Genomic DNA, 72089 nt, shown 5'->3' with positions numbered 1-72089 from the left:
ATAGTATAGTATAGTATAGTATAGTATAGTATAGTATAGTATAGTATAGTATAGTATAGTATAGTATAGTATAGTATAGTATAGTATAGTATAGTATAGTATAGTATAGTATAGTATAGTATAGTGTAGTGTAGTATAGTATAGTGTAGTATAGTATAGTATAGTATAGTATAGTATAGTATAGTATAGTATACGGTTTTTTCATCATATACCCCTGACAAATTTTTTTTTGCACCGTATACCCTTTCAACTTTCCAAATTCATCATATACCCCTCACTTTTCGAAAAATACATCAGCTTACCCTTAATGACTAACGGCGTTAACGTCCGTTAGTGATTAACCCCTAATCTCCTCCTAACCTAAGTTAACTAACCTAAACCCTAACCCCCTCTAGCCTAATTAACCCTAAACCCTACCCTAATATCCCTCTAACCCTAAACCTACCCTAAACACCCACCCAGCACCCCTCACCCACCCCACCCCTTCCCCTACCCCAGCCGCAACCCCTTCCCTTTCCCCGGCAACCCCACCCCTCCCTTTTCCCGGCAACCCCGCCCCCTCTTCGCTCCCGCGCAGCCACCACACCTTGATCCCAACACCACCTCACCAACGAGAACTCCGGTCACAAGAAGTCACCACAACCCTGTACCCAAATCGCGAGCGAAACAAATACCGCGAGCGAAACAGAGGAGAAGTGGGGGTAGGGAAGCGAAAATCTGGTGGGGGTGGGGGTCAGGTGTGAACATTTGTGGGGTGGGGTCCGGCGAAACAGAGGAGAGGTGGGGTGGGGGTGTGAAAATCCGGTGCGGGTGGGGTCAAGTGCGAATATTAGTGGGGTGGGGTCCGGCGAAACAGAGAAGAGGTGGGGGTGCGAAAATCCGGTGGGGGTGGGGGTCAAGTGCGAATATTAGTGGGGTGGAGTCCGGCGAAACAGAGAAGAGGTGGGGGTGGGGGTGCGAAAATTTGGTAGGGGTGGGGTCCGGCGAAAGAGAGGAGAGGTGGAGGTGGGGGTCCGAAAAATTCGGTGGGGGTGGGGGTCAGGTGTGAAAATCCGGTGGGGGTTGGGGTCTGGTGCAAAAATCCGGTCAGTCCGGTCAGGAGTGGGGGTGGGGGTCAGGTGGTGGTGGTCAGGTGCTGGTTAGGGTTAGGGGGGTGGTAGGCAGTGGGCTGGGGATGGGGTTGTGGGCTCTGTGGATGGGGGTGGGTAGGGGTTAGTGGGCTTTTAGGGTTAGGTTGTTTGGTTAATTAGGTTTAGGATTTAGGTAGTTAATTAGGATTAGGAGATGATTATGGTCTAATGACTAACGGAAGTCTAACACCGTTAGTCAAAAGGGTAAGTTGATGTATTTTTCGAAAAGTGAGGGGTATATGATGAATTTGGAAAGTTGAAAGGGTATATGGTGCAAAAAAAAATTGTCAGGGGTACATGGTGAAAAAACCGTATAGTATAGTATAGTATAGTATAGTGTAGTGTAGTATAATATAGTGTAGTGTAGTATTGTATAGTACAAATAAACCCACTTTTTTTAGCCCATAAACCAATCAAATCGCGTCAACACGGTTTATGATGTAATTTTCGCGGTCCAACCCAATCATTATTTTTATTACTAAATATTTTAATATTATTAAATCTAATTATTAAAATAGCAATATTAATGTACTTCTTAGATATTATTGTTATTATATATCATCATCAAGTATTAATCTATTAATACAAATAATATAAAATAATTATTATTAATTATCATTATTATCATTAATTATTATTATTAATATTATTTATTTATAACTATCATTTAAAAATATCCAAAATACTATTATTATTATTGTTATTATTATTCATTATTATTACTTATCATTATAATTATTATTTAATATTCATATTATTTGTTGAAAATATTTATATATTTAGTACATTCAATTTAATTCAATTTAATTTAATTCAATTCAGTTCAGTTCAGTTCAGCTCCAATAAGTTTAGTTCAGCTGTTTTTTGCCGAAGAGAACAGACCCTTAGTGAAGTACGTTGGTCGATGCATGTATACAAATATAATAAAAGGCGTGCAGGAATTGAGTGTTTTTCTCATCTTTTCTAGTAAGGTCTAGGATAGTAGGATTCAATTCTTACCCCAAGCATTTGCTTGGAATTTAAGGGGGGTTGGGGGTGTTTGGCTTGTAACGGGCCTCTAGATGGGGGCTTTGTGCGAGGACAGCCCAGATGAATTCTTCTTACCAATTTTTTAAAAAAGAAATATTAAAAGGCGTGCGTAACAATGTATACACGCCACATGATACCTATGTTACTCCATTAGAATTGTCCAATGTGTACATAAGTCATGTCAACTAACAAAAGTAAAATTAACTTGCAACAAGATTTGAACCTGTGACCTGTTGTTATTGTATATGACACAATTACGATCTCAACCAACTTTTAATCATACTTTAAGTATCCACATTATTATATTTGTACCTTTTAAATGTTGAGTTTTTCTTAATATATTTTAGTAGGGATGGAAAAAAATATCAAGTTCGAAACCACAATATCAATTCGAAACAACGCCGAGACCCAAATACTAGCTAATACTTATATTGTGCACTACAAAACTTGAGATAGCTTGAATAAAGTCGATCAATCACCCAACACAATGAACACGTCATGTTTTTAAGTGCACTCCAAAGGATCTTACTCGTGAAACCAGATCACTCTTTTTTATTTTAAGATAGATGTAGACTAGTTCAAAAGATTTCTGGCCTTGCCCAAGCCCTAAAGTAAAACTAGGTGAAACAGACCCATGAATACATTCAGTTGAGAAATCTGATATTAAGCCACATACTATTGAACTGGATTAACTTTGGGCCCAATAACTACTCTTCTTATATTTTAATTCATGAAAATACAAAAACCCTTCTCCACGGCAAAACCCATTGTATGGGGGCTGACTAAGTTCCATACCGGTTCAATGGATACCGGTCTAACAGCTTTTGGGCTTACGAGCCTGGGCTAAGGTCCAGTTTATGTTTCCAGTGCCTACGGGCCTAAAAGATATACTTTCAGTAAAAGATAAGAATATATCCTAAGGGAATATTCTTGGGATCTTCCCGTAATACCGGGCCCAAAAGAGATGGGCTTAATCAAGTCCCTATAAATACTCCGTTGATCTGAGTCATAAGGTACGTACACGAATCCCAATACATATACTTGAGAGCTACCGGCTTTAACCTAATACTGACTTAGGCATCGGAGGGGCGTTCCTCGGATCAACCCCCGAGGCTAGTTACTTATTCTCTTTTGCAGGAATCCAAACCGGCTTAATACAAGGACTTAACGGTTCAGACCCTGTGATTTGTCCCATACCGGAACAATTGGCGCTAAGGAGGGGCGAACAATACCTTGTAGTCTAAGCCATCCCTTGCATCCAAACAACCCTTATGGATCCTAAGCAGCCATTAGGGATGCCGGAAACCGATGAGAACAATGTCCCCATTGACCAAGCCCCCCCGGGGTACTCAACTCCGCTGCCGGCCGCTAGGCACACTCGACCACCTGTGAACACTAGGAAAACCCCTGAAACTCCCCAGGAAGACATCTTCCACACCCTGCAGAATATGTTCACCCCAGAGCAACTCAGAAGTGCAGCAGAGGTTTTCAGGCAATGGCAAGCGGAACCCACCGACCGGTCCCCGGCCAAAGCACCCTTGAGCAGAGCCCACAGCCGGTGAGAAAACTTCGTACACCTGGACGGGCCGCCAAGGTGAGCGAGACCGGCATGACCAGGATCAGGTGGCAATTCGAAGACCCCCACAGAGCAGGTGGGAATGAGGAGGAAGAAGAGGAGGAGGCGCAGGATACTGAGGTTCAGCAGCATTCCTCCCAGCCGAGAAGCCGAAGTGAATACCGGCGTAGAGCGCAGGTGTCGCTACGAAATTCCCCCTTTTCGACTGCCTTTCTACAGGAGCCCATGGAAAAACTGAAAATGCCGACATGCAAGTATGACGGTAAGACTGACCCAGAGGATCACCTATCGGCTTATGAGGGCCATATGATGTTGTACACCGATACTGACTCAGTATGGTGTAAGGTGTTCCCATCCACCTTAACCGGACTAGGGCAGACCTGGTTTAAAAGCATTCCGCCGGCAACTGTGTTTGACTTCCGACAACGCACATCCATGTTCGTGACACACTTTGTCAGCAATAAGCGTCGTGGAACGAACAACCGGCGAGTTAATGTCTATTAAACAAGGGGAGACTGAAAGCTTGAGGGATTATGTCGGGCGTTTCAATGCCGAAGCCGTCACCATCCCGACACTGAGCAGGAAGTAGCAGTACTGGCCCTAATGACGGGGTTGAAAGAAGGTACCCCATTTCGCAGTTATCTCGGCAGAAAAAAGATGACATGCCTAACAGAAGTCCTGGGAAAGGCTAATGACTTCATCAGGGGGGAAGAGTTTGACAAGGCAGCTAACGCAAAAGGCCAGTGGCTATAGAAAAAGATAAAAGAAAGACAAAGAAAGGATCGCCGGGATGACAAATACCGGAAGGAAAAAATCGAGTCAACGGCAGAAAGAGGAAAGCAACTCTGTGAAAAAGGGGTTCGAAGGGAGGCCAGACAAATACAACAATTATACTCCGCTAACAATATCCCGGGCCCGGATCTTTGAACTGCATAGTAAGGACGATAAGTGGCAAAGGCCGCGAAAAATGTACTACAAGGGTAGGGATAAGTCCAAGTGGTGCGAATTTCATGATGATTACGGCCACAAAACAGATGATTGCAAGGACCTTAAGGACGGGATCGAAGACCTCGTTAGGCGAGGTTACTTTACCCAGTACCTATCAAGGAACGATCGCAAAACTCCTCCAAGGGAGGACGACAATGGCAATAGAAGGCCGGTAAAAGACAGGATCACCGAAATCCACATCATCAGCGGAGGACCAACGAGAGGCGGTAGTATTCACGGGGCGAAAGCTAGCCTCAAAGAGGTCCGTCACCAGGTGAACTATAACAACGCCAGAAAATGGCCGGCACCCCCATCTATGCCGTCTGTAGCTTTTACTCAGAGGACGCTAAGGGAATCGTTTATCCTCATGACGACCCTTTGGTAGTATCTCTGCAAATATCCAATGCGATGGCCACGCTTCTAGTCGACGGAGGAAGCTCGCCAATATCCTCTACAAAGAGACGTTTGAAAAAATGGGATTTGACGAAACATGTTGAAACCAGTCTCTTACCCGGTTATCGGCTTCAAGGAGCATCTGTTGTCCCAGAAGGGACGGTAAAGTTGGCGGTCAAAATAGGAGAGGGTCCCGGTCAAAAGATCTCATGGTGGATTTCTGGTTGTAGACGTCCGGCGGCTATAACGCCATCATTGGGAGGCCGCTAATTCATGACGCCCAGCTTTGTCTCAACATATCACCTTACCATGATCTACACCTCTAATGACGGTAATCCCGAGAAAATCAGAGGCAATCAAGAGTCGGCAAGGGCATGCTACCTTACCGCGCTAAAACACTCTGATCATAAAAGGCCGGCCGACACACCACCGTCGGAAAGAAAACGGAGAAGGCTGGAAAATAAGGTCAGGAAGGACCTGTCCATGGAGAATTTCGAGGAAGGCCGGCAGATCAGCCGAGACCTAGCCCTGCGGGGGAAACGGAAGAAATCAGTTTGGAAGAGGACAGACCCGACAGAACAGTAAAAATCGGATCCGATTTGGGTGAAGAAGTGAAGGTCAACCTAATTTCCTTGTTAAGAGGACATGCCGACATTTTCGCCTTCTCGGCAGACGAAATGCCGGGCATTGACCCGGATTTCATGGTACATCGCCTGAATGTGAACGAGGATGTAAGGCCGGTAAAGCAAAAGAAGCGGAACTTCTCAGCAGAAAAGAACGCAGCTATTAAGGTGGAAGTAGACAAGCTGCTGGCGGCAGACTTTATTGAACCCTGCGACTACCCGGAATGGTTGGCGAATGTATGATGGTGAAAAAATCCAATGGGACATGGCGTACGTGTGTAGACTTTACCGACCTCAACAAAGCCTGTCCAAAGGACTGCTACCCATTGCCAAGGATTGACCAGCTGGTAGACTCAACTAGCGGCCATGCACTGCTAAGCTTCATGGATGCTTTCTCAGGATACCACCAGATAAGTTTGCTGGAATCCTACAGGAATAAAGTGGCCTTCATCACGAACGCAGGAGTTTATGCATATAAGGCAATGCCGTTTGGGCTCAAAAATGCCGGTGCTACCTATCAAAAGCTGGTAGACAAGATATTCGAACACAAAAAAGGCAGAAACGTCGAAGTGTATGTGGACGACAATATAGTCAAGAGCTTAATTAAAGAGGACCACATAGTTGACCTAGAGGAAACATCTGAAACACTCCGGCAACACCAAATGAAGTTAAATCCGAAGAAATGCGTGTTTGGAGTACGATCCGGCAAGTTTCTAAGCTTCATGGTGAGCGAAAGGGGGATAGATGCCAACCCCGACAAAATCAAAGCCATCAGTGACCTCCCGGAGCCAAAGAGCATCCGAGATATCCAAAAGCTGACTGGGCGGATGGCGGCCCTAACAAGATTCGTTTCCGAATCAGCAGAAAAGGTCTTGCCATTCTTTAAAATACTAGAGGAAACAAGAAGTTTGAATGGGGAGAACAGCAGAAGCAAGCCTTCGAGAAGGTAAAAGAGCACTTCCTGCGACTGCCCACCATAACCCGGCCAGAGTTGGGGGAAAAACTGCAGTTATACGTGTCGGTAACCGAGAAGACGGTCGCGGCGGTACTGCTGGTAAACCGGCAGGAGCAGCAAAGCCCCATATACTTTGTCAGTCACGTTCTTGCCGGTGCGGAGCAAGGTATGAATTCTGGAAAAAATGTCCTATGCCGTCTTGATTGCAGCAAGAAAGCTGAGACCATACTTTGACTCCCACACTGTCCAAGTCCTCACAAACCAGCCTTTGGAAAAAGCCCTCCACAAACTAGACACTACAGGCAGACTATTGAAGTGGGCAATTGAGCTATCGGAGTTCGACATAGAATACCGGCCGCTACCGCGATCAAAGCCCAAGCTTTAGCAGACTTCATAGTGGAGACAACTTACTCTGCACCGGCAGAATCCACCGGCAGGTGGAAAATCGAGGTAGATGGATCAGCAGCCCAAAATGGAGCCGGAGTGGTCATGACGTCCCTAGAAGGGGAAATCTTTGAACATGCCATCTGCTTTGGGTTTAAGGCCTCCAACAATGAAGCTGAATACGAAGCAGCCCTGGCCGGACTAAGTCTGAGCATTGCGGCTGGAGCAAAAAACGTCATATGATAACGGACTCACAATTAATCTCAAGCCAAATAGAGGGACGTATGAGGCCCAAGAACCGTAATGAGAAATACCTACATCTGGTAAAGAACATGGAAAGGGCTGCAAAGCTTCGAAGTGCAATTGGTCCCGAGAGCGAAAACATGGCGGAGATGCCCTATCAAAACTGGCGAGTTCCAGTCTAAGTGACAAGAAAAGGAACGTCAGGGTGGAGACATTGGTAGAAAGAAGTATAGAAGTTGTCCCAGCGTCCGTTAATACAATCACTACCGAACCAGAATGGTATGAGGGTATACTGGCATATAAGCTCAAAGGTGAGCTCCCGGAAGATAAGATGACGGCGCAAAAATTGAAAAGGGATTCTGTCTGAACTGCATCTTTCAAGGACAGTTGTACAAGAAAGGGTTCTCACTACCTTTACTAAGGTGCGTCACGGCTAACGAAGCGACAAAAATAATTGAGGAAATTCATGAAGGTATATGCGGGAACCATATCGGTGGTAAAGCGTTAGCACTGAAAGCGCTACGAGCAGGGTTTTACTGGCCTACAATGCTGACGGATGCCCAAACCTACGTGAAAAAGTGCGATAAGTGTCAGAGGTTCGCATTAGTGATCAACCAGCCGGCCAATGATCTCCAGCCGATTTTAAATCCAATCCCTTTCGCGCAGTGGGGGATGGACATTATAGGGCCCTTTACGCCGGCATCCGGGGGAAGAAAGTTCTTAATAGTGGGTATTGACTACTTCACGAAATGGATAGAGGCAGAGCCAACGGCAAAAATAACGGCTAATCAGGTAAAGAAGTTTATCTGGCAGAACATATCACTAGGTTCGGCATCCCGATGGGAATAGTGATGGATCATGGCGTCCAGTTCGATTGCGGTCCGATAAGCGACTTTTTGTGCCCTTACAGCATCAAGTTCGCCTACTCTTAAGTCTGCCATCCGCAAAGCAACGGTCAAGCTGAAGCCGCTAACAAACAGATCCTCAATGCCCTGAAGAAAAGGTTGGATGAGCTAAAAGGAGCATGGGCCGACATGGTACCAGCAGTGCTATGGTCCAACAGGACCACCGAAAAAGAAGCCACCGGAGAAACACCGTTCAGGCTAGCTTTCGGGGCAGAGGCGGTGCTCCCGGTAGAAGTGGGATTACCCAACTGGCGGATCCTGAACTATGAGCCCGTTTTGAACGAGCAAGTACACAAGGAGGACTTAGACCTCTTACAGGAGATCAGATTGGCTGCAGAGCTGAGGTCGGCAGCATACAAAGACCGGATAAGCAAGGCCTACAATAAAAGAGTGCGAAGCCGTCCTATCTCCAAGGGAGACCTCGTCCTATCTTAATAAAATGAGCATCTTCCACACATATCAAGTCTCAATGCTGCACAAACTAAGTTAAGCACTATTGGTTAATCAGTCAATGACCTTAGTGGATCTGCTGAATTAATCAATAGTGTGAAACCGGTCAATGACCTTCGTGGATCTGCCGGTATAAAATAAGTTAAGCACTATTGATTAATCAGTCAATGACCTTAGTGGATCTGCTGAATTAATCAATAGTGTGAAACCGGTCAATGACCTTCGTGGATCTGCCGGTATAAAATAAGTTAAGCACTATGGATTAATCAGTCAATGACCTTAGTGGATCTGCTGAACTAATCAATAGTGTGAAACCGGTCAATGACCTTCGTGGATCTGCCGGCACAAAATGAGTTGAGCACTATGGATTAATCAGTCAATGACCTTAGTGGATCTGCTGAATTAATCAATAGTGTGAAACCGGTCAATGACCTTCGTGGATCAGCCGGTATAAAGTAAGTTAAACATTATTGATTAATCGGTCAATGACCTTAGTGGATCTGCTGAATTAATCAACAGTGTGAAACCGGTCAATGACCCCCGTGGATCTGCCTGATTAACATAAACATTGTTGAATAACCAGCATAAAAAATAATATAATCGATGAAACCGGACAGTGACCACATTGAACATGCCGGAAGAACGTAAAAAATAATAAGAGACGATACGAAAGTTCATCAAAAAACTGTACTTCATTAATCAATGAAAAATTACAATCCTAGAACTAAGCAGTCAACCACATACGGTATGACCGCCAAAATAAAAGCAAAAAGCCGATCACAGGCGAACGGATTTACAGAACGGTAAAGATAGTTTGGCTGCCCAAGAAAAAAGACGGCATGGTTACATAAAGCACACCACCCACAAAGTGACCCAATGCAAGAAGGGCAAGGAGGAAGGCTGAGAGTCTACTTGGTTTGCTCTTCCTCCTCAGAGCCGTCAACCACAACCACTGGCTCTCCCGGAGTAGGACCGACATCAGTGTTGGCAATCTCAGCAGCGTCGTTGACAGCCTCCAGCTCCTCTTCGAATTCAGCTCTGGGGTCAGCATTGGCAATGTCGGCCTCCGTGACGCCGGGATCCAGGACCTCACCCTCAACCGGCAGAAAGTGCGTCTGAAGAGTATGGGCATCCTCGATCTTGGACCAGTCAAAATCGGGGAAGGTATGCCGGACACATCTCATGGCCGCAGACCAGCCGCCATTATACCGGTTAAGCAGGCGGTTCACAAAGTCCACGCTCTTCCGGTATTCATTGATGGCGGCAAGCTCCGGTTCTTTAGCCTCGTGGATCTGCTCCCGCAGAAGCCGGATCTCTTCATCCTTGTTGAAAAGGACCAAAGAATGATCCTCCACCGCCTTAGTGAGGGTGACATCAGCCTTGCTCTCCGCGGCCAAAGCGTCGTTCTTCTCGGTAATGGCCTGGAGCAGCTCCTGTTCTTTAACGGCCATTCTGCCCTCCAGCTCCTCATTCTCCTTCACTTCATTGAAGTAAGAAGTCTGGAAGTACCGGTAAAAGTCACATAGCTCTTTACCGAACTGGGCGGACTACAAAAAGCAGGAAAGAAGAAAAGCGTGAAAACAAGGAAAACACCGATAGCACACTTGTGAGAAAAGGGGTAAAAGTAAATATCTTACCAGGGCCAGATTGTGCGCATGCGTTGCAGCCATCGTGTGCACTTCGTCCACCGGGATGTCGTACTTGAGCTGCGTAGCTTTCAAGATACGATACCCCAGATTTCCGCCTTCAAGGGGGCGATCCAGAAGCAGTGACTCGTCGTCCAAAATGCTCAATTTGGGATCAAACTTCTCCCCGTTCTTCACTGGAGAGCGAATCCAGCGCTTCTTTAAAATGTCCGGCATTTCCATCCGGGTTCGCTCCAGGAAGCCCACTTTTCTAGGCTTGGCAAATGACTCTAGGCCGGGAACCATCTCCAGCAGAGTCATTTGTTTGTAGATTTTGGGCCGCAGAGATGCACTGCCCACCTCGGCCATGCGACCGGTAAGAAGGGGGATGGATGAGGCGGCAAGAGTTCCCTTCTCCTTGTTCGCCTTGGAAGCGGCCTTTTTTGCCGGTGGCTCCTCTCTAGGTTGCTCGGAAGACTTCCTCTTCTGAGCAGCGACCTCGGCCTGACGGCGCAACAGGGGCATGGAATCCCTGGAATCCTCGTCAAGGCCGGTTCGACCTCCTCGACCTCCACGACCACCTCGCCCGCCGCCAGCCGGCAACTAAATGGGAACAAAACGGCGTGCAGGCTTTGGAGGCATGTTGCTAAGTGGCCGGTATTTTTTGTCTACGTGGAGGGCTTCACGAATTAGAAAATCCCGACCTGAAAAGAGCAGGAATCACAGTTAATACAATCCGGAAACAAAAATATAAAGGTGAAGTCAGAATATCAAAAGAAGATTCATAGACACACCATACGGGTCAGAACGGCAAAACCCAAGAGCCGACAAGGCAGGGTTGCTAAATATATACGAGGCATGAGGCAGCCAATACTTAGGCACGGCTATTTGTTTTTTGCCCCTTAAAGCCGGGATCGAGGTGGAGGTAAAAAAGTCATAAGCCTCCTTTTCCCGGCGAGTAAGACCCCGATCACGAATATGCTCCATCCGCGACCGAGGCTTGGTCCAGTGCCGGCGGAGTGGGTAACTCTCGGGCACCCGAACCCAGACGAACCGGTCCCTCCAATTCTTGAGAGAGATGAGTTTGGGGTAGACTGTCAGCTTGCCGGCTTTGGTGTACAAAGACATCCATCCACCGCGGCCTTCATCCACCCCTTCCCTGGATCTTTTCTTTTTACCGGCTCCCTTTCCCTTTGCGGATCCATCCTCCTTGATCCAGTGCAATTTTCTAAACAAGTTCAGAGTTTCTGGAAATCCCTTATACCGGACAACCCAGGCGTATCCCATCAGATTCCGCCATCCTAAGGGGGTCAACTGGGCCAGGCAGATGTTCCAAGCCTGGAACACCTTGACAAAGAAAGGATCCAAGGGGAATCTCAGCCCAAAGTCCAGCATGTGAGCATAAATGGCAATATGGCCGGGAGGGCAGTCAGTCACACAACTTCCTTTGGCCGGCAGTACTAGTTTGTATTCGTCCGGGAAGGCAAAATATAAGGGTCCCTTAGTGGGAAATTTATTCCCCTTGCATATACCGGCCCAGCCCCAGTCGACACTCACAGCACGGGCACTGCCGGGTTCGTTGATAGGAAAAAACGGTGCGGCCAAGCCCTCCTCATCCGATTCCTCCGGAATCACTTCTGAGGAATCATCCCGGTCTGAGTCATCCTCAGCCTCTAGAGTGGTAGACTCTTCACTTGACCCCTCTAAGTGCCTCTCTACACTCTCGACGGCATCGGAATGCACAGGGGAGGCCGGTATCTCTTTCGGCCTGGGTCTTGTGGAGGTTTCCCCTATTTCAAACGTAGATTTGGGGGCTGGAGGTGTCGTGGCAGGAAAAAGCTCCGGGGATCTCTCAGCTAAACCCACCATGGTTCCATACTGGCCGTATACATTCACTCCCAAGGATGCGGCCTGGTCCACTACCATTCCTAAGGGAGAGGCTCGTATGGCCGGTTCCTCGTCTTGTCTGCCAGAAGTACTACAATTATCTTGGCTACGGGCCCTAAGTTCCGAAATAGGGTCGATTATGGGAGAATTATTAACTTCTATAGACCTAATTACACCCTACCAAACGAAGCATGAATCCAGTTGATTGTAACCGAATTGAAAATAAGATAGAGAGAACAGGCTAGGAATAATAATCCTATTTATATGATAATATTTAGAACCCTAATAGATCGTACAATAAGCTATTACTAGTCTCATATGCATGTTTATGTTAATGTATAAGTTCTTACTTTTTAATTGTTTGAAATTGCTTTAGTTAGATTAGTTTAATTTTCAATCAAAAATATCTCTTTTTAAGCATATTATTTTGGAAAATATTTTATGTGTATATTGTATCTTATTATAAATTAGACAATCTTAAGTTTCCTTATTATATAAATATATAGATCAAGAAAGAATCAAATATTATAGTTAGGATTTTTTTTAATAACTAAAGGATAGAACAGTAGTTTTACAAAAGGATACCGTCATTCATTATTTCGCTGATATAATAGAGATAAACTTGTCCATTTATGTTACATTTTCGGGTGTTGTGAAAAAAAAATAATCTTGAACTACATGGGGATAACCTATATATCTGCGAGTAACACTCCAAAACGCTCACAGTGACGGTGCCCAACTCATACGCAAATTGAATTCCTTTAGAACCTCTGGAACCTCCCATATGTCATACGCAAAGCTCGAATTGCAGAAGCTCGTTCCAGGTTTTTGTTTTGTTTCTTAGATGAATCTACTTGTTTGTTGCGGATTTTGGTGTGGAATTGCGATTTTAGAGATTTACTTCATGTGATTATTCATGCAATTGGTTTTATGCTGTTTGTTTCATGAATTCAACTTCTTATTTTTTCTTTCTCATATATGTTATCTCATGTTTTTAGTGATAATTTACATGTTATAAACTTATGATTCGAATGAATTTCTAGTATAACTTGTTAATTCATGTTTGTTTGTTTCATGGAAGTAAATGATAAGAAAATTTATGCATGAGATCAATTTTTCAAGTGTTGTGGCTGGAAATTAGTAATGAATAAAAGCATTACGCGTCTCTTGTGCCGTTCTTCTTCCTCTCACTCTCTCTTTAATCTCGCCACCTCAGTCTCTCCTCCACTTCACATACCGGCGAGGCGATATTCGTCTGGTACAGTTTAGTGGACCAAGGGTTTTTTTCCGTTCTTTTTCGCTGCATAACACGAACTCGGAACTCACGAAGCCATTCTTTGGCCTTCTTCGCAGTTTCTGTCTGACTGACTGGATTTGAGGTAACTTTTTCAGTAATGGTTACTTAGAATTTAGATAATTGGATGTGTGAATTTTAATTGTTGGTGAATGAATTAATAGTAAATTGTAGTTTATTGTAATTATGGAAATTGTTAGTGAATGAATCACCACTAAACTAACCATTCTTCAGTCCACGGTGCTTCCTACTGCAATGATTAGTGAAATTGTGGAAATTGTTGGTGAAATTTTAGTTGGTAGAATGTTAATGAATTGTGGAATTGAGTTAATAATGGATTGTTAGTGCTACTGTCATCTTACAACTTACAAAAACAAAACTAGTACAACAGTAGGAAAATGTGGGAATTGTTGGTGAAAGGAAGAATTATTAGTGAATTAATGCTTTATTTTAAATTTGGGAATAATATGTTATTGAGTTTATTAGTGAATTGTTGTTGGTGAATAAGTTTTTAGTGAATTGTTAAGTTTATTATATTTCGGAATCATGAAAAGAAAATAAGAGAGCACTTTTCTTAAGCTTTTTCAAAAGGAACACCTAATAAAATTCAAGTTAAATGATAGTAAATTGGTTAGGTTCCACTGATTGCATATGGTTTTGACTTTTGAGAAAGATTTGTTTTGTAATGTCGAAGTTGATACGATTGTAAATTGGTTCCAAAATTTGAGAACTCGACGTGAAAACAATTGTGATTTTCTTTTATTATTGACTTCAAAATAAATTTGTATTTGGATGTTGTAACATTTTGAATTTAGTAGTTATGATTTTTTTTAACTCGATAGTATTGTGAACATTATGCTACCCCTCATCTCGAATCTTGGATTCCGCCCCTGGCCGCCCCTCCTGCCATGGCTCAGGGACGGGCTTGGAACCGACCTATTTTCTCTCTTATTAGTATGTTCTTTTGTTTTTAAGAATCATATTTTTAGGTTACTTTAATGCTAGAAATCTTATTGTACAAATTGTTATTTGTTATTGTTAGTAGTGATGAAATATATGGAAAGTAAAAGTATGGAAGTATGTACAATAGTAGAAATCCTTGTTTGTCACTTGGGGAGAATTATTGAAACATTAAAAAAATTATAGTACGTAGTTTTCCATTGTTTTAAAATACTCATTTCGTTCTCTTTTGTTTATTTCGTAGAAGCAATTTGAGAAGAAACCTTAGAAAGCGGGTAAGTAATATGACAAGGAAATAGGGTGGTGAATGGAGTTAATGGGGTAATTGAGAGTCGAGAAATGTCAAATCTTGAACTGATATAATTACCTTCGTACTTTTTTTAGTTGTACCATTTGATTTTGTGGCATTATTCATCAATCAATTTTGTTAAGTTATCTCGCATTATTATATATGAAAAACATAGTCAAGTGGGATCTTGTTAGATTCGTATCAATGCGAGGATTCCAAATAACAAATTTTTATAATTTTTACTTACACCCAATAAGAGATACTTCCTCCATTTCGTTTTATTTGCAACGGTTTGACTTTTACACTATTCACCAACTCTACTTAGTTTATGTTTGGTGATTTATTAGTTAAGGAAAAACATATTCATGTGGGATCTTGTTAGATTCGTCTTAATGTATATTTTTCGAATATATACTTTTTATAATTTTTATTTATCAGTAATTAAACTTATTGATGGTTGAAATTATGCATTGGCAAGCGTGGAAGTCAAACTGTTGCAAGTAAAAAGAAACAGAGAAAATATTATCGTTCAAAGAAGTGTCTCGGTAAATGTGAAAAAACAAATGGTGCAACTAAAAAAATACAGAGCTAGTATTAGGAGGAATGATGAAAAGGTAGGTTGAACGGAGGCAATTAGGGTAAGTGGGACTTATTTGGCATTGTGAGGAAAATGAGAAAAATGGAGGTTTAAAATGGAAAATTTTCAAACAAGAACAACACAAACTTCCTCATTTCAAAGGGGAGTCGTGCAGAACTAAATGGACTAAGCACAATTAGAAAATTTCCAAATATTTCTATAGTTATAGCAAAGATTGGTTGAATTGAATTACAAATACATTTTTTCTACACCTTTTCCTCATTTCAGATTTCCGAGCATGCAATTTGTGTGCGTATTTTCTCTTTGACATAAAAATGAATCCTGTGCCGCTCTTGCAAATCCTATCGGACAACAGTGTACAATCTTATGCATGTAGTTTAATTTCTAAGGGACAATCAGACCCCTTTCATGCAAATGCTATTGTTGCCTCATTTAACATAGTGTAATTCAGTAGATGCTTATATGGACATGTGCAAGTATATTTAACTTAGACTTCTAATTCATTGAGGATTTTCTTCTGTGTTTGTGTTATTGTGTGGGTGGGTTGTTTAACATACCGTATCTAAGCTGACATCTACATTCTACAGTGTTGAATGCATTGTTTTAGTAGCTCTTCAATGATAACAGTAATCTGTGATTAGCTAGCATCATAATACGAAATAGGAAGCTTCAATATATTCTAGAATAATGTTCCTCATGTTGTAGTTAAGAATAAGGATGATTATGTGAGAAACTGTAGATTACAGAATAACTTGTTGAAATTTAGACTCCTCTGTATGTGTCCTGCAATTTAAGTGTTATTTCTTATTATATCACAGGTGTTATAGCAAAACCATGCTTTTATGCACCGGTTGCTCTTAATCATCGTTATAGGAAGTCTGTTCATGGCCCTATAGAGGTCCCGACTACATTCTATTTGCCTTTGAGAAAGACGTTTCCAAGCTTGAAGAGTAAGTGTACATAAGCATGCTCTCCAAGAGTATATGTTTCTGTTTCCTTCCGTATATTCAAGTAACAGTTAAAGCATGATATTTCTTTTGAAGTGCTTTGAAGCTGCTTGCATGAAATTGAGATTTGAGTGATCAAAAAAGCAATTACACCACTCATACTTTGTTATAAATTGAAAATCACTATTTGTAATGAAATGGTTTAAAGAAAATTACCACTTGTTAGTAAAATGTCAGATTTCTTTTGTATCTGATTTGCTGATGAGAGAGTGAGAGTACACTCTGCTCAAGGCTTCTTAGAACATAGGATCTCTTTTTCAAAATTATTTTCCATTACCATATTATTGCTTATATCTAATCCTCCAGCTCCCATCTATAATAAAACTCAGAACAATTGACGAGTAATTGTTATTGTTTTTGAAATTCTTGTTTAGTTGGAGGAATATCCTCAGTACCTCTGTGGTCCACCTATGTTACTCAGACTCGAAGTATTTGTGTAATTGTGTTGAATACTGGCACTCGGTATATATGATAATTTTCTATGATTTTTTGAAGTGTCACTTCCCATGTCAAAAATGTCGAGGATCCAACATGGGCATTTGAGGTAAAATGAAGAGTCGGAGTAACATATGATCGACTTTCGAAGAAGGTACTGATTACTGATTGCTTTACTGAATATTTTCAGTTATTTCCTTGCATGTTGCTGCTCTCTCAGCTCTAGTGTTGAACAAGCATTCAAAGGAAGATAACTTCTTACAGAATCTGCAATTCTCACCTTTGAAAAGAGGTTCTTATATCCCGAGGGCATTAAAGGACAAACTCTTCAGTTTCCCACCATACCCTCCAATGACAGAGAAGCCAAAATGGTGGTGGAGGTCTTTAGCATGTCTACCATATCTAATGAATTTCTTAGATCAACTCACTTGGGCCCATGCTCACCCTTTAAATAAACCCCCACTATTTCTCGAGAATTTTAACAATCTAGCATTCCCATTACACAGCCCCCTTCTAACACTCCCCAAGTTTGTCCTCTCTTGTTACCCTATCATGTATTACATCTGTATTGTAAGACGGAAAGAGTGGCCTCATTTCTTCAGGTTTCATGTTATTAACGCGGTGTTGTTAGGAGTTCTGGTGCAGGTGATTGGAGTATCAGGCAATTGGTTCCCCTCGAAGCTCTTCCCTCCACATTTTTGGTCTGCCTCATCACTTTTCTTCTTATTTACGGTGTTAGAGTGTGTGCGGTGTGCTCTTGCTGGTGCATATCCCAGCATCCCTTTCGTGAAAGGTGCTGCTCTCCTACATTCAGACCTGAACATCAGATGATTGCATAAAGTTTGGTTAATATTAATATTAGTATCAAAGTGTATTTTACATTGAAGATACTTGATTTGACTGATATTTTCATGGAATTTACTTTGGATCACAACGGATTTAGTAAACAGTGTTTGCTTGCAATTCTGTTGATTCACAAGGCTTTATGTGGGTTGTATAGGGGTTATCATTCAAATTTATATACTTTGAGATCAAATTCATGTTATTAGACTGTTCTTCAATTTGATATGAGGATCTATTCATATGTAGCAGGAACAAAATAGTTTAGCTTGATTGATTTAGCAATGTAGCTACTATATTTTGCTATATACTGTAATAGGAACAGCAAATTATAGAGGTTTCCAATGGAAATTAATGCTAGGAGCTAGTGTAACTTTATATGGGTTTTGGCATGTGCATAACATAGTAGAATGATGTTGGTAGTGAGTATTTTTTGTTCCATAACATAAGCTAATAATACTAGAGGTTTTGTGGATGAAATCTTGTTTAGTTGGTAAAGGCTTTTCAAGGTTTTGGATCGAATATCATTTATATCATTGCGCTTAGTATACAAGTGGTTTTACAATAGATTTAACATAAAAATAGCAAGAGTTACTCCGGAACTATTCACTAGAAGTTATTCTAGCTATATGAGTTAGAATACTACATTCACTCACTATAGATGAAGAATAAAGTCGGTTATTTTACAGTATCGGCTATGTCTTTAGAGACAATTTTCTTCCCTCTTCAACAATATGCACTTCACAAGGGGTAGTGGTGTCAAAACAGGTTCTCAAACAGGTTCTGGGTATACCCACGGCGAACCATGTCATACCCGGACAAGTCAGGATTCTGATTGTCAGTGTCCCAGGTCATGATTGGTCAGGTTTTGTTCAACTGGGTCGAACACATTTGAATCATTGGATTCCCGGGTGCCGAACAGGTCTGAACGTTCCATTTACGAACCGATCCAATCCCGGATATGATCACCCGTTGATATTTTTTGGCCCGGTTTGTGCATGTCGTATTTAGATTTCATGTACGATTGCCTTAAGTCCATGTACTCGGGTTGAATTAGTAATGACCTTAGTTCGATCATTGTGAACATCGGGTCCATTCGCTATTGAACGTCCATTCAACTTCGGGTAACTCATGATCGGCCATCTTGATTTTGGTTAGTATTTTGTAAACGAAAATATTAATAAAAGTATTAAGATCGACATATATATACATATGTGTGCTTGCGATGAATATATGGATGACAACGAAAAAACAATAAAAACACTATATTGATTATCGTGATGTTTAGTGTATTCTCTTAGTCAACTCTTAGTTTGAATAATCAATTGCGTAAAACTCTAATGAGTAAAGGACTAGAACGACTCTTCATATGTTTTAATATTATATACTATAACCAACGATAATAATAACGAGTAGACGATTAATTTCAAACTTTATATTGATGATTTATTACTATAAGCATTATGATTGATATATAAGTTTATAAATAGCTATGATGGTAATGAGAATAATAATACTAATAAACATAAAGCGACAATGATAATAGATAAAAATACAAATAATAACAGTAATAGTAACAAGGCTAACAATAGCAATAGGAATACAAATAAGAACATAAATACTAACAATAACAATATAAATACTAATATGTTGAATCATTTTAATATAAGATTGATATCAAAATAATTGTAAAACCAATCTAAAACTATTATTGATTTAAATTAGTATAACGACTCTTAATATGTTATAATACTATAACAAATGACAATCATACATTCATGTGTTACAACGACGGTTATGTGAGGCCTAAGTGATTACAACGAGGCGGATTCATAAGTTGCACAACCATATAGTAATTTAACACTTAGTCAGTTACTCGGTTATTCCCTTGTCCATAAGCATTATCATTTCTTAAATCTCATATCATTGACCAAAAAACAATACGAGTATAATGTGATCATAATTGGTGATAATGATGATTAAAGTCGACCAACACAAGCTAATACGAGTATAACGTGAGGAAGCCAATGTAGGGGTAATCACTAGGCTAAACTAAATTAGTATATAGATTAATGTATTGTACTTCGACTATATGTCAATGTATAGATAGTGTATAGATCAATGTATTACATTTCTAGCTAGTATACATTAGTATAAACACAAAGTAATACAAATGGATTAGTGTATAGATTAGTCAATGTAAGGGGTAATCATTATGATAATCGTCCTCGAGTGTAATGCGTTTCATAAACAAAGAAATCTACTTGAATGATTCAAATTACATATTATACTAAACGAATGTGTCAATGTAGTTGATAGGCTAATTAAGATAACAATACAATATTTGAGTTAATCGTCTTTATAAGAAATGCATTTTGAAACAAAAAACATCTACTTGAGCTATATGTCTTAACTTTGTATATATGACTATAAACAAACTATTTTATCAGTAGACTTAAATACTTTAGTACGATATAATAATATTGGAATCATAATAACTAATATGCGATTGATTATTAATGAGTATAGACTCTTAATATATTCTAATAGCATAACTAACGATGATAATAATGAGTATTATATATTAACTACGAATATACGATCAATTAGTGGATATGAGATTACTACTATAAATAATTATATTATTATTATTTGAAAATAGGGTTATAAGGTATGAGATTTGGGATTTAGGAATGTGAACATGGAGATTAGTTGTTTATGAATAATAATTTGGTAGGATTATTTGTTTTCTTAAGGCAAAATCCAAAATCATCTAATGGGCAAAATCTAAACCGTTAGATCATCATAATCAAGGGCACACAAGAAAATAACACAAAGCACACGGATCATGAATATTAACCGTTAGATATATGTCATAAAACAAACTGAACCGTTAGATCCTCTCCTACCCTATCACCTTCTCCCATCTCTCCCAAACCTTAAACCTAAAAAAAATCCTATTTCTCTATGTTCAGCCGCTGCTCCTTCCTTCCTTTGTCTGTCCTTGCCGGAATTCGGCCGCCACTACCGCCCTTCCTCCCTTTTTCGATGCTCTTTCTCTCTCATTTCTCACTCTCGTCTGCTAGCATCACTCATCCTCCACAACCAATGTGTTCGTTGGCCTCTCATCATCCTCGCTGAATCGACGCTCTTCGCTCCTCGTCTTCGCTCCTCGTCGTCGTTTGTTGTCGTCGGTCGTCGATCTTCGCTCGTCAATCGTGTTCGTCGAAGACTTAACCACCTTGTTCGTCTCAACCTAAAGTCACTGTGTTTTCGCACCAACACCCTCTCGTCTTCGCCGTCGTTAAGCTACGATTTTTCGAAGTCGAAGCTCCGGTCAAGTTAGGGTTTTGGATCTCTAATTTCATTTTAATTCTGGAATGATTTTCGATTTTTATTTTTGTAGTTGTTTTTGTTAGATCTGTCAAATGTATAATGCTCTGAATTTTTCCTTTATTTTTGTAATTACTCATTTCAATCATGTTTCTCTTTGATGAGTTAGTTTATATATTCTTAATTTATTTCAATTTATGAACAATTTTTTTTTCCTTTAACTACATTCACTTGATTCAGATTGCTGTAGTTTTATGATGAATTAATTTGGTATAACAGAGACATCAATTTTTTTTTTGTTGTTGTGAGTAATGTAGGCTTACAGTCATGTAGGCTTGCAGATCTTATCAGACCAGGGACGTCATGGAAATCTAATTTTTGTTTGGAATCTGTTTGGGTAGAAGGTAGCTTGGGAAATTCTGGCTATCCATATTCCTGAGGAAGTTGTCAAGGAGCATTGTATCAAGTCTGGCTATGGATTCTTAATGAAGCATGGTGGTGCATATCTTTGATGAAAGTTTACTGGAAATAATTTTTTTGCCAAAGAGCGTTGTTTGGTTGGAAAATTTTGAATAACGCTCGTCCATCTCGTGATGATCTTAAAAAAGGGAGTCATGGTTGATGATACATGCATTAAATAACAAAGAAGCAGAATCACTTGATCACTATTGGGGGATTGCTTTATCTCTGCACACATTTGGAAGGCTAGCCAGCTTCGAATTGAGCTTTCACATGCACTGGGGATCAAGATTGAGGAATTTCATGTACTAAGTCGATGACTTGTAATATGAAAATTGAGGATAGTCTAATTGAACTTACGAGTGCTCTTTGGAGCTTTTGGCTTTATGGAATTTTGCCCAATGAAATTCTCAAAGAATTTTGCAGCTCATTGAGGAAAACAGATTAAGGGGAAAGGATGAACTCCAACAAGGCTGCAGATGGATAGGAATTTTTATTTAATTAATTATTAAATATAAGCAAATTTATAAATTAACATATTTAAATGATTTTGTAGATATAAAAAAATAATTGAATTTTATTAATATCTTGTTGTTTACGGTCGGGTTCGGGTTTGAAAGCAGGTCTGTCTGAACAGGTCAGGATATAATCTTGTCAGGTGCCGGTCAGGTCTGGGTAATTCCAGGTCAGGTTTCGGTCAGGTTTGAGAATTGACCCTCACAGGTCGAACCAGGTTCAAGTCAGGTCAGAATCAGGTTGACCCAGCGGTCAGATCTGTTTCTGACACCACTAACAAGGGGTTACTTTTAATAATTGTCGGAAAATGTCATAATTAAATCTAAGAAATACATTAATCAATTCTTGAAAGATTGATATTTAATTTGTGATTCCTAGTTTGACAATATTTCCATTGATTATATGGATATTCAGTTGTGCCAAATCTTTAGGCTGTGTATTATATAGTTTTTTTTTCTTTATTAGGAAATATAATTGGATCATAAATCAACCCCCGCTAGGCTACTAGCGTGTAGGATACACCAGTTGAGAGGTTAGGTACAAGGCTAAACAACCCAAAAGTAAATGCCCCCAATATATTGTTGGAATGAGGATTTAAACTCTATGCAATGTTCTTGAATTTGGGGTGTTACTCCACTGAAATACTACCTCTCCCTCCTGAGTATTATATAGTTAAAGATGACAAATTAGACTTTACTAGTACCTTATAAAGGATGTTTTTTTTTCACTCCCTATATAAACTAAATCAAGCAAAAGTGTGACCTTATTATAAAAGCATCATATGTAATGTTAGATGCATGGAAAGACTACTGCCTTGGTAAGAATCACATTTTGTTAATTTCATCAACGAAGACGTATGTAATACTTGGTGCATGGAAAGACTACTAAGTATATTGACAATACAATCTTACTTCCAACATCAGCAAGTAGGAAAATGAGAGTACAAACAACCAGTTGGCCTTTCTGATTCATCAGTTTTTGTCTGAATTCCATTGCGTAACGAGCAGACTTATAATGGTTGAGCTGGAAAAATAAATGGTGGTTCTTCTTATTTAGGGGAGGAAGTATTCTCTCATATTTGATAGGGGACAACTTGTCCCATAACATGACATTTTTGTAATTTCACTAGCAACTTGATACAATGTAACAGTTACTCAATATGATTAGATGCAACCAGGATATGATATAATAGCTAACTGATATGATAATATAGTGGTAAGATATGATATACTTCTTCCATTTCACAATAAGTGAAACATAGAGAAAGTGAGGAGTTATCAAGGAATTTAGAGAGAGAAAGTTTGGACCACAATAAAATAGAGTGAATAAGTATTGAAGTTGTGGTCCCTTCTTACTTTTTAGTGGTATATTTGTAATAAAAGTGAACTTTTTTTTACCATTTGGAGTTTGGTTTCACTTATTGTGATTATTCTAAATAAGAAAAGTGTTTCACTTATTGTGAAACGGAGGAAGTACTACTCATCTAATATGTCAACTAGATTTCAACTAACAATCCCCAAATAAAAATATATGATTTTTTTAAAATTTATAATATTTTAATATTAATTTTTGACATAAATTACTGAAATGTCATAATATTGGACCATATCGGATATGGAAATATCATTGTTCTATTTAGGGTGTGGTTTGTTCACTAAGCTTGAAATCCAGTATACATTGAATTATACTTGACTAATCATAATTTCATCTTATATTTACACCTTATAGAACCTGAAACCTTAAAGTTATATTTTTTTCTAAAGTCAAGTGAATACACACTTTATTGTGAAATAGCATGATTGTATTTCTGGCGCTAGTTTTAGTCATTTAGTTTGCAATATGTGATAGTCCAATGTAATATTCTTTTTCCACAGTAAAGTTTTCAGTCGTTATGATCACAGTTAGGTAGTGTTTGGGAACATGTATTTCATTTCAAATTACGGAATTGAAATTAGGAATTCTAAATTATTCATTTCAAATTCAAATTCCTTGTTTGGCAAATACTAAAATTTCCAATTCCGAAATTTCAAATTCTAATAACTGTTTGGAAAACATCGGGAATTACAATTCTAGAATTTCATATTCTAATAACTGTTTGGGAAATACCGGGAATTACAATTCTAGAATTTTTCAAATTCTAATAACTGTTTGGGAAACACCGGGAATTACAATTCTAGAATTTCAAATTCTACTATCTGTTTGGCACGCAAGTGGAATATTCTACTATCTGTTTGGCACGCAAGTGGAATTTGAATTCCAAAAGTTTAAAGTTTCAACTAGTTTAGTACAACTTTTAATTAGACAAAAAAAGAGAAAACCACCTAGCTATTCTAGGCACAATAAAATCCAATCCAACTTCTCATTTTCTGGAAGACGCTTGAGCATGTCAAACTCTTCCACTGTGCCGCCAAGGAACCTCTTCACAGCCCTCAGAATTTGATGTCGAGTAATACCAAGAACATTAGAAACAACGTCATATACCTCAGAAGAAGTGGGTTTTGGTGGATCTTTTGCTTTGAGGTAGTCTTTGAACGATTCGGCAAAGCTACTAACCGCATCCGCCAAACGATCCCTTTTAAGTCTCTTGTTGGAATCTCCTGAAGGTGTCTCGGAAGTGCTACCCCCTTCATTCTCGGCCTCCATGGCTGATGCCGACTCCTCATGTTGCTTCGCGCCATCACCCACCGCTCTATCCACAGCCACTAGAGTGCATATATCATCCCAGTTGTCAATTTGCTTGTTTTGTAAGCAGAGGCACTAGGATTGTCCTGTTTATAAAACAATGAATGAGAGGGATTTCAGAGAAAACATTATCAAATATCTGTTGCTTTAACAACCTTATTGCTTCACAATATACAAATGAAATCAGCTTCATAATACTGATGCAGCACCTAAGAGATCCTTTAATCACCAACAACCACTATGAATCAATCTCCATAATATTTAATCACCAACAACCACTATGAATCTCCATAAATTTTTATCACATCCATAGTTGATAGTACTAGGGGACTCTTATGCAATAAAAATAAGTCGATTATTGTATCAGTTATGTGAACAAACAATATCATTTTCATGTCAAGAAAATGTTTAGAAAGTATGGTAGGAGAATACAAAATTACTCATTCAAGTAGAAAGAAATTGGCTCAGGAACCTAACTTTATTACTCTGTAACGTTTTGTATATTAAAACCCACCAAAATTTACAAACTAATATTCCTACCATAACTATACACATACCACTCAGCATTATGGTATAACAATTTAATCAAGGAAACACTAGTTAAGCCTCTTTTATTCACAGGTTAGTATTCCAGTACTCAAATCATTACTTATTATATGCAGAATTCTGGCAGGGTGCTAATCTCTATGGTTACAACTACTAGGGAGATTTAGTCCCAATAGATTGTCAGAAGTAAGAACAATGAATTCCTATTCTAGTCAAACACATTTTACTGTAAGTTAGCACTTTAACATCTAATAAACCAACAAACCTCAACAGGTCAGAGACAATAACATGCATTTTCTAATGTAAGTTAGCACTTTAACATATTGTAAGGTATGAATTTAGCGATAATTAGTCATACCTTACAATAATCCTGCCATGCCACAAGGTCTTCGACTCGGATCTTAATCATCTTCCTTTCATCATCCCATATGAATTTAGTGTAAGTTCTAATTTCAGTGATTGTCGCATAATGTTTCTTCCAAACTCTAATCCTATTCTTGACATGATCTACCGTAACATGCAATTGCAAATCCAACCTTAGCTTGTCAACCACAGCTTGATACGCTTGTGGCTTAAAATCTCTATCGCCTTTGTTCCCTCCGGTCATTTGTTCAAGCAAAGTTGACGTGAGGATCATATCCATTTGGGGAGTCCAAGTAACATAACTCCTTTTTTTGTGTTGAGATCATGGGCTTTTTGCCTTGTTTATTCATTATGTATGTTGCCTAAAAACCTGAAAAAAGCGAACAATAGAATCACTTGATTAGCTTAAATAACAACTTACATCTTTCTCTAACATCTAACATGAACACACCAGATGAGGTGATTGAGATAGAACAACAAACACACCACCCAGTAGTAAATGCTAACATCAATGCACCCAATGCAACTGTGTTCAAGAACAAGAAAAGTGCGGCAAACGAGAGTGACTCAATATTCCAGGTAGATTCTATAGTTATAATAGTGAAGTAGGAGAGTATTGCAAAAACCGTGAGTTGTGACCAGAATATATACCAGAACAAAGATATGAAGACAACACAAAAACTCAAAAACAAGGAAAAAGCAATCGAATATTTCAGGTAAAATCTTCTGGTGTAAGGAATTATTTTAGCACAACAGACCTACCGAAACTCAGCATATGCGTATGAATATCAAACTGCACATGCACATATCACATCTGACCTCAAATCAGTTGGTTAATCACACCATGATATCACCAGCTATTCTTACTTAGGTTATCACAAAATGACTTACCAATAATTTATCAAATTAAGCAGAATGCATTTTATCAAATTAGTGTGCCAAAAATTTATTAACAAAACATAAATATACCCACTTCAGCACCTCAGTATAGATTAACCAATAACTTAACAATAAGTTTAGTCCTCAGTTACATATACCTATATACATTTTGAAATGGAACAGTCAAGTAGCATGATGTGCCCTTCGCCGCCTTTGGTAATCCGTAAACAATTTTCTAGCAAGATCATCTCGAAATTCATTCCACTCGTGTGAAGACCTAATAGCCATAATATAATCTTCTTGTTGTGCTTCATCAATTCCTTCCGAATTCAATAGATCTTGGTCTACTTCTTGTAATAGACTTTCTTCCTCCAATTTCTCCTCTCTTAAAAAATTATGGAGGATGAAACAAGCATTTATGATTCTAACTTGTGTCTTCTTCCCATAAAAACTAGGATCTCTAATAATACACCAACGCTTTTTCAATAACCCAAATGCTCTTTCAATGGTATTTCGAGCGGAAGAATGTCGCAAGTTAAAAAGTTCCTTATAATTTGTTGGAGTATTACCTCGCCACAAATTCAAATGGTAACGATTACCTTTATAAGGAGCTAAGAAACCTTCGCCATTAGTATATCCCAAATCTACGAGGAAGTATCTATTTCTTGGTACTTTAAGTCCATTAGGCCTTCGAAGAGCATCACGAAGGACTCGAGGATCCGATGCCGATCCCTCCCAACCGGGTAGAACATAAGAAAAAATAAGGTTGATCACAAGTAGCTAAGACATTAGTGCTAATATCTCCCTTTCTATCTCGATAGCGAGGTCGATCCTCAATAGGGACCGTCATTTTAATGTGGGTCCCATCAAGAGCTCCAACAACCCCCTCAAACCACTTCCACTTATCATCCCGTGAACAATTAGTGGTATGACTAACTGGCTTGATATAATATTTACCTATCTTCAGTACAGCTTCGAGTACTACGTGAAACTGACGACTAACCGTTTCTCTAGAGCGAGCAAAAATTGATTGCATAGTTCTATTTTTTAAATCATGTGCAAGAATATGAAGGAACAATGCAACAATTTCTTTTACTGTAACATATCTAGTAGTCTTTAACCCTCCTCTAGACTGCAAAATACTACACAATTGTCAAAACAACGTATGTCAAAACGCAATTGCTCTCGGCATATCCTATATTCCTCAAATCCTCCATCCAAATAGACCTCTTTTGGACGCTTACTTTCGTCCCAAGTTATCTCTCTCACTCTATATTTTTGACCATACCAAGCCCCTACTATACTACCATAATGAAACCTACAACTGTCATGACCAACTCCGTATCCTCATTGTTATCCCTCACACGTTTTCTCGACTCTTGAACATTTGATGAATCAGACATTTTCTAGTTCCACACGGATATTCCAGATTCCTGACAATGTAAAATAAAATCAACTCAATTCCTCTAATAAATCACGAATAAACCACATTATACACACATGTGCTACCAATTCAAACAGGGACATCATCACCTCTTTAATTATATAAGTAACAAATACACAATTGGAAGTTTTTACAGGTTCATGTATGGTTTTATATTAATGTATAATCTGATCACACTATATAGAACCATACATGAACCTTACTTATATAATTAAATATAATCCTAATCCAACTCGACTATGGAATAGTAGCTAAACTAATCTGTATAATTAAATATACTACTATACATGAAGAAAACAACAGCTACTACTATACATGAAGAAGTATTCTCTAACCATATATATGAAATCCTACCCACAAATTATATTTCACAGATGCCTCTCAACCACACCCCACTCAGCTACTACTATTCAAGTTCAGTTTCTTTCATGTCTATTTTTTTATGGTGAAAATGTCAAGAATTAGAAGTATGAAGCAAAATAACATATTAAATAGGTGAAATCTGTTTGAGGGGTATACATCTACCATTCTTTATTAACCATTGCATCTCCCTTTTATAGAAGTTTAATACTAATGACGGCATCTCACGTTTCTTTTATAGAAGTTTAATATTTGGGATGATGACATTGAACAACACAAATTCAGAGATTACAACAACAAATACACCATCAACAACAAATACACAATAAAAATAAGCGTCATTCAGCAAAAATCCAACTAAATTCTTACAATCAACAACAAATTCAGAATCAAATAACAAAAATCCATAGTCGAAAAAGAATGAATCAAAAAATGCGAGTGCGAAAACTACCTTGGAAGCATTCTTAGGAAGATTTTAGCAGATGCGATGGTGAAGAGAGAGAAGAAGGAGGAGAGAGAGTGAAGCGTTCATGGTGGAGATACTAGGGCAGATGCAATGGTGAAGAGAGAGAAGAAGCGTTCTAATTGTTTGAATTGGAAATGTCGTGGGTTGGGGTGGGATTTCTAAATTACAATTATTGGGCTATGTGGTAATTGGCTGGAATTTGGGCCAATTCTAATTTTAATTCCTAGTCTTTGCCAAACAAGTGAATTGGCCCAATTCTGAAATTGTAAATGAAATGAAGGTTCCCAAACATAGCATTAAACTGGTGATCGCCTTGAGGTCTTTCGTCTCCTTTTATGTACTTAGGGATAATTTAATTTCTGTTTTAACTAAGTAGTACTTGCCAGTTGGTACAATTGGTAGTGATCTCTCCTTAGGTCATACGTCTGATCTCTATCAATTGCGAAATTTGGGTAAATTGTAAATGTCTCTGCGACGAACATTGGTGCTCTTCAAATTGATCTTCAAAGAACTATTTAAGAAGAGAGAAAATGGAGAGCCAACTCTACCCCAAAAGTGATGCTCTCTAGAAACTCTCCATTCGCTCTCCGTGTAGAGAACTTGAAAAAATGCTCTATCCCAAGAGTATTGAGAGAGCATGCTCTTAGCACATTAATATGACACATGTCATTGATAATTACGTATTTTCCATTTTTTTTTTTTTGCTTTTTAATTTTTTGGAGAGCTCATTAGAGAGTAATGTCAATGTTAGCAATTTTTGAAGGGATGATTTTGGTAGTATCTTGAGGAGAGAGAAAGTAAAAAATGGATTGAAGAGTAATTTTGGAGAGTAATACCAATGTTGCTCATATTTCTAAAATATACTTCTAATTAGTACCTTTTCAAGTTGAAAGTGTTAAAGAGAATCTAGAATTTTTAGTTGTTTACTATATTTTATTCAATCTAAATAGAAAATTGTTGAATTTTTTTTTTTTAGGGGAAAGCTTAGTAGTGCATTAATTCATGGACAAAACGTCCGAGAGTATATAGGGGTAGATCTCCCCTGGGAAGTGATTCTCCCATACTTGTTCCACACCAAAGGGCACTAACTTAGCAAGGTGGTGGGCAACATAATTTTCACCCCTTTTAACATGAAACCACACTACAGAACTAAAAATGGAACTCAAAAACAAAACATCTTCTAAAATACTATCAAAATCAGACAAGAAAATAGCTGCTTTGGATAGACGAGTAACGAGTACTTGACTGTCCGACTCTAGGACAATGAGTTCATAGCCGTAACGCTTTGCCAACTTAATTGCAAGTAGAAGAGCTTTGCATTCCGCAATTTCAGGGGACCACCAGGCTCGGATTCTTCGGGACGCCGCAAACAAAACTTCACCATGTTCGTTCCTTGCCACTGCTCCCATACCAACCCACCCCTCAACTGCCAGTGATGCGTCCGAGTTGATTTTCACAACACACGAAGGTGGAGGGAACCACCTGTGAACACTAGAAGCGAATCGCGGGACTGAGCTTTTGTACACTTGCTGGGTGTATAAAGTCTGCTCAGCCACCATTCTTTCCAACCGAGCCAAGAGAACCTCATTAGGAGTGGTGTGCCCTTCGAACACTTTGCGGTTCCATTCCGTCCACACTATCCATAGAAAAAGTGCAGCTCTTTGGCGCTTCAAAACCTCCACCCCTCGCCAGCCCAACACCGTATCCCTCCAATCCAACCCCGTATTCTGTATCATAGGGCTAGCACCACTACTAACCTATAAATCTTGAACCCGAGTGCACTGTACAAGCGCGTGAATGCTCGTTTCTTCCACAGTAGCACACCATGGACAAGACTCGTCGTCCGGCATGTGGTGGTACTTGAGCAAGGCCCGTGTGGGTAGAGTATTTGAGCAAAGTCTCCATAGTTAATGTTTGGCCTTCGGGGGAATCTCCATACTCCAAATATCCATCCATACCTCATGTAAATTCTCTAAATTCCCTCCCTTCCCTAACATATACGCTGTTTTTGTGGAATACAACCCATCTTTGGAATACGCCCAAGTAAGAGAATCTTGAGGAGCTCGCACACTTAACGGTATAGCAAGAATGCGGCATTGATCTCTCTCATTAAAATGAAGTGAAATAAGATGATTATTCCATTCCATTCTAGGGAAAACTATCAAATCATTAACTTTACGAATCTCATCAACTGGCGGGCTAGTGATAAATCTTCCCTCCTCCCCCACTACCCATAGGTCGTCCCAAATGTTCACCGATTTTCCATCTCCGATTCTCCACAAAACTCCCTCCTTTACCAATGCCTTCGCACTCCAAATGCTTCGCCAAGAATAACTCCCTGCAAACCCCAGAGAAACCTCAAGAAATGATTTTTTCGGATAATACTTGGCCTTCATTACGTGCCCCATAAAAGAGGTGCCATGCTGAACTAGTCTCCAAGCCTGTCTGCCTAGTAGTACATCATTAAAAACACTCAAATCTTTAAACCCCATCCCCCCGAGAAATTTTGGAGTACACATATCATCCCAATTCTTCCAATGAATTTTTCTAGTGGGTCCAGTTTTTCCCCAAAAGAAATGGGCCATCACCGAACTAATTCTTGCAATTATCGAGCTAGGAATCTTGTATACACCCATCAAATAAGTTGGAATGGCTTGTACAACAGATTTGAGTAGTATTTCTTTCCCTGCTCGTGACAATAGTTTTTCTTTCCATCCCTGCAATTTCTTCCAGATTCGATCCATCAAAGCTTCAAACATAACTTTCTTTGATCTCACCGCAACAATAGGGAGACCCAAATACTTACCATGTCTATCAACTTGTCTCATGTTCAGGAATACCCATCAATTCTTGTTGTTGTTCAGTACTAATCCCACTGCCTCCAACTTTTCGTAATTAATTTTCTGCCCGGATGCTTTTTCATACTGGTTGAGTATATCAACAATTGTCATGCATTCATGTCGGTTAGCCCTCGCAAAGAGAAGACTGTCATCTGCAAAAAGAAGGTGAGATATTTCTGGGCCATTTCGACTCGCCTTAGCTCCATAAATTTTCCTCTCTTGAACCTTTCTCTAAATCATATGAGAGAAAGCATCAGCTACTAAAATGAACAGGTAAGGACGGAGAGAGAGTGTCTAGTTCAGCATTCCATATACGTGGTACTTTTTTTGATGGGTAAGGAGAGAGGGGGTGTAGGTGCCATGTTGAACTAGTCTCCAAGCCAAAATGTTACAATTAATGCTCTTTCATCAATTATTCTCCATTCTCTCTCCTAAAATCATATTTTCTCATACAACATTTATTTAAATAAACAATTTTTTTTTACTATATCTCTTAGATTCTACTTGCATAAATTACCATGAAAAAAGGTAAATAGAAACTATATTTTGGGAGGGAGGGAGTATTGTTTCGATTAGGTTTTCATTCTTTCTCTCTCCTCCTTCCTTTATCACGTTATTTCTTAGTTTTAGTAGTTTAGGTTTAGTTTTCTCTCTTCTTTTTCTCTCTAGTTTGTTTTTTAGTTGCAAACCCTAGTTTTTATTCTTCTTCATTAATTCATGATTACTGTTTATTCTTTTATTGATTTCTTTAATTATGTTTTCCGTGGTAGATGTAATTTTTATTCTTTGTTTCATGATTGAGTAGTCTTATTTTCTGGAGTTTGGGTATCCGTGTTTATATGATATGATTATTGATTGATATTTAATTTATTGATGGTTTGATTAGTTACTTATATCTCTAATTGATTAGTGTTTTAATTGTTAATCTTGTAATCTTAATTATCTGATTAAATATTGCTAATATCGAGTCATAGATCGGAAGATAGTACTCTTTATAGGCTTACCTATAATTAGCAAATCTGATTATGCTGAGCGATCGTACTAGCATTTGTTGATTTGAGAGCGTTAAGACCCGACCGTAGGATTAACCTGTGCTCTAGATATCTGGTTAATTAAACTATTGACGATATTTTAATAGATTATAGTAATATAAACATGGTGAACCATTACCGTAGATCATTTTTAGTTTAATTTTCGTAGTTTGATTGATTTAGAACTTTAATTCAAATATTTGTGATCTTGTTTAGTTTCTCTACACCTTAGAACCTAGATTAAAACGACCATCTCTCTGTGAATTCGATCCTACTTACCCTACTACATTGTTAGAGGTTTTGCAAGAATTATTTTTGTCGGGTGTACGACAGCCTATCAGCAGGCTAGAGAGAATTTGTCTTTGTATAACAGGGTGGATGTGTATGTATCGTTACTATGGAAGCATATGAGGGTGCTCTAAATTCTTTCAGCAAGAAAATCAAGGAGAGTAAAGGACAAGCCACTAATATCCTATTGTGTTTGATAATATCTTTCACTCTAAAATGGGCTTCATTTTGATGTAGATGGCCTTGAATAAAGTTCATTAATGCTCCTGTACCCAACCAATTATCTCTCCACATTTTCGGCGTTACCTCGAGCATATTTTGCAAGGCCTTAGTAAAAAGCACCCCCCCCCCCCCCAATTTCACCCATCTCACCCACACCTGTTCTTCTCATTTTGGAAAAAAGGTCCAATCTTGCATGCTAAGGACAACATTGACAAAGAATTTATTCGTTTTGGAAAATTAGCTCGAAATTCAACAGGTGTGGGTTAAAATGGGGGGGAATTGAGGGGATGATGGTGTTTTAGTTAACACATCTAAGTTAACGCCGAAGATTTGAGGTCATTAGCAACTTAAAAAATCTTTGCAACATTATCAATTGTTGAATATGATATAATGCACTCTTAAATAATCTCTGTATCGACTAATTAGGGCATGTTCTCTTCGGCATAAAACAGCTGAATTGAACTTATTGGAGCTGAACTGAACTGAACTGAACTGAACTGAACTGATTGGAGCTGAACTGAATTGAATTAAATTAAATTGAATTAAATTGAATGTCATAAATATATAAATAATATTTTAAACAATAATAATATGAATATTAAATAATAATTATAATGATAAGTAATAATAATGAAAAATAATAACAATAATAGTATTTTGGATATTTTTAAATGATAGTTATAAATAAATAATATTGATAATCATAAATTAATAATAATAATAATTACTGATACTAATGATAATTGATAATTATTATTTTATATTATTTGTATTAATATATTAATACTTGATGATGATATATAATAACAATAATATCTAAGAAGTAAATTAATATTATTATTTTAATAATTAGATTTAATAATATAATAATATTTAGTAATAAAAATAATGATTGGGTTGGACCGCGAAAATTACATCATAAACCGTCTTGACGCAATTTGATTGGTTTATGGGCTAAAAAAAAGTGGGTTTATTTGTGCTTTGACCTCAACCATGTTCCTCCTAATAATAATAGTAATAATAATGAGTAAAGCTATAATAAACAAAATAATATATAGAAACAACAATAACAACAATAATAATAATACTTAATAGTAATGATATATATTTAAATAATACTCCCTCCGTTTCCTAAAGATCTTCCCTCTTTCCGTTTAAGGGTGTTTCCAAAAGATCTTCCCTCTTTTGTTTTATTCCTTATTTGGCAAAACAAATTTCCCTACTTACCCTCTCATGTCACTATCATATGGACCACCATTACATTATTAATTCAATTTTACTCCCTTTCTCTCTCCTACTTTAACCCCTTTTTATTTGTTTATTTATCTTAACCCCTTTCTCTCTCCTACTTTACTCACACCATGCCCCACACAACTTGATTTTCCTTGTTATCTGTAGGAACAGTAAGTGTGAAGATCTTTAGGAAATGGAGGGAGTAATAATGATGATGATAATAATAATAATAATAATAATAATAATAATAATAATAATAATAATAATAATAATAATAATCATAATAATAATAATAATAATAATAATAATAATAATAATAATAATAAAATAATAATAATAATAATAATAATAATAATAATAATAATAATAATAATAATAATAATAAGAGTAATTAGTAAAATAAATTATACTAACATAATAATAATATTTAACAAAATGGTTATATAAGAATGGAGCTGAACATAACTGAACTGAACTGATTGGAGCTGAATCGAACTGAACTGAACTGATTGAAGCTGAACTGAACTGAACTGAACTGATTTGAACTGAAAATAACCTGGGAGAACAGGCCCTTAGTTAGTTGAGGTTGGTAGTATTAGTTTTCTTTCGATTTCCTTTTTCGAAGTTATAGATTTTCGTACATCAAATAATCTATCTATATTACATAAGCGAAGAGGTGAATTATGGTGTCCCCACTTGAAAAGACTTATATACCCTTAATCTCTCAAATAATAATAAATTAAAAATTTTCTTAATTCTTTCCTCATCTACAAATATCGGTAATAAGGAAAGTTCTACATTACTAAAAAGAAATACATAAAAATGTGTAAAAAGAGAAAACTCACAATTGAAGATAAATTGATGACAAAATTTATTTTTAAACGATTATAAAAACAAAAATTTACATAGATTCTTACTATCTAAATTCTCAATTAATAACAATTTCAAATACTATGCATTAACAAACCATAAAAGAATTAAGGAACTTAATAAATATCATTTTTTTTTACTTTTTGGGACTCACAATCAGTTGAAATAATAAATAATTAAGGAAATAAACATAAAGCATCATATAATATCAATATCTAATTATTTTTATTTAAAACACTATTCACCTAGTATGCCTAAATTAGCCTGTGGAATTAAATTAAACTACTACTCATAAAATTGCCTATAAAATATATGTATTTTTAAATAAATAAAAAAACCTAGATTATTGTTTAAAAGAAGAGTTGTTGAATTATTTACCAAATAAGGTAACATATTGTACCTCGACATAGTCCTTTTTGGAAACAATTACTCTTTTACACTAGAGCAATGCATATAAAAAAAATCATAAAAGCTAATCAATATTCACCATAAACATTACATTCTTAAGTTTATCTTTAACACTTTTTGATGTTACTATTAATATTAATATAGTGTCGCACGCATCGCGTGTATATAGTGCTAGTATTATATAAGACAAGGGGGGAGCAATGGTGGACCCCTTTGAATTTACATATTCACCCCCACCCACCCCCCATAACATAAAAGTTAAAACCATTACATACATAAACTTACCAAAAACAATTCAACCAAATCTCTATTAAACAGCTAAACCCATTCAACTTATATAATTGTCAATCACATAAACTTACCAACAAAAAAGATTCAATCAAATTAAATTTAGATTCAATCGACTAAAAAAATTCGTAAATAAGAACTTACCAAAAATTAATACCACAGACAATAAAAAAAAATATTGCATTCTCATTACAAAGACAACTCATATACAAAATTAATCACAAATACAAACTCCAAAAACAATTCAGTTTTTTCATTACTTGAATATACAATTTTATCACTTATAGTTACTTTAAAAATATTTTTAGATAATATTTATAAGTATTTAAATACTTCTTACTCACCAAATGAAGGTGAACATAAATACGTACTTTCATAATTTTATTTTTCATTTATTTTTATAACGAGTAATAGTTATGCCTAAAATGTCACCGCACGCATAGCGTGCAGAAAAAGCTAGTGTATTTAATATTTAATGGAACTATTACAACATGGTCAGTTTACTGTTTAGACTACAACTCTACAAGATACCAGCTTTGAGCTAGATTATTTACTTTATATATACTTTGTCTGTCTTTCTAGATGCACCATATACTTTTTCACACTTGTTGAGACACTTATTTGAAGGTTAATATCTTTAATTGCGTATGAGTAAAATTTATAACAAAATCCTCGCATTGAGACGAATCTAACGAGGCCGCATTTGACTATGTTTTTTCTTATGATGCAAGATAGCTTAACAAAGTTGGTTGATTAAATAGTGGCAAAAAGCAGGTGCAACTAAAAAACGGAGGAAGTATATACATAATTAGTTAATGGATATTTAATACAGAATTTTTATTTCCGAAAATGTTTTCAACTAGCTCGAACACAGCCTACAGGCAAAACAACTATGTTTCTATGACATACAGCTTTGGCCCAAATAAACTCATCAGAACTAAACTTTGTAGCAAGGTTGTCGACATTGATCATGTTAAATGTACAATAGTTCCTTCTATTAAATGAATCCCAACTTAATTAAGGCTCTTCTTTAACAAATCTTTGCCAATACCAATGTTGTTCCCATACAATATGCATCGAATCTACTGGTATACTTTTAGTTTCTGGCACAAATAAGGCAACAAAGACTGTCATAATGGCAATCCAACCTGCATAGAAGAAGAAGGTACCGTATTTGAAGTGACAAAACATAGATAGAAATGTTTGCGAAAGTACGAAGCTGGAGGCGAAATTCACAGCAATACTTATACTTTGGCCTGTTGGCCTAATCTTCAGTGGGAAGATTTCACTAGGAACAAGGAAACTTAGGGGACCCCAGGACCACCCGAAACCAGCTGCATATATGCACATCAGAACCAACACTAGCGTTGCGTTACCCTTTGATATGCGCTCCGTTTCTGATGCACCTATTGTGGCCGCTAGAACACCTGCCACTGCGATCTTTAGGATGGATTTAAAGTCAGGAATCAGTATCACTCAAGTTTCATATGAAGTTTGTTGCATTACATAAGTTAACCAGGGTAAATAACGTACCTGAAATATAAACATTTGAACCCCGCCTTCTAGGAACAAGAATCTTCGACCAAATCGATCAACCAAAAATGTGGACACAGTAATGGAGCCGAGATTAACCAAACCCAAAATGATAGCAGCAATCAAAGCAGATTCGCTACCAAACCCAACAGACTGGAACAAGACAGGCGCATAGAAAGCAATGACACTGATCCCAGTAATTTGTTGAAAGAAAGGGATAAGAATCGCCAAGACTAAAAGTGGCCTGTAACGCCTCTCAAAAATGCTGACAAAAGGCTCCTCCTTATCTGCTTTAGCCAATTGGGTAGCCTTGATAAGCTCCGCAAGCTCAGTTTTCACATCAGCATTATCTCCTCGTGCCTTCTCCAAGGACTTTCTGGCCTCGTCCATCTTGCCTCGTTCCACCAAACTATGAGGGGTGTCAGGGATGATCAGGACTCCTAATGTCATTATACCTGCTGGGACTACGGCAAGTCCTAAAGACAGCCGCCATCCCCAAGTTAGCTTAGATGTCGCGTAGTTTATGCAGTTGGCTACCACCACTCCAATTCCTATGAAGAACTGAAATCCAGTACTGAATGCCCCTCGCCACTTTGGGGGTGCCACCTCTGATAGGTAAAGTGGTGTTGCCTGATTAGTAAATCCAACACCAAACCCAAGCAAAATGCGGCCAATGATGAGCATAGCAATATTTTGAGCGGCACCATTGACAGTAGCACCAAGAAGGAAGGAACAGCCGCCGAGAAGCATGCTGAACTTGCGCCCAAACTTAGCAGTAATACGGCTGGCAACAAGCGAAGCGAATAATCCAGCAATGTAGAGGGAAGATGTGAAGGATGTTAATACTTGACTATCATACATGCAGTATATATTTGTTTTGGCATCCCTTGACTTCTTCAATATCGATGGGAAAAACTTTCTTAAAAATGGTACCATTGTTGTTACTCCACCTGAGGCACAAATGTAAAAAGTTCATGATTTTAACATTGTTAGTAGTCACTTAAGTATGTACTTGTTCCCTTCTTTGTACAGTTGACAATGCAATCGTGGAACTTATTTTATGTTTCATTGTATGCCATATCAATAATTACAAGTTACTGATTTAGAATGAGTTGTATTTATATGGTCAATTAGCCGGAGAATAAAGAATGGGATTCCTACATATTATTTCTCCAATATCAAAATTATTTTTTAAAAAAACGAAAAATAGGTATATTTGACTGTCTGTATGGAAAGTTATTCCAATTTTCTAGGAGATATATTACATCCGTATTTTTTTAGTTGCACCATTTGATTTTGTGACACTATTTATAAACCAACTTTGTTAAACTATCTCGTATTATTATATAAGAAAAAACACAATCAAGTGGAGTTTATTAGAGTCTCAAAGCGAGAATTCCAAATATCAAATTTTTATAATTTTTACTTACACCGTAGTATATAATAACAAGTAAATCATAGGTTAATGATGAGTAAATCATAGCCTCATAGGTAGGGCTGGCAAAAATTGACCCAACCTGATAATCCGACCTGAAACTGACCTGAAAATTTCGGGTTTGGGTTGAGATTTTCGACCTGAAAAAAAAATGGGTCGACCCAACCCGACCTGAATATATAATGGGTTAGGTTCAGGTTGACCTTTTGAACCTGAAAATAACCTGAAATGACCTGATTTGAAAATAATTTATATCATGTTAGGTTAGCCCTTAGCCTGTTAGGTTATAATATTAGACCAAGCCCAACTCACTTCAACCTAAAATTCCAGCTTTAAATGTTGAAACTTAAACATGTTACATGTACAGTACCTTTCTAAATTAAGTTGGCATTTTTTTTTTATCATTGGATGTTTAGATTTTTATTTCAGGTCATTTTGGGTTGGTTTTGGGTCAACCCGAAAAATATAAGGTCGGGTTTGGGTTGAGGTTTTCGACCTGAAATATAAATCAGGTCGGGTTTGGGTCAAGGGTAAGTGACCTGAAATATAAATCAGGTCAACCTGAAATTGACCCAACCCGACCTGATTGCCAGCCCTACTCATAGGTTAATGATGTCCGTGTCAGTGCCAATTGTCAAATGACAATCAACTACTACAATTGTACGCATTGCTTGTGGCTTATGATTTTGTCACTTATTCTGTTTTTTGGTGAAAATTAGCAACCATTGCAATCTCATCGTAGAGTTTAATTTTGTCACTTAACTCCATTATAGACACTTGTAGTTTTGTCGCTGATCCATATACGCGTTATGTTCCAACGAATCATAAACAGACACTCTATATTGAGGAGCGCTGAGTTCATTTTCCCAAATAAATGTTATATAAAATAATATGTTCAACTTTTGGTAGAGAGTCTGGAGTGAGTATGAGGGATAAAGTGTAAAACTGGAATGAATCTGGACTGAATCTGAAGAATAAAAAGTAGGTGAAAATTAGTGGAAAGCTGATGTGGCACAGTCTGAAGGTTGGGTTTGGGTAAGAGGGATAAACTCACCCTAAATAGAATAAACAAAACCCAGCACGGGTAACATTTAACAAGCTCGCGAGGCGTAGCCTAATCATGGGCTCAGCGGCTCAAGGTTAAGTGTCAAAACTCTAACCCAACTCGTTTGGTTTCCGCCATATCTTTCTTTACGGCACAACATCACAAGTAGCCCTATATATACATTACAACCTTATACTCCCTCTGTTTCAATTTAATCTATATACTTTGACATTTTACACTATTCACAAATTTCACTTTGACCATCATTTGTGATTTATACGCCGATGAATATATAGTCATGTGAGATCATTTTAGATTCATCATAATACTATTTTATTAATATGTACTTTTTATAATTTTTACAAATGCAAAACTAAAGATATATGTCCTCAAACTTTTGCATTGACATACGTGAAAAGTGTAAGTGTGTAGATTAAATTGAAACGGAAGGAGTATTATTTATTGTTAAAAAGAACTCATGGTGCACCGTACCAACAATGTTATTTTATCTTGCACCAACTAATAGTATACATAGCGTATAGCATATTGTACGCTAAATATGGCTTATTAGTAGTATATATGTGGGGGAAAAAAAGAGGTCATAACGAGTAACAATGAACGAATTTCCGTATAAGCGTTTAGTAAAAAACTGATTGAAGTACCTGAAATCCCAATGTCATAGCCAAAAATGAGCCCACTAGAGGCAGCAACTATGCAGGTTATCACCACTGCAACCGTTATTTGCCCACCCATTTCGCCTTCTCTCCGACTTCCGTCAACCACGAAACCTCCTCCTGCCATTCTCCTATGTTCTAATTTTTCCTGTGTAATGCTTCTTTTCTGAGCTCCCTCCCTCTCTTTCCGACTATGAAAGAGAGAGAGAGAGAGAGAGCAAAAAAGAGGTAAGGTTGACAAAACACAAGTTGAAGTTTTGGAGAGGTAGGTTGAATTGAATGTCATGAAGAAAATAATACTGATGGCATTACTATTTATGAATAACAATCAATTGAGTGGTTACACCTTCAATTTATACCTTTTTTAAGTTTTATCATACATTTTATCAATTGTTCACGAACAATCTGTGCCCGACTCAAAGCGCATTCTATCTGTTCTCTTTAGGCTTTGGTTATGTAAAACAAAAGTATGGACGATTAGTTCTCTTCTCGTCACAAATATAAGAGTATAGTTCGAGGTTTGTTGACATATTAGCCTTCATATTATTATTGGCAAGAGACCTCATATCATATGGATCCTAGTGTCTCATCTAGGACACCCCGTAATGAGATAAAAGTTGTGTATTTCAATTTCAATTAACTACAAAAATATATAATTATTAGTAGATATGACATTCTCCAATAAAATATCTCCAGAGATAAGTTATAATACTTCTAATAAAGTATAAAGTTTAAGCATGCATACTTATGTAGCACATTTTTTGTTTGGTTTTTTAGAAAATGATTCTTCCTATATTTTAAATTATAAGAATATTTATGGGTTATTTGGATCATATGATACAATAAATAGATACGTCAAGTTAATGTTGAATTTATCAACTCGCTTATTAGATGAAGTGGGCTGAAATTGAGTGACTTTAGAGGTCCAAATAAATTACACTGCACAAAACAACTCTTCTTGTTTTTTTTTTTTAAGTGCACTCACAAACTTTCATATTAAAATATATCCACCAACTTATAAAGGGGAAAAAACATGCAACAACTTAGTATATATTATTCTCAATTTCTAAATAAGTGCAGCATTTTGACTTTTAAGCTTGCCAACACACATCTTTGATCATTAATATCTCTAATTATGTATTTGTAAAATTATAAAAAAAAAAAAAAAAAGCTTATATTATGAAAATATTCATTGAATCAAAATCCAATAATATTTTAATATTTGTAAACAAATACGGTCAGAATAACTCATGTGCATAATGCAAAGTCAAAGTGTTGCATTTAAAAAAAAAACTGAAAAAGTATATTTTATATACTTCTTCCGTTTTTTATTAAATGTTACACTTTTCAAATTACGGACTCCTAAGTAATTTTCGGAGAGGAGAGAGATAGAGAGAATGAAAAACAAAAGAATCTCATGTGAACATGTGATAGGAGAGAGATAGAGAGAAGTTATTACCCAAAATAAAAGTGTAACATCTAATTTAAAACTTCCTAAAATAGAAAGTATAACATCTAAAAACAACGGAGGAAGTATTTAAATTGCACATTTACTTTTGGAACTATCCATCAAGCATTAACCAACTATGTTAAGTTATCTCGCATCATCACGAAAAGAAAACATAATCAAGTAAGATGCCATTAAAATTGTCTCAATATGAGGATCCAAATATCAAACTTTTATAATTTTTACTTATTAGAAATATTAACATTGAAACAAGCATATCGAAAAACGTGAAAAAACAAATTGCAACAGAAGTATACAAGATCAAACTAGTGCTAGTCAAAATATTTAAAATGCAAATCCTGAAAATCAACTGCAGCTAACATAAAAGGGAGTCCTACTATGTACTCTATTGATCTAGAATTGTGTCGTATCCAAATATACCCCTTACTTTAAAATGCCAACTAGCAGGACTACGCTTATCACAAAACCCGCTAATTAGTTTTCGAGTTCTACACACAAACTCCAACTCCTTTTATAAAACATTCTCATTAGGGACTTCGAACCCAAAAGTGAAATTTAATTTTTTTTAAAAACTTCTATTCAAAGGCAATTACCACCAAAAAAATTGATGGGGCAATCGTTTGCTCACATGCTAGAAAATCTCATACTTGCCTACAGTAGAAATATTAGCCGATTCGACTTTGAATCGAAGATTCGAACAACCAATAGTTACCAATTACCATTCACATACTTTTAACAAGGAGCAAGAAAGAAGACAGCCTAGAGTACTAGGAAATATATTACCGTCAACCTCAACAATGACATACTATACCAAAGTAGAGGTTCAATATCTCATTTTCACCATTTTCTGCCCATTTCTAACAATGCCCGGTTGGGATATTCCAAAGTAGCAACCGAGACAAGTTGAATTTACTGCCAACATTTGGTACAAATTTACCAGCATAATCAACAAAACAAAGTAGTTGAAGGCATAAAAGAAAATCTACGACCATCAAACTAAAAAATGTAAACTGAGTGCAACCAACTCCAAGTTGATAGCAGAAATCAGCAAGCGAATCAGATGCAGGAATTTAGTCATCAACCGCAAAAGACAAGCAAAAAATCAGGTGCTACCAGCAGCAAGTGCAGCAGCATCATACGGTCTACAAATGAATTGCCTATCAATTTGTCATCTACAGCCACGAGGTCACACGAACCACTATAGTCAAGAGCTCATATGCAATAACAAGGTGCAAAATGGAAATAGAGAGCAACTTACTGCAAGCAGCTAGCAAGGAACCAAGTAAGACTTACTCATGATCAGCAGAAGAAAACAAGCAATATAGCAGGAGCCAACAGCATCATAGGCAGGTATAATTGATCTAAGGAATGTATTCCTATCCCTCAACTGCAGCTAGAGCAACGAGCTCAGATACACGTACACAGCTACAGTCACATGCTGTAGTGTAGGCAGGTATAGTCAAAAGAACCAGCTGCATTCAGCTACCCAGGAATTGAATCATCGACACCAAAAACTAAAACAATCAATTAATCAGGCGCGCAGCTACAGCAACGAGCTCACGTGCGCAGCTACAGCCACGAGCTCACATGCTGTGATACAGCGAAAAGGATTAGCTTGTTTTCGACCCCAAAATCCTAGAAGTTAAATGTTTCCAGATATATTCTATAACCGAGGACATGCAAAGAGATCTATTTGAGTAACACACCTAGAAAGTGAAAAACTAATGTACAACACAACCATCCTCGGTGATGTACATGAGTAATATCAAAAAAGTTGGTCAATATTTCTATCAACATCAGTTGAAGCACCTTAATGTGAAAAAAGATCCCTTATCATGCTGATCCTCAAGAAGAAACAATATAAACATGCAAAATTTCCAAAAAACAGAGTTTGTCTCAGAATCCAAAAGTCTTAACAACGGAGTGATGCTAGGAAAAAGGTCGAGTGGATCTAACTAAAGCATAGGGAAAATAATGGTGGTATATTATGGGCACATCAAAAGTTTGAACACCTTCACAGATCCAATAGTCTATGAAATACATAAATTACAGAAATCAGACCATAACAGAAGTCTACAACCACTCTCAGCAAGGCCAATTCGAAACAAAAAGTACTCAACAAACATCACGGGTCAATCCGCAACAAAGACTGTATGATATCTTAAGATGAAATAGAAAAGAGCATAACTTTGCATAAAGACACTATAGAAAACAAGATAATCTCCAACACTAATAGACAATCTTAGGTTCTACAACAAACTGGCAAATGAACTGCTCAATAGCTAAACAACAAGACCATACCAAGGAAAGTTGAATGGAGCATGGAGTTCAACTAAGAAATTTTTAACTTCCAACAAATACTTCAATTCAAGTCAAGCACTGAACAATAACATGGACAAGCAAAAGGTTCTCCGGCAGATTGCACTCCCATCAGAAGCATTCTGAACATAACATCAGTCACATGCTGCCACATTTACTCCTGAAATAAAAAATAACCATTACAGCTTTCTTTAAAGTTTGTATGCTTACCAAGAACCCAAATAAGTTGCTGTAAAACTCACCTCCGCCTCAGATTTGCGAGGAGATTGACTACGGGAATCAGCTGCTCGTTCGCGTGGCCGTGGCGAAGGACTCCTTGGAGCTGGAGACCGCTCATCACGAGCACGTCCAACAGGGCTTTCACCCTTAGGAGATACTCTTGGTGAGGGGCTTCTCCTAGGACTGGGACTACCTCTACGAGGTGAGGCACTACCATAAGAAAAAAATAATTAATCAAAATCTCTAAACAAAGGAAAGATAACAAAACTAAAGTATATAGACAAGCATAAGCATAGTACCTTCCATATGAACGGCTTCGGCTCCGGCTTCGGCTCCGCCTCTCATCATCATACCTCTTTTTACCATCATCTTTGTGGTGATCGGGACTTCTACTGTAGCTCCTGCTTCGACGATGGTGATCTCTATCCCTCCCACGATACCTATCCCTATCAGACCTATCTCTGCTCCTGCTTCGACTTCTCCTTCTAGAGTCTCTGTCCCTATGACTATCTCGATGATGTCTGAAAACACATTTTACACAGAAGATTACAACGATAAGAATAATTACGAGACAAGCACCACTAAATAGTCCAAACAAGAGCAAGGTGAGGAGGGGGAGAATCTTGATACTCGCCTTGGACGAGGACTTCTTGAACTTCCTTTCGACTTGACTGGCTCAAGAATTCTCCCCTTGTCACTGAAAGCAAAGATAAAATCAAGTAGGGAAGAGCTAGTTTTCAAAAAACCCCACAAACGTCAAATGACGCCATATGCTGCCAGATAACTAGATTTTCAAAGACCAAGCATACAGTTACACCTCATAAAGAAGCTTGTCATATAGATACAAGCCATAATAGAACTTATATCATCTCAGTATGGCTATTTGGCTAAGATTCGACAAACTACAACATGCTTGTTTTATTGCCTTTCTACCCTTGCATACAGACCATGGTTAGCTACTTAATTTTTCTATCTTACTTTTGTTTCTATGATAGTATTATTACGAAAACATAACAGCAATTGCCACTTTCCCAACCTGAAGAGTGAAGAGAGAAAATAAAGAAGAAAAAGAGGGAGTTAACCTCAACACTGCCAAGAAGTCAAAGATGGAGCTCAAAATGATGCAGGTGCAGATGAACTGCATATTATTTTTGGGTACAAGGTGACAATCCTTCAGAAGTCTCGACATGGCTAGAATCTATCCTTGCTGCCTTCAGATTACCAACAATAGATCCATCTCCACCTTCAAGTGGTAGATGCAATTGCAAACCCAACACCTCAAAGTTCAGTCAGATACAAAAAAGTTCACCAAACCACCCATAATCTTAAACATTGTTAAAGATTTCCAATATTGATTTGTGGAATCACAGAGCAAGGCTAGAAAGGGGAAGAATTGTCTCTCTCTTCAGCCTAGAAGATAACTTCTCCATGAACCTCTTTCAACTACCTTTTCACTTAACTGATGTGTAACCCCACTTTGCTTTCAACAGCATTAGGGAATATAGCTAAACCAAGGGTGTCTATAGGTAATAGATCAAGCCTTTTAGTTGGCTAAAATAAAGCCAATTAAGGGGCATTTTCTTCACCTTTATTTTAAAAAACTTGTCTAAACGAAAATTAGTGAAACTTCTTTGAACTAAATGAAAGAACTGAACAAGTATGAACTTAGTAAAGCTTATTTTAAAAGTTACTAGAACTTATTGGAACTAATCTAGACTAATCTAAACTAATTTGAACTTACCGTAACTTATTAGACCTTCAACTTATTTTTCTAAAGTGAGGAGAATGCACCCTTGGAAACTTTCATAAAAAAAAAAGTTGGTCACCAACATATTATGCTTCATTAACTTTCTTGATCAGAGGGGGTTACAATTTCAAGATATGCTAATGTATCTCATATCAAATGAATCAAAGCCTCCATAATGCTCCTAAAAGCACCTTGAACTACGTGTTGGTCAACTAACATATTATGCTTCATTAACTTTCTTGATCGGAGGGGTTAGAATTTCAAGATATGCTAAAGTATCTCATATCAAATGAATCAAAGCCTCCATAGTGCTCCTAAAAGCGCCTAGAACTATGTGTTGGTCACTAACATATTATGCTTCATTGACTTTCTAGATAGAGGGGTTAGAATTTCAAGATATGCTAATGTATCTCATATCAAATGAACCAAAGCCTCTATAGTGCTCCTAAAAGCGCCTAGAAATAGGTGCTCCCTCACACATTTTTTTGCACATTTTATATTTTGCTCATTTGAGCAAGAAATTGTGACAAATGTGGAAACAAAAAATAGCTTGGAAGCACATAGTTCTAGGTGCTCTCGGGAACACCTAAGAATTTGCTCAAATGAATGGATAGTCTTGACGGCCTCTTTCCTATGTAGTGAAGGGAAGGCTAAGATTTGAGTATTCGAATACCCTAAAAAACCAGGAAACCAAGCTCGAAAACATAGGAAAAGAGGCCAAGTTAAGAACTTAAAATTATACAAACATCATGTGTACCCATGATGATCTTAAAGCTATTCAAGAATTTTGAAAGAACATCAATAACATAATGCACCAGTCATAGATGCAGGAAGAAACAAAGATTATTGCGATGAAAGACTGGCATATAATCATAAATCAATACAGTAGGGAAAACTTAAAATTGCCAACGATACACTCCAAATAAACAAATCATTATGATATTTAAATTCAGGTTCACAACTCTTAACGAGTCCACTAAACTTAAAGCATGTTTGGTTGGGCTAAAAATGGACTCTTGAAAAGGAAAGGAAATATGCATTCTGTTATTCACTTTTTGTTTAGAGTAGGGTGGAATCCTACTCTGCTACATGAGTGAAAATACCCCTATTTGTTACCACTCACTTGCTCACAGAAACAAATTTATCTATGGTAACATAAATTACCTCTACCCTCATCAGACTCTATACACTCATTTTTTCCTTTCCTTCCTGTTACAAAAGAAATTGATGATCTGTAACACTAAGCAAAGGTAATATTGGTGGAAGACGGTTGAGGAACAATTAGAATTGGGAAAGGGAGAGATGAGACAATTGACAAGTCATGGTAATTATCGAATACCTTGCTAATTCCTTTACATTGTTTAATTAAAAGGAAATAATAGATAAGCAATTTCATTAGCTACTCAAACGAAACACTTGATAAAGGTAACCATTACTATTACCAATCCTCTCCTCAAATGATTCCAATCCCTTTCCATGGCAACAAGTTACAGACACACCCTTAATGGATTCATACAAAAGCACATGCAGTTTTGAGCATGTTGAACTAAGATAAACAATATTTTTCACAGAAAGAAAAACCAATAGACGAAAAACACTAATAAAAGAACTGTAATCAATTAATACTTACATTCGCTCAGCATTTGGACCATATTTTGCAAATTGAACCATTATCTCTCTGCCATCAACAACTTTGCCTGCATATCAAAACCAATTAAAAGGTAAAAATTACGCCCAATTCTACATACTGTTAAAATATCAATTCAACAAATTGAGTGGAAGAAAAACACCAACCATCAAGCTTTTCAACAGCCTTCGCAGCCTCATCTTGATACTTGTAACGAACAAAAGCAAAACCCCGAGATTCACCAGTTCTATAACAAGAATCAATCCAAAAAAATATACATATATCAACAAATTCAGCCGAAAACCCTAAAAAAATTCACAAATCGAGATAAAAATAAAAATAAAAAAAACCCTAACCTGCGGTCACGAGGAATGAAGACATCGACAACCTTGCCATACCTATCGAACAATGGGTACAAATCATCCGCTGAAGTCCCTGCATAATAAAAAATTATAAAAATTACAAAAAAAAAAAGAATTAATTGAAAAAATCTAAAAGGAGGAGAGAGAGAAAGAAGAGTACGGAAGGTGATGTTGAGGACGAGAAGAGAGTAGGTGTCTCGGATATCAGGAGGACCAGATCTTCCAAAGTGCGACATTGTTGCTGCTGCGAGTTAGTGAATAGTGGGGGTGGGAAGATATGAGGGATGAGGATTGAAGGGGAGCACACAGCACACCTATGAATGAGCAAATAGGGTTTTTACAATGTTTTTATTATCATCTTTTGGTTGTTCAGGGTTCAAACTTCTGAGTCAGGGTACGGTGGATTCTTTTTTGTTTTGGACTAATTTACCCTTTTAATTTTTTTTCTTTTGTTTTCTGGATTTTTTTATTTTTGGGTACATGTAGAATAACATTTTTTAAGGGGGTTGCTAAATGCAGCATCACTTTACTAACGCAGACTTAAAAAAACCCTTATTATCATATTCTTTCTAAAAAATCCTTTCTCTCTCTAAAAAATATTCTCTCCTTCTCTCTAACTGTTAGATAAAAAAAACTTCATTGAAGATCTAAAAATTTTAATTTGATATTCAATGGACCATAATTTTGACCCAATCGAGTTTCAATCTGATGTAAGTTGTGAAATTTTTTCGTAATTATGATTCAAGTTGTGAATTTTTTTTCGCAATTATGATTCAAGTTGTGAATTTTTTTTCGCAAAATTCGTAATGCATGATTAGTTTGTTTCGTGTAGACTACACGAAACATATGCTTCTGTTTCGTGCAATCTGCACGAAACAGATGATTCCGTTTCATGCAACCTGCACGAAACAATTGAATCCGTTTCGTGCACCTTGCACAAACTGAAGGAAATTTGTAAGACGTGGGTTTTTCATAAAGTATTGTGTTCTGTGCTATTTTGCTTTTCAAAACCCATAACTTCAGTGTATATTTGATGGTTTCACAATATCTTCATTATGCTTTCATGGGATAAAGTACATGCCAGACAAACCGACAAAGAATGATTTTCTTCTTCATTCATTTTCTTTATTTTCCCCGTAAATTCATTCAATCTGTAGTCATAAAAGAATCTGGAGAAGTTCGGTTAGTCTCTACCAAAATGCAAGGAGGGAAAATTAATTATCAGTATTGCTTCATACATAGATCATCAATATATATTGAATCAGAAACATCTTCAAGAGGACGAAGGGGAAAGAAGGAAGGAGAGAGAGGGGGGAGTGAAGAGAGGAGCAGTTAGAGAGAAATGGGTGAAATGGGTTTTAAGGCTAAAGGTATTTTAGATATTTTGTAGAGTTGTATTAGTAAAGTGAGGTTGTATTTAGCAACCATGTTTTTTAAGGGGTCTTAGAAAAATATCATTATACATAAGACAAGAAGTTAAAGAGTATATATAATGAAATATTCGGGGGATAATGAAATTTTCACTGTTATTCAACAACAAAATGAATCACTCTAGTAAGGTGATGGACAACAAAATTGTATTTCCTTTGTACATGAAGGATAATCTCAGAGGTTGAACAATGCCCTTGATATCACGTATCATAACCATATGTTGGTCAAAAGTGAAAAGTCTAAGGTCGTCGATCAAGTACATTTGTCCTATCCTTTCTATGAGCAAATTAAGCTACAAATAAACCATGTTCAATAGAAAGAAAAAACCATAATCTAGCTCATATATACTTCCTCAGTTTCAAAATAAGTGCAACATTTCCTATTTTCGAAAATGTTATAATAAGTGCAACATAGCTTAAATTTTTTCTTTTTATTTACAAAATTGTCATTACTTAATTCTCTAACAACATAATCAACTTATCATCTACCAACCTAAACAAAACTAATTAGTCAACCCGCCCAACCCCTCACTCATCTCAACCACCCCACCACCTCTTTATCTTCAACTTAACCCATCACCTCTCTCTCTCCTTAACTTAACCCACTCGCACTCTTGTCAACACAACCCACTAACTCAACAACACCAGCACCAACCTGGCCGACGTCACAACCTTGCCGACACCACTACTAGCCCAACACCACCCAGCCGACACCACCACCCAATCGGTACCGCCTTCTATCTTCTAGATTGTTCTACTACCCTCCTTCTCTCTTTCTCTCTCCTCTCTTTATTTTCCTCCAACTCCTCCTTTCCTTATCTCGCCTTTTCTCCAAATTCGTCGTTCGATTTCAACACTTCGACGGTAGTGTTAGGTCCGATGGTGGTTAGTAAATTTTATGGGTGTATTTTCTTTTTGAATACAAGGACTCTATGTTGTTGCAATGGTGGTGGTTGTGGTGTATTGTTGCGATGGTGTCATGGTGGTGGTTGTGGTGTGTCGTTATGATGGTGGTGGTATGTTGATGGTGGTGTAGGTCGTGTTAGATCTGGTGGTTTTTTGTTGTTGTGATATGTTGTTGCGATGCTGGTGGTGGGTGGAGAGAGAAAATGCCGATGGTGGTGGTGGTTGATGCTGTTGAAATGGTGATTTTGGGGGTGGTTTCAAAGGGGATGTTGGTTATTTTGGGGGGTCCTTTAGAAGGAGATGGTGGTGATTTCGAAGGGGAGGTGTTGCTTTCGGGAGTTGGAAAGGGAAAATGGGGTGTTTTCCGGCGGGAGGGAGGGAAAGAAATTATCTGATGGTGGTGGCGGCAGTGGCGGTGGTCGGTGGTGGCGTTGTTGTGGTGTATGGCAGGTGAAAGGTGTTGGGATATAAAATTATTAGGTAATTAGGGTAGATATTTTATTTAATTAAGTTGCCTAAACTCATATTTAAGTGTGGTCCCCAAGTTTCTTTCTCTAGGTGCCTTGGTCTACGTGACACTTTTTTATGTTGCACTTATTTAGAATTAATAGAGGAAATAGTTTTTTTTTTTGAAAGCCTCAAAATTAATCGATCTCACTATTAGGACCTTTCCAAGCACCAAGAGGGAGATATCATTATGGTCCTCTTACGATTCAGAGCAATAAAGCACAATAATTTCATTCTCCTCTAAATAATCTTCAAATTGGAACACTTTTACGATGATCATTGTAACTGTGTGAATCCCTTGATTAGGGTCGAAAACCTTGAAAAATCAAGAAAACAACTCAAACCCTACAAGGCTAGAGAGACTCTATCTAGAATAACATATATAATTACTTCCTCAGTAAAAAAATTAGATGTTACACTTTTTAAATATGGTTACAACAAAATAGATGTTACACTTCCTTTTTAGGCAATAATTTCTCTCTATCTCTCTCCTATTACACGTGTCTCCTTTTTCTCTCTCTCTCTACATCTATCCTCTTTGGAAAAAAAAATGCCTACAAAAATGTGTTTTTGAAAGTGTAACTTCTATATTTTGTTATGGAGCAAGTATTTATTTTGTAGTAAGTATCATGAATATATGTATATCATGCCATAAAAAAATTTGGATTTGTTCATACCTGCAGGAATTTATAAATTAAAGATATAGGTAATTTTACTCGCCGGGACTTGTCAAATTGTTTAGTAATTCGTAATTTTTATATGCAATTATCAAAATTATGTGACTAATATGATTTTTCCTTAACTCGGAGTATGATATCATGTCGGTTAGCGTGTCTTTCAAGAAGTTTAGATTTAGAGTAAACTAGAGGATGACATTAAATATTTTATAATAATGTAAAATTATAAGTGTTTGCAAGAGTAAATATCACATGTTTTTTGAGGTTGACATTTAAAAAAAAACATAAGATAACAATATAGATTTGGGCAAATTTTCCAGAGAATAAGGCCTGATCTCTTCACCTTTTTTCTAAAATAGAAAGTAGGAGGGATTATATTAAGACATGTTTTTCTCATCTTATTTTTGTTTATTTGCATAAAAGTTCGGAAAAAAGAAGAAAATTTTATAATGGTTCATAAAGGTTGAGAAAAGTTATAGAAAAAATAAGAACCAAGGTTCACAAAATAAAAGTCTAAAAGAGGAATTCAGAAAGTTAACAAAACAAGAAAAATTCAAAAGAAAAAATTATAGAAAATTTAAGAAAAAACAGGGTGAAGATAACAAACCTCAAAGACTAACATCATTCCTCAACAACTCTATGTTACCACCAACTGCATTAGTACTTGTATTACCATAGTCACCGAGCACCACTGAAACAACAAAACCTTCTCTATCCCTATGACACTAAATTGATGTCTTGTTTTTCTATCAGTGGGTATACTTGTATCACCGTAGTCACCGAGCACCACCGAAACAACAAAACCTTCTCTATCCCTATGACACTATATTGATGTCTTATTTTTCTAATGTTGCCACCAAGGGCGGATTTACAGGGGGTACAATTATACTTTCCCAAAAATAATTTGAAGGAAATAAAAGTCAAAAAGGAAAAAAAGAGTACATTGTCCAACATGGCAACACACTCACGTGTCCCTCACTTTTTCCTTTTTCCTTTTTCCTTCTCTTTCTCCCTTTCTCTCTCCTCTCGGCTCTCGCCTCTACACTGTCACTCTGATCAAATCGCCTCAAGTACTTATTCATAACGTTATTTTTCTTTTTCCTATCTTTCTTTCTTTATTCTCTATTTTCATTTCTTTCTCTTTTCTGATTACCGTCGGTTGTTGGACTCACGTTGCCGGTTGCTAGTTGCCAATTGTTAGTCCGTCGGCAGTTGCGTTGCGCCGATGCCGGAGCCCGGAGCTGCAGAGCCAGAGCTTGGGCTTTGGTAGAACCAGAAGTTCATTTCTCTGTTAGATGTATTTTTTCCCTATTTTTTTTATTTCTGTTAATTTATAAACTTCTCAATTTGTTATGTGAATTCATATTTTGATATGTTGAAACACAGTCGACAATGACATTAGATGTGAATTGATATTTTGAAGTGAAATAACAAATTATGAAAATTAAATTAAATTTTGTGCAATTGTGAAATATGAAAGTTTAGATTACTTGAATTGAAATTAGAGATCATAAATTGTGAAATTGAAATAGAGGTTGTGAATTGAAAGTAGTTGAATTTGAAACTACATGTTATGAAATGTGATTTGAAACAAGAAACTTTGGAATTAATATATAATAATATGTTTACTTTATACTAGATTTGAAAAATGAAAAACAAAAGTTTAGAATCCTTTTGAAAGAGAGGTGGAGAAAAATCACAAAAGGAAATTGCGAAACATTATGGGGATCAACTTTTGAATGATTGTTTAGTCACTTATATTGAGAGGGATTTATTATTTTTCAAGTTAGTGATGATGTAATTAACCAAGTTGGATGCCTTGTAATTTTTATTTATTTGAAACTTATGTATTTTCATCGTTTTAAATTAGTTGTGATTTGAATGATTAATTGATATTGGCATTGTATTTTGAATTAAATTTTTACTCGTAAATTAACTCTAGCATCGTATTTTGTTTCATTTGATTTTATCTTATCCGTAACCCCATCACGTAATTCTTAGATACGCCATTGGTTGCCACCACAAGCATCTTACGTGGACAATAGGAGTAAAATTATACACTAGAATTGACGTTTTAACTGTTGAAGCAAGATTTACTAACCTGAATCACTAAATAGGAAATTAAACCACAATATGTTATGAAAATTAATCCACTTTAATATGGGAGATGTTTCGTAATTGGCTTTTATTGCCTTTTCTTTGACTTTTGACTTTTTCATATGATCTAATTTTTCGACTAATCTAGCCTTTTGTATTCGCTTTTGCATTTGTCTTGCACTATATTGGCCAACACAAACAACTAATTTATCATTTTTATAAACATTCAATAATCATAGCCAACATATAAAGTCAATAAAAAAAATCAGTTAACTGCCAAGTAAAATAACCGATTGTCAAGCACCCAAAGGGCGTGTTCGGCAACAGTAGCTGTGGTGATAGCTTTTAGATGTGAGAGTAGATGTTAGCTGTTATTGGTTGGTGTGTAGCTGTTAGCTGTTAGTTGTCCAGGTAGCGGTGTAAAATATTGATGTTCAGTAAAAAAAGCTGTCAAGGTAGCTGTTTAAGAATAACTAGTTAAAAATTCAAATAAAACTTTAACATATAATTTATACACCACTAAAAGCTAGCTTTCGATGAACACTACTAAAACATTACTTGTACCACTAAAAGCTACTTATACCACTACCTTGCCAAACACTCTTATTTTTTCTACTTAGTGTTTTGACCTAGTCAAGACACTAAAAGCTACTTAAAAAACTTGTGCCGAATATGTCCAAAGTCTACCAAAGTAGCGTTAAATAATTGTACTAATCTTGATTATTGAGGGAGTAAATTTGTATGGTTTTATTAGGAAATGAGTAAACACTTTGAAAAGGACATATACTAGCATAAAATAAGTTGGATGTGTAAAATGTTAGTATCATGCGTTAGTGACATACAAATATAAAATGATAAAGTAATGGAGTTAATGGAGCCCATACATAATGATCTTTCAGCATCATAATTCATAGCCAAGGACTTAGCGCCATATTATGCTCCCCAAGTACCGCCACAAAATATACTACTATTTAATACCAAAGTTGGCCATGCAAAACAATTTACTATGATATGGAATACTATAAGCTCTTACGTCCAACAATTCACCACATAACTGATAACTGAAAAAAATGTCACACAGAAATTTTATACAACCCTAAAAAAGACTTCCATAGTCTCATCAGTAATACTACTAAAAAAAACTTCAGTTTGAAGTGAACAAAAACAACAAGCAGCTAAGCTATACAACTCAAATCTGTGATCTGTCTCAGGGTAGCAAAAATTCCTTTACACTCAACAGCTTCATGGGAATCAACAATTCAAAAACGGCGATGTACATAAATTATACCCATGAGATAGATTAAATCAAAGTATCTCTAGCTAAAAAGCTAACACTTGATTAGGCAGAGATTGACTCACGAAGTTATTTAGTCTAAGTAGTTCTATGTAGAAGAAACAAACAACAATTTCTTTACTGCAGAAAAACAACATACAAAAAACTTCTCCTTGTCATCATCACTTCTTCAGCAGACCTCGGCTAAAAATCTTTTTGCAATGTGGGTTCGTACGTAGCATCGAGTGAGGACGAACAGCTGTAACTAGTGAATCATAAAGGGGACCCTGCAGCAAATTCAAGCATATGTTTTATTAACAAAATGAAAAAGTATATATGTTGTTTTAGGGTTCTTATTGAATTAGAAGTGATGTCGAACTTCAAACAAACCCAATTGCCCAAACATGAAGCCTGTTGCTACAACTCTCAAATTGTCAAAATCCATGCATCAAGTTTGATTGTACCATATCAATATGACATGCGAGAAAAATTATGAACACTTGTGTATCTTTGAGAATTGATATTATCGAGTCTTACCATCAAAAGGGTAAATATGAGTATGAATCTAGAGATCTAAAATTCGGAACTATAGTATATTTTAAAACACATATGCTATCCATCTCTTGAAAGTTGTAGGTCACCAGCTTGAAACTCAAATGAGTCATGGTGTACAACGTAAGGATGTAATGAGCTAAGCAATAACTAAAAAAATGTATGCATGATTTGACATGAATGTCCCATGTAAAAACCCAAGGTAATACGTCTAAAGTCTAAACATACAAGCACATGATTTGACATGAATGTCCCATGTAAAAACCCAAGGTAATACGTCTAAACATACAAACATGTGTTGTTCTTCATTAATTATTGAGAACCATTAAACACGTGTATTTTAGTGAACAAGCATTTTCATAGATGATCCATGTGGGATACTCTAGTTCCCCCACCAAACTACACTCAAAATCCATAACTATCTATATACCAAACAAGTTGTAAGTAGCAAAATAGATTTTTAAAGTAGAAGGAGGATCTACTCACACAAATGATTAGCAAGAAACAAACAGAAAAATTATAACCATCAGACCAAAAAACTGCAATTATTCCTTATCCTTCTTCACCAATAACATCAATCTCTCACCCCTTGTCCTCACCATTCCATACTTTTGATATTGCAAAGCCCTACTCAACCCAAACAGCCTATTACATTACTTCAGCATTTTACCTTGATCAATATTTTTTTATCTATGTATTTTGACAAACTTATATTTTAGGTTCCGAACTACTGAACTTTCGATGCACTACTCAAGCATAAATTAGCCAACTTCTTAGATTTAATTATATGAGAATAACATGTCATGAGAGCATTATAGTGAAGAGAGAAGCCTTGATAAGCAGACCTTGGTGACTTCGAGTGCTGACTGAACTACATAATTGGCAAAAGGATCCTGAACAAGTTGCTCGAAATGAGAAACTGAGAGCAATTCATACACAATTCTTGGCTGGCTGTCTTCATAATACTTCAAGCATTTTTCGACCACATGGCTACTGAATTTCTGAGTAGACAGATGCACATAGTTTCCTTCAAACTGAGAGATCAGCTGTGCTGTTGCAGATGGAATATTCAGCTCCACGATGTACTGGACAACATAATTTCTGAGATAGAAAAGAAATATATAGAATCAGAATATTTCATAAATGTCAAGCTATCAACTATTCTACCAAATGATGCATGTAGAAAGTATTATATACTAAAAACATGGAAGCCACTCTTATATATCTAGCCAATGCATTAGAGTTACTTTCTTCAAACTGACAACATTTTACCCTTCTCGTTCCTATCAAATGTTCCAGTCCAACCGTACAAGGGTAGATATATTTTGGAACAAAAAAAATCAAGTGAAAAGTTGCTGCCGGCTGTGCATGCTACACTTTTACATTGTCCAGAGAGTTGGGCAATATAGCAATATTAACCCTTCAGTCATGAATGAACACTCAAATCCGAGGCAAATAAAAATGTATCAAACACAGATACCAATCACAACGACCCAAAGACTTTGAACCAACAATCTCGTTCTTTGGTGCCTTACAGGATAAGAACAAATCTCAAAAACACATCACTGAAGCTTCGCTTGGAGAACAATATGCAAAAACAACAGGTCCGTAGAATATAGGCATCAAAATTTATAAAATAAAAGAGTTTCTATATGAGCTAATTTAATACGCCACTAGAAAGACCACATAATTGCTACAATTGTGCAGATCCAAAAAGTATAATTAAACAAATTATCATGCGGCCTTCTTGCATTTACTTAACCTCTGAAGTCTGAAATGACATATGCAAGTTAGTTTAATGTGATATAGACAAAAGGATTACATGAATTCCCCTCTTTGTATTGATCATCTTGAAAACAGACTGTAGGGGTAGGAGATCAAGCTCATGACTTTGCATAAAGATTGAGCCCTTATGACTATATTACATGCTAGATGCAGCAAAACATCTCTCATAACACAGTTTGACAGATGCTGATGGCAAGTCCTCTACGCCCTACCCCTGCAAGCCTAAAATGCAATAAAAGGACATCCTCACAGAGAAACAAGCTTCAACTGAAAGAAATACAGACACATTGTTTGGTATAATTATGCCATGAGAAAGACTGCCATCACAGTTTCCTTTCAACAGCAAATAAAAGAGAATGATTGTTTAAACGAAAATGAAAAAGACTTGGACATCCTTTATAACGTTATGCTCAAGTTATGAAGGAAAAGCAACATTCTCTGAAAACCTGCACGCGGTAACTTAGCAAACACTTAAAAGCACTTGATGAAATCAATTCATGAGAGCAATCCCCTGTGACACAAATTTTATTTATGGCAGCTCTTCCCCTAGAGAGAAGACAACACCTGATAACTGCTCTTTCGTAATCAAAATAAACATAAGTTAAGGATTCTATAGGTAGATCCTCAAATTTGACTGAGATACAATATTGAATGCAAAACTCTAGCCATCATATATCATACACTCTAAGGCAGCTTATAAAATCTTGTCATGACAATATGCATATAATCAGAAAGAGGTGCCTGAGCAAGATAAGCAGCTTTACGAAATTCACAGGTTAGATAGTTACCCAAATTGATCTTGAGCAAGAAGAAGGCCATTGGCACAAATTTGATCTATCAACTTCTGCCTGTCTTCACCACTGGAATGAGCAATACAACGTTGAAGGACACAACAACCATGCCGATGAGTTGCAATCTCAACACAGTACTTTGCAGCAGCATCATAGATGAACTGTCACAGATATATAATGCAAAATTATAAGATTAGAAAAATCAGAACCATATATTTTAGTTGATGTTTTATTTCAAGAGCAGCAATTTAGCTTGTCCGTTATAATTCCCTTTCCACTAGATTAAGTTGCGGGCAGAAGGCAAACATTTCCAACATGCTAAAAATATATACTTGATAGACGGATTCGACAAAATTAATCAAAAGTAAAGCTGCTGACGGGAAAAAGGACTACCAAAATCAGTTCTTCTAATTGTCACAAAACCCAAATTATTTTAAGAAAAGTTTAACTAACTTATGATAGGGCTAAACAAGATGTTAATAAGCCAATCTTCTTCTCATCATAGCTGCCTCATCTAAATGATCTATCACCATAAGGCATTCATCAAAATCTTTTATGTTACCAAAGCAAGTTCTAAGTGTACATGAAGGTCAAATCATATCCTCTTCCTTATATCAAACAGCAATTAGAGCGGGAAACAATTGTAACACATACACTGACACTCTCGTAGCAATTGTCAAGGTCAACACTCGCTACTTGGCTTGAAGTTAGGCAACAGTATTTCAAACAGTTTCCTTTTGTCAAAAATGATCCAACATTAGAAGTGCTTTTCAGAAGTTTGTGAAAAGGAAAAAAAGAGGAAAATTGCTGGAGAAGTACAGGAAGCAGCAACACAACGACAATAATTGCTTCTCTCAGTTTAAAATCTACATAATCTAATGAAGCAATCTAATGGAACATGATTCGCCATTAAAAGTATTTCCTGATGTAAGGATACCTTATTATCATCACTGCTAAGGCATAGCAAGCAACGCTGGACAACATGATTCCCATTCAGATCTTTTATAAGATCAAGAAATCCTGGTTCAAGAGCTCGTATGATCAATGAAGTCTGCTTTCTTGTTTTAAGGCTCTCGATCAATTTCTGCACCACTCGTGTTCTGAGACACAAGAACCAATTACAATCAAAGAAAATCATGGGCAAAGTTCAAAAGCAAGGTAACAAGAAACGATCAATTAAGCATCATGGGAAATAGAAGTACCCATGCGTATTCAAGGAAATTTTGACAAGTTCTCCACGGTCCTTGGTCACCATATGAACAATCTTCATTCTCTGTTCTTCATTGCAAACATCCAACAATTTCTGAATAAGATAGTTTCCAAAGGGATTCATCATCAACTCGACAACATGGTCAATAATTTCATTAAAGATCAATTGCACATCTTCAAAAGACCCGTCATCAAACTTCTTCTGCAGGAACCGACAGCCATATTGATCCTTTGCCATGAGATATATGTTACCCGGAACCTCTACTAATGAATTATATATCGTCTGCAGAAGCAGAGGATCACAACTAATCATTTGACTACCATTTTCACAAACTCTATCAGTCTGCAATGGAAGTTTAAGTTCCAAGTTCCTCTCCCCAGTATTTTGCATTGTGCTACCACTAAGCAAATTTTTCGTACGGCCACTTAACTGATAATTCTTACCAATCACACCATTCAGTCCCTTATCATGTAAGATCTGGGAACTTTCAGAAGCATAGTGATCAAGCTGTCTCGTCCTTTTCATCAGTGCATGAGATGAAGGACCCTCCCTTTCTTCAACAGCTCTCATTCTTTCCCTCATTGATAGTACATTAGCCCTGCTTAATGCCTGCTTAGGATACATTACATGAGAGGAACCAACAGAGCTCAGATTTCCCAAATTTCCAGGAAACTGCCATCCATATTGCTCCAAGAAAGCTTCATTGATAGGAGGCTTATACATAGACAAGTTCTGAGAAGTTGCCCAAGGACTCAACATATCCTTACAACCATCCATCATATAGTGCTGCAAAGGGTCACCAACAACATGAGGACCATAAGCAGACTCAACATGAAGAGGGCCTTCATTACCACAACTTCCATCTCCTCTCGAAATCATACCTACATTACTTACACGTTCGCCTCCCCTCGGAATTGAAACATTACATAGAAAATCATTACTTTCATACACTGGCATTCGATCATAACATTTATTTCCTCTAAGAAATGAAACACCATTCCCATAGCGCTCATCTCCTTGATGGGTTGTCCCTTCCAGGGGAAAATTAATCAAACAGTTCTGCTGACCATGCATAGCATAGTGAGAATTCGACTCGAAAAAATCACCTCGATTACCCCCTCTTTGCCACAATCTAAAGCTTCTCTCATCCTTCATACTCTTCTCATCTCTACACATAGTAGAAGGAAACCCTCCATTACCAGAAAACCCATTATAAAAACCTTCTAAAACCCCAAAATTCTCACCCATAGAATACCTATTATCAGCCACATTACAACCAGAATTCCTAAACACATCTGGGTCTCTATGAAATTGTCCAAAATTATCAGAAGAAACTTGACTCATCTTATTCCCAATATCCATCTTTTGAAATTCTCTGGCTAAACTACGTTCATCCATCATAACCCCATTGTTAGCCCTCCTATAGTAAGAATCTGGTAAATTAGAACCCACATAAAATTGATCTACAAAAGGGGTTTTTGGCGTGGGAAAACGAGAATGATCAAAAGAGGAAACTGATGATGAACCAACATCAGGATAACAAAACCCATTTGTATAAGAACATGAACTACCAGATGGAACAACACCCTCAAACATTTGTTGTTGTTGTTGTTGTTGTTGTTGTTGTTGTTGTTGTTGTTGTAGTTGATGATGTTGATAATAATGATGATGATTATTTGATGTTAAATGAGAATTTTCACCAGAAAAATTGTCTATCTTTCTTTCACCCTTCATCTTCTCTTCTTTAAACATTAACAAACACCCCAAAATTACGATACTTGTGTATATTTCTTCTAAAACAACAACAACAGAGTAAAAACACACAAAAAGAGTAATCTAAGGAAAAAAAAAACAACAAAAACAAACCCACAAAAAAAACACAACAAACAATACCCAGATCAAAATATCAAATAACCATTACACATACATGAACATGAAGGATGATGTTGAAGAAAATTTCAGTCGCATTTTTCAATCTGTAAAGGAATTTTCAATTTTGATTCAAGGTTAAAAAAAACACACACAAAAGAGGAAAAATATAAAAGGAAGAAAATGGGTTTTTGATTTTTCACTGTTTTAGCCAAGAGTAGTAGTACGGTCTGTTACTTCTGTGCACGCTCACGCCATTAAAATGAAGAGTTTGAGAGCGATATATATTTATATATATAGAACTTTATAACATACAAACGCTCACACATTGAGCACTGAGAGGGCGTAGGGAAGGAGAGAGAGTGTGTGTGAAGGGAAGCAGGGTTTTAGTAGTTTTTTTTTTTTTATGTAAATTGATTTGTGATTGTTAAAATGAGTTTAATTTTCAGTAATTTATAATGAATTTATTGTTGACCAAAATTTTCTATGCTTTTCAGTTACACATTGTAGCTAAAAATCCTCTGAAATATGCAACCACCTCTCCTATGTTCCCTCTTGAGATATCGGAGGTTGCTTCGTGATTTATTTTGACAAAGTATTTTTTGCATTTTTTTTTCTTTTTGTTTTTTTACAGATCAACATGATTTATATAAAAATGTAAGATTTGGAAAAGAAAAAATACTACATCAAATACTACCTTATAAAAACAGTGAAAATTACCATATAAAATAATATTTTAGGAAGCTTACCTTTTGTTGAATTTTCGTTTGTTGATTTATTTTTTTCCGGCATTGACTTTGTTTTTTTTTTTTTTTCCTGTTTAAAATTTTCAATCTCCTTTAAAAATCGAAATTAATAAATAATTGAAATTAATGCTTAAAAAAGGCGGTCAATAGCCGAAATCAGGTCAACGGTAGGCGGTGGTTTCTTACAACATTTTTGCTTTAAAAGGTACTTTCAGATAACGTATTTTATATAAGGTAGTTTTTTTAAAAAAAATGTGTGTATATAAAATTTTACTATAGAAAGTTTTTATACTTTCTTTCTTTTCAATGTATATTGCTTTCCATTATGCATTATTTTGGGGAAGAGAATGTGGTATATTAGTGTCACTTGGATGCTAATGGATTTTCATATCTTGTTTTAAGAATGTCCATACCATTCAAACGCTTTTTCTACCTTTGTTACGTGTATTTTGTGTTATTCCCTTCACTTTGCCACCATATTTTTTTTTTAAAAAAAGAAGTGGTCCAGACCCGCTTGAATTTTAATGGGCCAGACACTTGAGAATAAAGGCCAGGGTAAAGAGAATCCCTACCCTCATAGTGCCACCATATCTAGTGCACTAGTGCATTTACAATAATATGTCCACATACTATTCCTAAATATATGTACTTCACATTGATAGATAAATTACACTTCTTCCATTTCTTTTACTTGCAATACTTGTCAATTTGGATTGTTTCCATTTACTTACAAGTTACAATACTATCTTTTTTTTTATATTTTTTTTCTCTACCTCTCCCCGCATCACATGGATCACATTTTTCTCTCTCTCCTCAGCTAAATTATTGTGGCTCCCCTTTTATTACAACTAAATTAGAACGGAGACAATAGCTATAGCCATTCTCTTTGGCAACAAACTTGACATTTTCCCCTCAAAAAAAAACTTGACATTTTCCCCTCAAAAAAAAAACTTGACATTTAAAATTGGACTGCAAATAAAAACGTTGGGATGAATATATATCAAAGGTGGTAGGAGGGAGAAACTGAACTCCAAATAAGATAAAAAGTAATATAAAATACTTTTTTTGTAAATGTTAAACCTATTTCGAAATATATAATATAATCTTTTCCATTTTTTAGTTGGTCTAGTCTCCAATTGCTCGTTGATAATTAATGGTCGATTTGTATGGGGATGTGAAGGGATGAGTAAAACTTTGTGAAACTCCGATCATTTGAAAACCCATTTAGAATCAATATTTCAAATAGAATATTGAATCCAAATTTTCAAATATAGGATATTATTTTGGAAATTTGGATATCCAATATCTGAAATAATATTGGATATTAGGTATTACCTAATTTGATACTCAAAATAATAGATATATTTAACAGATGTAATTTGCTTCACTTTTCACCTTTTTGAGTAAAAACTCGAAATTCAAGGTTTGTTTTCAATGTAAATGTTGCACCCAATAGGATGAAAATTTGTGTGTTTTTGAAACATTCCTTCTGTCTTATATTAATCGTAATTGTTTGACTAGCATACTTGTCACTTGACAACATTGATCACTAATATCTCTAAAATCGTGAAAAGCCGAAATGTTGAATACATTGAGATAAATCATAACATCTTTTATACTAACATATTTTTTTTATACTACCAAGTAGTACTTGGTCTAGTGGCCTGATAAGGAGATCACCCTTCCAACCTCAAGGTTAGGGGTTCAATCCCCACTAGAGGCACTTTGAGAGTAGGGATTCGCCTTACTCTTCCCCGTTACTATCAAGTGCCTGGCCCATTAAGACTCAAGCGGGGTCCGGGCCACTTCTTCTTACCAATATAAGTATATTTTTATATACTAGCTAAAAATAATGGTAAAAAAATAAAGCCTGTGAATAGTGAAAAAGTTAAATTGTTGTAATTAAGGAATAGTTTATTAGATAATGGCAATTTCAAATATCAAATATGCAACCCAAAATCTGTTGTGTATCTGATTTGTGCTCACCCCTGGACGTGAATTGCAAATACTAACTACTCCCTTCATCTTTTGGTAGACTTTCCATCTACTTTCATTAAAATCACATCTCAAAAATTTTGACCATAAATTTCAGCAACACTCCCTTCATCATCAACTAATTGTATATACTATTATGGTTAATAAGTTTAAGTAAATTTTAAGGACAACTTTGTTGTTTTGTTCCGTTAAGGACCAATGCTTTTTTCTATTTCGTTAAGGACTTTGAAGCTAATCTTTTGTTATTTTTTTGGTTTATTAGCAAAGCAAATAAGTGATTAAATTGTATTTTTTTTTTCTCTTTTACATATAGTAATACAATTAAAGGATAGAATAAATTTGTTTAAGAAAAAGTTAACGAATCTTTCACCACTTACCCATGAAGTTTCATGAAATACGGTTTCAAATAAAAATTCATCGAATACCCCTTAAGTTTGCATATAACTTACCAGGCACCCTCAAGAATTTATTTGTGTTGATTATGTTAACTTTAATTACCTGAAATCACTTGAACCCCAACTTTATTCGCCTACTAACCTACATTATGCCAAAATGTCCTTTATAATGATATATGTCCAGTTTTCATGTGGTAAATATTTTTAATAATGACCTAAGTACCTATTAGAAAAATTTATCTGCTTTTAAAAGACTTTATTGGACATAATATGAAATACGGATTTTTCAGGTACCCCTAAGATTTTACGAAATTCATGAGGTACCCATGTGTTTTTCAAAAATTCATCGGGTACCCCATAAGTCTGCATATAATGTCCAAACACGCTCAAGAATTGATTCGTGTTGATTTTATTAACTTAAATGACCTGGAACCGTTTGAATCCCAAACTAATTCGCCTATTAACCCACATTATGTCAAAAAATTCCTTTTATAGGATATAAAGCCCTTTTTTCATGCGATCACAATAGTTTAACGATTTTTCACCATATACCCCTGGCAATTTTTTTTTGCACTACATACCCTCCACTTTTCAAAAAATACATCAACTTGCCCTTATGACTAACAATGTTAGACTTTCGTTAGTCATTAAGTCCTAATCTCCCCTAATCCTAATTAACTAACCTAAATCTAAGCCAAATCCTAACCCTATCCCCTAATCTAACATCCTAACCCCATCATCTAATACCCTAACCCCCTAATCTAATACCCTAACCCCAACCCTAACCACCCAATCACCACCCCTCCCCCACCCCTTACTCCTTCTCCCACTGCCCCACACCCCCACAGTCCCCCCACCACCCCCGAAGCCTCCCTCCCCGCAGCCCCCCTCCCATCCCCTTCTCCTACAGTCGTGCAGCCCAACAAACCATCCCTCCATCGCGTCCCTCCACCGCCTTCAGCCCAGCAGCCCCACCCTCCCCTGATCCCCCCTTCCCTCACACCGAAATCCCTATGCGCCTTGCACCCCACGACACAATCCCCTTTGTTTCTTCCCCTGCTTCTGTTCGAACTCCATGGGAATTCTGTGCCGCGGGGGTGGGGGAGCGGTGGTGGGTGGATGGTTAGGATTTAGGGTTAATTAGGATTAGAGAGGGGTTAGGATATGGTTTAGAGTTAATTATGCTAGAGGTGATTAGGGTTTAGGTTATTTTATTAGGGTTAGGGGGATGATTAGGGGGTTAATGACTAATATACGTTAATGTCATTAGTCATTAAGGGCAAGTGGATGTATTTTTCGAAAAGTGGAGGGTATATGGTGAATTTGGAAACTTGAAAGGGTATATGGTGGAAAAAAATTTGTCAGGAGTATATGGTAAAAAATCAAAAGTTTTAATAATGACTTAAGTACCTATTAGAAAAATTTAAGACTTTATTTGGCATAATATGAAATAAGGGGAATTAAGATACGAATCAACTGATTTTGGGGTCATTTAAGTTAAAATAATCAACACTAGTAAATTATTGAGGAGGTTTGGTACATTATATACAAACTTAAATGGTATTCGATGAATTTTTGAAATCGTATGGGTTCCTCATGATTTCGTAAAATCTCAAAAGTACCTGGTGAAAAATCCGTAAGAAAATATTAGGGGAATTAGGATCGAGGTCAACTGATTTTAGATCATTTGAGTTAGCATAATCAACACCAGTAAGTTTATTTGATACGTTATATGCAAACTTAAAGAGTACCTGATGAATTTTTGAAATCGTAGAAGTAGCTCATGAGTTTTGTAAAACTTAACGAGTACTTGGTGAAAAATCCGAAAAATTAATCTTCAACCATGTTTTTCTTTTTTCATACATGTCTCTACTCTTGACTTCCTTCCTGATTGCTCAAGTTTATCCATAAATTCATTGGTCATCTTGACAAAATCTTTTACTTGAGTAGGTTTCATTTCTAGCAAAATCCAAGGGGGCAAAAGAAATTTAGACATCATAAGCATCTGAACGAAGGAATGAATTAAATGTATGATATGATCCTATCAAAATAATAATTATAATAATAAATGTACGATTTGAAAGTCAGACTGTCAAAAACTAGTAGTATTTTTTAGCACACTTTATGAAAGCATCTGGACATTGATGAACATAAAGCAAAACAATAATGTACGTATTCGGAAACACTAAAGAAATTTCAAGGAAACTCAACATAATTTATTGTGTTGATTAGACCCAAATTGGCAAAGCGTAGAGAGAAACACATACTAGGAGATGTTTGATTGGGAGGAAAATACTGTTTAAGAGCAATATTTACAATTTTTCTTAGTTTTTATAAGGTTTATATATCATGTGGAAAATAGTAACCACAAGGATATGTTTGGGCATGCAATTCAATATATTTTTAAACCCTTAATATCTCTTATTACTTTTAAGTAAAAATAATAAAATTTTGATATTATAAATCTACATATCGAGAGTGATTCTAAAAAGACCACACATGAATATATATTTTCTTATTTAAAAATTACAATAATTGGTCAAAATTGATAGTTTGATTTACTAAGACAGTAATGTAGTAATTAAAAAGAAACAGAGAGAGTATACATATTTAATGTATTAGTTTTTTTTTATAACATAATATAAGTATATACTTTAAGATATGAAGAGTCAAAATCGTATGAAGATCAAGCAAATGAAAAAACGGAGTGAGTAGTATATATACTTAAGTTGAATAGAAGAAAACGCAATCTATTTATATTTATATTTATATCTATATATCTATATATAGTTTATTTATATTTATATACATATATAAAGCTAAATACAATTTGCTTACGTGTCACTCTCACAATCACTTCGCCAAATGGTGCTCTCCATTGAAAATGTAAAATCCAACTGCCACGTGTAGATTGTTGCATAACTCGAGCATATGTGTCGCTTACCCATCATTCTCATGCGTGTGCCATGAAATTTTGATCTAGACAATGAATCATTAAATCAACTAGTTATTAGGCCCGTTGTTATGCACCGGGTAAGAAAAAATTTCATTTATTAATATAATACTTTATGATAATAACACTCAATACAACTTAATCTAGTGGTTAAGACTTTAATATATGTACTTGAGGTCTCGGGATCAAACCCTATAATACGTAATTTCTAAATTTTTTTATTGTACATGGATTACATGAACTAAAACTCGTTAGGAGAGCGTCACATGGCACAGTTTCTTGTTTATGCACGCCTTTTAATATATTTACTAGTTATTAGGCCTGGGCTATGCCCCGAGTAAGGAAAAATGTTATTTATTAATATAATACTTTATGATAATAAGAATAAATACAACTTAGTCTAGTGGTTAAGACTTTAGTATATGTACTTGAGGCCTCGGGATCAAACCCTATACTACACAATTTCTATAAAAAAATATTATACATAGATTACATGAACTAAAACTCCCTAGGGGTAGTACTGTAGTGGTCAACACTGCTCTTCAAATGGTATCATGCATACATAATTAATTTTAATGAACATGCAAATTTATTTATTTTTAAGGATGCAAGGGATATGTTTGATAATATTAACTAACTACAACACATATTTGTAATTTTGTGGAACATGAATCAATAAGAGATGTTAGATGAGATGGTGATTCTTTGAAAACCCTTACATAAGGTCAGGGGTTCGAGCCCAGCCTTTAGCATATATATTTTTTAAATGATGACCGCTTGACTTTGTTAGTTAACAGACACATAGCAAAATTTTAGTGGCAGGAGGAGGGTGTCACATGGCACATCAACGTTGTTACACACGCCTTTTAATATATTTGTATAGATTATATAGACTACAAACATTCATATTAAGAAATAGTATTATAACGTTCCTAAATTCAAGCAAATATTTTATTAAATCAATAAGTCAAAATAACTTTCCATAGATCATATTAAATCAATTGTTAAATTTTAGAAATATGTGTTGTTGATTGAAATCAATCATATAGGATTAGTTTGTCAAACAATCAATTTAATATCTATTTAAATATGTCATAATGTCGAATTAAATCAATAATTTAAAATTAGTCATATAATTCCCCTATAATTTAAGAACAAATCAAGCAATCGAATGTTTTGTAAAATAAAAATGGATTCATTTTAGCACTTTACCACAATATATATCGATGTTTGCTAAAATTGCACTATACCAACGACATGCAAAACAAAAGTAGCAATCTAATTATGAAGCAACTTTAAGAAAAAAATTAGGATATTAATAGGCCTTTTACCACTCAACTTAATATTCATGTTTAATTAAAAGTGATAAAGATACATCTTAAAAAAGGGATAACGATAATATAAATTACCCAACATTACAAATTTACTTTTATGTTTTATACAAAAAAATTTAAAAATTTCCTTTTGTTTTATAATACAATCTGAATTTATTTCGTAAAATAAAAGTAGATAGATTATACTTAATTGTGTTGGGATATAAATAGGGATAAAGAGTAAAATTTATCCACGGCAAAAACTAGATGATTGAGATTATATTGTTATCCGTGGATTTTTTCAGTTACAATTCAAGTAAAAAAATACATACTTATTAACGTATTACCTTAATATAATCAATTAGATATGTAAGTAAGAGTTAGTCAATTTCAGATTAAGCACAAATATAAAAAACTATGGTCATAGCTTTCATCTTAATCATTGTCGGAAACTTGCGTCGGCACTCTCACAAGAACAAGTAATAAAAGAGAGTAAAGGATTTAATTAAGGATTATATTTAACAACATGGTTTTTGGTTTTCACTATATGTAATTCGGATTATTTGAAAATAAGTCCCAATGTGGATTTTAATTAAATTTAATGGCATGATTTGTTGAAGCATTGGGATAGGATAAATTGTAGGTGTTTTATGGAAGCTAAATGGCTGAAAAAAAGAAGGTAATAATGAAGATCTCTATTATATAAGGGAGGGGGAGCAATGGTGTCCTCTTTTGAAACGTCTATTTTGCCCCCTTCTCTTTCTAAATTACAAAAAGAATGTCAAAATCAAAATCGGCACTCAAAGAAAACTACCGAAAACAAATTTACAACACTCACGCACAAATCACTTAAAAGAAGAAACTTTACAAATTACCCATACAATTGAGAAAATCACGTTATAAAATCACGCAAATCACTCAAATAATCAGGAAACTTTATTAAAACTTAAAATTAACATACAAACTAAAACTAGCTAATAACCTAGAACGTCAATACATACAAAAACATTTACCAAAATTTACTTACAAATCACTATTCTCAAGAACCATTCACAATTAATGTGGGTCATGATAAAAAATAGAGGTGTATTTTTAGTGAAATCAGAATCTAGAAGTTAGACAAGGAAAAAAATTATTTACTTTTTTATAGCGTTTTCTATATATAATGAAACTTTTACATATATTTGGACCTATTTTTTCTATTATATAATAGCAATTAATTATCAAGGTAAAAAGATTTACCTAAAATATCATTCAAGAATTAAAGTACAACATATCTCTATTATATAAGGGAAGGGGGGAGCTATGGTGTCCCCGAATGAAGAGACTATGTTACCCCCTTTCCATTCTAAATTACAAATTCACTTACAAATCAAAGGGGGCTTCAATTGAAAATATCAAAAATATAATTGTAACAATCACTCACAAGTCAACTAAAATCATAAAATTGCATAATTTACGTTATGCAAATCACTAAAATGAGGAAACTTTACAAAAACTTAAAAATTTACTTACAAACTACAACCTATGAAAAAATTGACTTGAAATCAAAGTGTCTATTTTCTTTACAATTTATGAAGTATTGTACTTAATTCAAAAATCAACTAAAAAATTATAATATTAGAAATCATAAATAAATTCAATAAATTTTCTATTTTGTTCATAGAATTTAACTTTGAAAAGTAAAAAAAAAAGAAACAAAAAAAATGGTGAGAGACTTGAGTGACAGAAACTTAACCAATCAAATTTTGCAACTGAAAACAATTATACTTTGCATGTCTAATTTATGTTCAAATTTTGACTCTTATGCCGCAGAAAATCGAGTTTCTGTTAAAAAATTCTAGTTACTATAGTTGGAAGAGGATTGTGAAGGAGGATACTCTCATGTCATCACATGTCTCTGCAGTAATTCTCTCAAGTGTAGTGTTTGCATCTATTGTCCTCCATATACTTCCTCCATTCAAAAATAAGTGATACACTGCTCTATTTTAGTTTATTTGAGTTTTTTGAAAGGAATATTTCACTTAGTTCCAAAATGGAGGAATATATTATAAAAAAATCATATTGATTTTATCCACCATTCTAATTGGCCCAAATACATGTGTTGGGTAACATCGTAGTTTGACATCTAGATATAATTAATACTTCCTCCGTCCTATAATATAGTGCTTGTTTATTTTTTACACAATCTCCAAGACATAACTTTGACCTTCAATATCTTCAATTTCGTATTAATAAAACATATAAAAAGTTGATATTATGAAACTACAAATTGAGACGAATCTAACAAGATCCGACATGAATATGTTTTTTTATATATACAAATGAGAATATTTGGTCAAAAATTTTAAAGTTTGACCACCAAAAATGAAGTAGGCACTATATTATGGGACGAAGGGAGTATTATTCTAGTTAATTGATTTTAACATAATATGAATCTGTTTAGATTTAACTTCTTAACTTGGATTACACATTTACACCATAATGAATTAGACAGAAACACATACACTTCTATTGGATGGTACTGAAAGTAAAAAAAAATCATGAACTATTATTTAATTATTATAGATAATGTATTCAATGTTAATTAGGGTGAAAGGACAAAATGAGTGGGGTTAGTGTTGAGATTTTTCACCCGAAATCGGCACGACTTTGCACTTTAATATATAGGAAAATATAGCATATTAGTACCATTTAGGGTATAAATTGGTAAGATGTCAATGAATTCTTAAATCTTTCTAAAATACTAGCAAGTTATTACCTAAATATTAAAGGATATTTAATATTGGACATGAAAATTCAATAATAATTGTTATTTAGAGATTTTGAATAAATAGGTTAAATGGGTTGAATCTGGACACATGTAACCGTTTAATTAAACCTTAAAAAATTTAGTGGTTGCATGATTGAGTGTCAGTAGTGGTGCGAATTATGATTTTATATGAGCATATTAATGAAGTATTACGCAGACTGAAAGCTTTTTCATTCAATCTTTTTTACAAAAAAAAAGTTAGTCACATGTTCCACGATGACATTAGCTACATCATTCACTGAACGCACAAGTCCTAAGTATATTTTAAAATATATACTTAATACATAATATGAATACAAATAGTTTAAATCACAAGCTAATACTCAAACCATGATTTTAGCCTTTAGGAGAAACATCCTGAAATCTTAATTTTATAAAACAAAAAATTCCCGTGCATTTTGATGTGTTTTATGTATCAATAAATTTATATATCACAATCATAAGAGTTTTAAACTTTAAAATGTTGCAACAAATTATATTCATATATCTTGAAATATAATATCACATTTTA

The 72089-nt window shown here is 36.0% G+C and overlaps 4 protein-coding genes across 17 annotated transcripts; 1 reads left to right on the top strand and 3 right to left on the bottom strand.

Annotated features, from left to right (window-relative positions):
• The first annotated feature begins 12855 nt into the window (after positions 1–12855).
• LOC104892402 (protein TIC 20-I, chloroplastic) lies at positions 12856–17733 on the top strand. 6 transcript variants are annotated; one of them, XR_008968858.1, is made up of 5 exons: positions 12917–13011; positions 13404–13566; positions 16147–16278; positions 16831–16924; positions 17416–17554. XR_008968858.1 is itself a non-coding variant. In XM_048642304.2 (4 exons), exons 1-4 carry the CDS (start codon positions 12972–12974, stop codon positions 17022–17024), a joined length of 285 nt encoding a protein of 94 aa, XP_048498261.1. In that variant the 5' UTR covers positions 12856–12971; the 3' UTR covers positions 17025–17078. The 6 variants fall into 6 exon arrangements, 5 of the variants coding, with proteins under 5 accessions (XP_048498261.1, XP_048498266.1, XP_048498256.1 ...); XM_048642304.2 differs by lacking the exons at positions 13404–13566; positions 17416–17554 and adding an exon at positions 16961–17078 and having other exon boundaries at positions 12856–13011; positions 16831–16879; XM_048642309.2 differs by lacking the exons at positions 13404–13566; positions 17416–17554 and adding an exon at positions 16991–17123 and having other exon boundaries at positions 12860–13011; positions 16831–16879.
• A 6194-nt stretch (positions 17734–23927) lies between these two features.
• Positions 23928–44436, bottom strand: LOC104892425 (sugar transport protein 5). Of its 8 annotated transcripts, XR_007273098.2 has the most exons (9): positions 44295–44436; positions 43287–43583; positions 40514–40716; positions 37372–38321; positions 31465–31729; positions 28644–31375; positions 26547–27821; positions 25505–25879; positions 23928–24686 (listed from the first exon to the last, which is right to left on the bottom strand). XR_007273098.2 is itself a non-coding variant. In XM_048642312.2 (5 exons), the coding sequence occupies exons 3-5, from the start codon at positions 40650–40652 to the stop codon at positions 36856–36858; spliced, it is 1512 nt and encodes a 503-aa protein (XP_048498269.1). In that variant the 5' UTR covers positions 40653–40716; positions 43287–43583; positions 44295–44436; the 3' UTR covers positions 36680–36855. The 8 variants fall into 8 exon arrangements, 2 of the variants coding, with proteins under 2 accessions (XP_048498271.1, XP_048498269.1); XR_007273097.2 differs by having other exon boundaries at positions 28644–31729; XR_008968848.1 differs by having other exon boundaries at positions 28644–31650.
• On the bottom strand, positions 44161–48655 carry LOC104892418 (serine/arginine-rich splicing factor SC35). Of its 2 annotated transcripts, XM_010678348.4 has the most exons (8): positions 48428–48654; positions 48262–48340; positions 48073–48152; positions 47909–47975; positions 45166–45228; positions 44831–45052; positions 44555–44741; positions 44161–44472 (listed from the first exon to the last, which is right to left on the bottom strand). In XM_010678348.4, the coding sequence occupies exons 1-8, from the start codon at positions 48501–48503 to the stop codon at positions 44467–44469; spliced, it is 780 nt and encodes a 259-aa protein (XP_010676650.1). In that variant the 5' UTR covers positions 48504–48654; the 3' UTR covers positions 44161–44466. The 2 variants fall into 2 exon arrangements, with proteins under 2 accessions (XP_010676650.1, XP_019104446.1); XM_019248901.3 differs by lacking the exon at positions 45166–45228 and having other exon boundaries at positions 48428–48655.
• Positions 48656–55008: 6353 nt separating this feature from the next.
• On the bottom strand, positions 55009–61773 carry LOC104892455 (hypothetical protein). The gene is made up of 5 exons (XM_010678399.4): positions 59488–61773; positions 59223–59385; positions 58283–58446; positions 56555–56810; positions 55009–55444 (listed from the first exon to the last, which is right to left on the bottom strand). Exons 1-5 carry the CDS (start codon positions 61245–61247, stop codon positions 55340–55342), a joined length of 2448 nt encoding a protein of 815 aa, XP_010676701.1. The 5' UTR covers positions 61248–61773; the 3' UTR covers positions 55009–55339.
• Between the last annotated feature and the right edge of the window lie 10316 nt (positions 61774–72089).

Source organism: Beta vulgaris, chromosome 1 (assembly GCF_026745355.1).
Source record: "Beta vulgaris subsp. vulgaris cultivar EL10 chromosome 1, EL10.2, whole genome shotgun sequence".
Classification (NCBI taxonomy): Eukaryota; Viridiplantae; Streptophyta; class Magnoliopsida; order Caryophyllales; family Amaranthaceae; genus Beta; species Beta vulgaris.
The sequence above is the reverse complement of the archived record's forward strand: the minus strand, read 5'-3'. Positions and strand labels throughout refer to the sequence as shown.

What these genes read in the sequence shown, in the direction of transcription:
- LOC104892402 (XM_010678329.3), top strand. Translation starts at nt 12,972, where the DNA reads ATGTCATACGCAAAGCTCGAATTGCAGAAGCTCGTTCCAG. An exon ending in ATTGCAGAAGCTCGTTCCAG is followed by an intron (nt 13,012 to 16,146) that starts GTTTTTGTTTTG and finishes ATTATATCACAG; the next exon opens with GTGTTATAGCAAAACCATGC. An exon ending in GACGTTTCCAAGCTTGAAGA is followed by an intron (nt 16,279 to 16,960) that starts GTAAGTGTACAT and finishes GAATATTTTCAG; the next exon opens with TTATTTCCTTGCATGTTGCT.
- LOC104892418 (XM_010678348.4), bottom strand. Translation starts at nt 48,503, where the DNA reads ATGTCGCACTTTGGAAGATCTGGTCCTCCTGATATCCGAGACACCTAC. An exon ending in GGCTGTTGAAAAGCTTGATG is followed by an intron (nt 47,976 to 48,072) that starts GTTGGTGTTTTT and finishes TTTGATATGCAG; the next exon opens with GCAAAGTTGTTGATGGCAGA. An exon ending in GGTCCAAATGCTGAGCGAAT is followed by an intron (nt 45,229 to 47,908) that starts GTAAGTATTAAT and finishes CTTTGCTTTCAG; the next exon opens with TGACAAGGGGAGAATTCTTG.
- LOC104892455 (XM_010678399.4), bottom strand. Translation starts at nt 61,247, where the DNA reads ATGTTTAAAGAAGAGAAGATGAAGGGTGAAAGAAAGATAGACAATTTT. An exon ending in CTTGCTCAAGATCAATTTGG is followed by an intron (nt 56,811 to 58,282) that starts GTAACTATCTAA and finishes TTTCTATCTCAG; the next exon opens with AAATTATGTTGTCCAGTACA. An exon ending in CAGCACTCGAAGTCACCAAG is followed by an intron (nt 55,445 to 56,554) that starts GTCTGCTTATCA and finishes AATTTGCTGCAG; the next exon opens with GGTCCCCTTTATGATTCACT.
- LOC104892425 (XM_048642312.2), bottom strand. Translation starts at nt 40,652, where the DNA reads ATGGCAGGAGGAGGTTTCGTGGTTGACGGAAGTCGGAGAGAAGGCGAA. An exon ending in CTATGACATTGGGATTTCAG is followed by an intron (nt 38,322 to 40,513) that starts GTACTTCAATCA and finishes TTTGTGCCTCAG; the next exon opens with GTGGAGTAACAACAATGGTA. An exon ending in TTCAAATGTTTATATTTCAG is followed by an intron (nt 37,279 to 37,371) that starts GTACGTTATTTA and finishes TCCATCCTAAAG; the next exon opens with ATCGCAGTGGCAGGTGTTCT.